This window comes from Pristis pectinata, chromosome 37 (genome assembly GCF_009764475.1).
Source record: "Pristis pectinata isolate sPriPec2 chromosome 37, sPriPec2.1.pri, whole genome shotgun sequence".
Lineage (NCBI taxonomy): Eukaryota > Metazoa > Chordata > Chondrichthyes > Rhinopristiformes > Pristidae > Pristis > Pristis pectinata.
Window position 1 is genome coordinate 548,703 of NC_067440.1, and position 72,089 is coordinate 620,791.

General features: G+C 42.9%; 1 long non-coding RNA gene across 1 annotated transcript; it reads right to left on the reverse strand.

The window, feature by feature from the left end:
- Positions 1-20,113: 20,113 nt before the first annotated feature.
- Positions 20,114-31,821, reverse strand: LOC127586567 (uncharacterized). The gene is made up of 3 exons (XR_007958708.1): positions 31,762-31,821; positions 27,599-27,809; positions 20,114-20,223 (listed from the first exon to the last, which is right to left on the reverse strand). It is a non-coding gene; the product is annotated as an uncharacterized LOC127586567 (long non-coding RNA).
- Between the last annotated feature and the right edge of the window lie 40,268 nt (positions 31,822-72,089).

Genomic DNA, 72,089 nt, shown 5'->3' on the forward strand with positions numbered 1-72,089 from the left:
ATATTAAATAACATCATGATGAGTCCAGCCGGTAAAGGGGGGAAGACATCAGATGTGTATGTATGTATAGGAGGTGTCAGTCCATGTTCAACAATTTATCAGCTTTAGGAAAAAAGCTGTGTTTCAGTCTTGTAGTGTGTGCATGTATTGTCCTGTATCGCCTATCAGAGGGGAGTAGTTTAAAAATGTAGTGAGCAGGGTGAGCTGGTTCTCGAATGATGTTTAAAGCCCTGCTCCGACATCAAGCCTGATAGATGTCCTCTATCGCTGGTAACTGAGTCCCAATGATGTTTTGGGCCGTCTTGATAACACTCTGCAAAGCCTTCTGCTCCTTCCTAGTGCAGCTGGCATACCAAGAAGTAATGCTGTATGTCAGGGTGCTCTCCACGGCACACCGGTAGAAGTTCACCAGAATGTTCTGAAACCGTCTGGCTCTCCTCAATTTCCTCAAAAAATGGAGGCGTAGCTGTGCCTTCCTAATAACAGCTGAAGTGTGTATTGCCCAGGAGAGTCCTCGGTGATGTATGCCCTCAGGAACTTGAAACTGGAGACTCTCTCTACAGCCTTGCCACCAATGAACATTGGAACAAGATCTATCTTCCTTGAATTCCTGAAATCCACCACAATCTCTTTTGGGGTTTTCTCTTTAAATAATTAAATTTCTTTTCAATTTTCCCCCCATCATGTGCACTTAGCAAGAGTGCGGCAAGGCTAGATTACATGTCTTACTCTCTTTGTATCACATGTAGAATTCGTCCTCATTTGAAACTCAATAAAAAGATTGAAAAAGAAAAGCAGCATTCACAAGGAAAACAAATTATATGTGATCTTCTACAATAAACTGCACAATTAGAACAAAAAACATTTCAGTTAAGTCAATTTTATTGCAAAGTGGTCAAAGTGGTAACAGTGTTGCTGTACTGAGATAGTAATTAGGGTTGTGCTGGTTGGTTCAGGAAACGAGTAGTTGCTAAGAAGTAGCTGTTCTTGAACCTGATGAGGTGGCACTTCAGGCTTCTGCACCTCTTGTCCAATGGTAGCTGAGAAAAGATGGCATGGCCCGGATGGTGGGAATATTTGGTGCCCGATGTTGCCTTGTTGCGGCATCGGCTCCTGTAGATACTACCAATGTTGGGGAGGCATGTGCCCGTGATGTATTGGGCTGAGTCCACGAATCTTTGCAGTTTTTCACATACCTGTGCATCTGAATTGCCGTTCAGATCATGATGAAAGCAGTTGTGATACTCTCACCAGTACATCTATGGAAGTTCGTTGGAGTGTTCGCTGACACGCCAAACTCCCTTTCTCTCCAAAGAAAGTAAAGACGTTGGTGTGCCTTTTTTGTGATTTCATCAACGTTCGGGGCCCAGGACAGGTCATATGATCTGTGAACACCCAGGATTTAAAGCTTCTGAATCTCTCAACCGCCAATCCACCAATGTCGGCTGGTGCATGTTCAACCTCCTTCCGCTTCTTGAAGGAAACAATCAGTTCTTTAGTTCTCCGGACGTTGAGTGAGAGGTTGTTGTTGTGGCTCCCATCTCGTTCCGGTAAACTGACTCATCACCATGTGATCCGTCCAAGAACAGTGGTGTTGTTGGCGAATTTTAAGACGTCATTGGAGTTGTGCTCAGCAACACAGTTATGCGTGTATGGACAATACAGCAGGGGGCGAAGCACGCACCCTTGAGGTGCACCTGTGTTGATGGTCAGCGAGAAGGAGATGTTGTTACCAATCCTCAATGATTCAGGTCTGGGTCACCACCAGATGTTTCCCTGTGTAAGGAGATGGTACCAAGGTTTATCCTCTGCTTCTCTGCATCAATGCAGCTCACGGAAAATAAAAAAAAAAGATGGGAACGCTTCGTGAATTTTAAAAATAGTTTTTGCATCCTGATTTTTTCACATCAGAATTCCTTGGACATTCATTTGTCGACCAACTTGATGACGTCGGAGCTTCTGGATGGTTGGGATCTGCTTGAACTGAGAGTCAAGAACATTGGAGCACCCTCCATCCAGATTGCTCGATCTTTCAGGACAGTTGATATTGGCATCCAATGTGAGGCTGACGCTTTGCCACAGAGTACTTCGGAGATTGGAGAATAACGAATGTGTGTCGGCCCATGAGGAAAATGTGGGAGGGATAAAAAGAAACAAAACGTGTTGATTCTTTCCTGGAATGTAGATTAGAATCCAACTGATGTGCCTTATCCACCATGAGAAGGAGAGTGAGAGTTGTACAGCAAGGAAATAGGCCATTCGGCCCAACTCGTCCACGCCGTTCAATTTGCCCAACCGAGCTCCTCCCATTTGCTGGGGATTGGCCCGAATCCCGCTCAACTTTCCCTGTCCATGTATCTTTCCGCATTTTTTAAGTGTCATAATTGTACCTGCCTCTTCTACTTCCTCTGGCAGATCGTTGCAGATCCACACCATCCACTGTGGTAAAGAAATTTCCCCTCAGGTAAATTTTCCCTTATCAATTTAAACATCTGTCTTCTGCTTTTGAACACCCCTACCCTGGTGAAAAGACTGCGGCTCTCAACTATGCCCCTCGTGATTTCTTAAACCTCTTTAAGGTCATCCCACAGCCTCCAACACTCCAGCGAAAAGGTCCGAGCCTATCCAGCGTCTCCTTATATCTCAAACCCTCCTGTCCCGGTAACATCCTCATAAATGTTTATTTGCACCCTTTCCAGTTAAATGACAACCTTACTATAGCAATGCCACCAGAACTGTACATTGTTCTCCAAATGCGGCTTTAACAGCGTCTTGTGCAGCTGTAACATGATGTCCCAACTCCTGTACTGAGTATCCTGAACGAAAACGCAAGTGTACCACTTTCTTCACCACCCTGTCTGCGTGTGTCTCCACTTAAGGAACTATGTATCTGCCCCCCTCGGTCTCTTCCACAGCGCTCTGCATGGCCCTACCATTTGCTGTCTAAGTCCTGGCCTGGTTTGTCTTACCAACAGCTTGTTATTTATATAAATAATGTATAACAAACAGACCCCTGCGGCAAATCACCAGATACCGGGCTCCATTCCAAGAAACAACGTTCAACCACCACCCTCTTCTACCTACCTCCGAGTCAATTTTGAATCCACCTGACTGGGTCTCCCTGGATTCTATGGGACATAATCTTCCAGACCAGCCTACTAAGCAGGACTGGTCCAAGGCCGCTGAAGTCCAAGTTGGCAACATCCACTGCCTCACCCTCGTCTCCCTTTTTGTTTGTGTATTCAAAGAAATCAAAAAGCTTCGTGAATCAAGACTTATCATGCACAAAGCCTTGCAGACTCCTCCTAATCAGACTCGGTCTGTCCAAATGATGGAAGATCCTGTCCTTCAGAATTCTCTCCAGTAACGTACCCACTACTGATGGCTGAACGGCCTGTAGTTCCCTTGCTCGTCCTTGCTAATCTTCATAAACAGATCATTAGCCATCTTCGAGTCTTCGGGAACTTCACAAGTAGCTAATGACGAAGTACATGTCTCCGCAATGGCTTCCATAATTTCTGATCCAGCCTCCCACAAATTCCGAGGAAGAACTCGGACAGGCCGTGGGGATTTACCCATCTTTATAGCCTGTACAGTTGCAAATATCTCCACCCTGGTAGTATGAATAATCTCCAAAACATATCTACTTGTTTCCATTATCCCTTCAGCAAACATTATTTTCTCCTCCGTAAACACTGAAAAATCCCAACGATCTCCTTTGGCTCAAGACATATTCTGCCCTGCTGATCTCAAGGTGACCTATTTCTCCCAAACCACCCTTTTATTCTTACTACCGGCATGGGATTTTCCTTAACCTTACCTGCCAGATCCATCTCATCCCCTCTTTTACTCTCATGATTTCTCTCTCAGGTGTACACTTAATCTTTTTAAAGTCATCAAGGGATTCATTCGTCCCCGACCTCCTAAACCCCATGTGTGCTTCTTTCTTTTTCTTGACCAAAGCCTTAATCTCCCTCGTCAGCCGAGGTTCCCGAGGCTGACCACATTCACCCTTCACCCTAACAGGAAGGTGCTGCTCTTGGTCTCCTCGTATCACACGCTTGAAAGCTTCCCAATTGCTATTCTTTCATTTCCCTTCAAACAGACTCACTTAATCGATCTCTGATGGATCCTGCCTTATTCTCCCAAAATTAGCCCTGCTGCATTTCAGTACCCTAACCTTTGGACCTGTCCTATCCTTTTCCATCACTGTATTAAAAGTAATAGAATTATGGTCACTGGAACCAAAGTACTCACTGACTATGTGTGGTATCACCCTGGGGTAACAGCTGGAAAACTGTGTGCAGATTCGGTCGCCTTACAGTAGAAACAATGTACCTGTCACAGACAGAGAGATGCCGCAAAGACTCGCAGAACTGGTTCCAGATTTTGGCCGTTTGCCATCTGACGGAAGATTCAACAGACTGTATTCTCCAAAGTTCGGAGTGAGGGGAGATCTCATTGAAATATACAAGCATCTTTTAGTGCTCCAAATCTGGAAGCATAAATGATGATCTCCCTTGATTTTGGAGCCTGAGACAAAGGGCACCAATAAAAAGAGTAATGGTAAACCATTAAGGGTAGCTGAGTAGAGAAATGCAGCGAATCTTTGGAATTATGTATATGGAAGGGCTCTGGAGGATCAGTCGCTGTGGTCATCCAAACTAGAGATCATGAGATTTCTGTAGTTTAAGAGAATGATGTCTTATGAGGGGTGAGCTGGAAAGTTGCGCTGTGATCAGTAATTATCTTGATAATTGATAAGTAAATATAATTACAAACAGCAAACCTACTCCTTTTGTTGGGTTGAAGCATTTAAAGGACAAAGCTGCTTCTGCGGGTGATGGGTTCCACCTTTTCTCCTGGCGATAAACTCACTGTTGTCCGTCTCTGTATTTCTTTTCAGAAACAGGCACATTATGAACCGTACTGCACTTGGGATTTCTAAAATTGCGACAAATGACTCGATTCCAATCCTTTCTTTATGTTGGTTTAACAAATCGAATCGTTGCTCAATCTCGGAAAAATGTTCGTAGAATAATCCTCAATGTCCCTTCTCTATCTCCAGTGAATTTAGTGGCGATTGTGATCCTCTCCTGGAAAAAGGGCGGCCTCTCCACTTGCACTACCCGCTACCTGGTGGCCATGGCAGCGGCGGATCTACTGCTTATCACCACGGAAGTAATTTTTCGTAAGATCAATGTCCATTATTTTCCAACATTTTTCCTGGACATCACTACTGTTTTCCGTGGCAACATTGCATTTACTTATGCAGCTGTAGACCGTTCTGTCTGGTTCACCGTCACTTTCACCTTTGATCGATTTGTCGCCATTTCTTGTCAGGAGCTGAAAACGAAATATTGTACCGGGGAAACTGCAGCTGCGGTTCTAGCAACAACTGACATTCTGCTGTGTCTGAAAAACGTTGCCTTTTACTTCTCCCGGGGACACAGAGAGGTCATCGGCAGGGTACGGTGGTTTTGTGTGACGAAAGCAAATTATTACACTGAACCCGGGTGGGTGGGATTTGACTGGCTCGATGTGGTTTTAAACCCGTTTCTTCTTATCGCACTGATTTTGCCGCTTCACGCCCTGACAGTCAAGTACATTTTAGTGGTCAGTCGGGGCCGTAAACGTTTGAGGGGTCAGAGCAAGGGAGATAACGGCAGTGACCCGGAAATGGAGAGCAGGAGGCGGTCTATCGTTCTACTTTTTATTCTTCCCGGAAGCTTCATAATCCTTTGGCTGACTTTGGTTCTGGAATTCTTCTATTATCAGATCACAGGAACTGGAGGAAAGTGGAAGAATTCTAAACTGATATTTCACGTAATCGGATTTATGCTAAGTAATATGTGCTGTTTCACGAACACATTTACTTACGCGCCGACTCAGTCCAATTTCAGGGAGCAGGTGAAGAGCGTGGTGAAATATCCTGTCATCTCAGTGCTTCAGATGACGAACAAAGCCGCCCCTTAAGTACTTTCGGGCCTCGTTATTGCACCTATCATCCCCGGGGATGTTCAACCTGCGTTCACAAACCCCGATCAAGCTGAAATTTATCAACAATGCCCGTGTTCTTGATACTGCAATGTGATACCCTCGAGCAATGAACGGTACCCCTAATGCCCAGCGACTTTAACCTAAAGTACCACAGCTCTGTCTTTATACTTCCAGTCGTCGATGTGATGACTTTGAACTCAAGATACCCGGGGTCATCGACAATCTACCGGCAATGTGTTAGGTTATTTATACTGTGCAAACAAAGCTTGGAGTCACTGATGGTATATCCGCAATGGTGGAAGTCGAAGACACTGAATCACCAATTTGAGGGGACATTGAAATTCTATCTAAAGTACCACAGGACAGTAATAATCCGCTCATGTCCCGATGCCACTGCCAAAGTCTGTGCCTAAAGTCGCAGTCAACTCAATGAGACTTCCCACTGATATGATGACTGGTGTAGCTTGGTTCATTAAACATGCATACAATGACAGGATCCGTTGTCTTACACGATTCACAGGTTCTCTGATATATTACTAAATATACAAGGGGTTCACTGATACCGTCTTCAAACTACGCACTCTTCTCTGTTTCTGGAAGCTCAGCTTGACAATACTTCTGGAATTTCTCCGCTCCTCCTGTTGAGCTCTGTTAATTTGCTCGAAACAACAAAAGAAAGCATCCTTATTTAGTTTGTTAATTAGCAAAGGCAGAATTAGGCCATTACGCTCTCGTCCACTCTGCTCTTATCCCGCTGGCCATTCCAGTCCCAAAACTTCCTTTAAATGGTTCATTTCATGCAAGTCGCGTCACTCGGCTTAACCCAATCTGCTCTTCGCCGAAGCTGAGCGCGTCTTTTCTCACAAGGTTTTCGTGCCGGTGCGTTTCCTCTTGCAATATTGAGAGCCCTTTTTCCCAGTCTTAGTTTTTACTCTTTCTATCTAATCACGTTGCTGTCGCTGCTTCACTCAACTGATGCTGTATTCCGGAAAGCACATTTGTATTCATTCACTTTAAAATCTAGTGTGATAAATGCACGCAATGAAAATGCAGTGGAATGTCCAACTCCAACAGCAGAAATTCCTCCTGGTTATTACTGGCACTGGCATTGGTGAGTTCCCTTTTATCAACATGGAGCAGATCACCATCCACCTGTCACCCAAGTGACATGGATCGCTCTCCTGGAAGAGCAGGTCGAACGTTCTGCATGCTGTAGCGAGAGCATCGCTAAATGAAATGTAATCTTTTGCATTAGTCAGGAGTGTAATCGGGTAACCTTCATTCTTCTGGATCCGCACAGCTTTAACCACAGTCGGAAAGTTCAATATCGTCCAGGACAAAGCAGTTACATTAGTTGCTATTGTGGCCACTCCCTGAAACATTCATTCCCTCCACAACTAAAGCACAGACAACGCAGCGTGTACACCGATAACATGTACGTCGTTTACTCGACCAGGTTAGTGCAATAACACCTCCAAAAGCAACTTCTAACAATCTGCTGGCTCTTGCAGGTGGTTTTGGCAGATGAATCCGTGGCTGCGGAGCTGGCAGGGGAGGGTTTAAAATCTGTTGATCATTGAGATCTCTTCTGAGGAAGGCACGACCCATACAAAAGGGATGGGTTTCAGCTGAACAGGAGGGGGACCAATATTCTTGAGGGGCAGGTTAGCTGGGGCTGTTGTGGTGGGTTCAACATTGTTTGGCAGGTGGGAGATGGGAACCGGAGTGACAGGTCAAAGGTCGGTGCATTTAGTGAAGAAGGATAGGCAGCAGAATAGTCAAGTTTGCAGTCAGTTGGATGGGCTGAAGTGTGTCTACTTTAATGTGAGAAGTATCAGGAACAAGGGCGTTGAACTTAGAGCGTGGGCAAGTACATGGAACTACGACGTGAGGGCCATTACAGAGACTTGGCTGTCGCAAGGGCAGAGGAATTTATGCTGGATATTCCGGGGTTTAGATGTTTCAAAAGTGACAGGGACGGAGGCAAAATAGGTGGGTAGTGTATTTGCTTATCAATGACAGTATCACGGCTGCAGAAGGGAGGATGTCCTGGAGGAATCGTCCACTGAGTCAGTGTGGGAGGAAGTCAGAAACAGGAAGGAATGATCACTCCATTGGGAGTATTCTACAGCAACCTCCCAATAGCAGCAGAGGAACTGAGGAGCAGAAAGGGAGGAGGATTTTGGAAATGTTCAAAAATAACAGTGTTGTTGTCATGTGTGATTTCAATTTCCTTCATATTGATTGGTACCTCCTTCGTGTAAAGTGGATAGATGAGGCAGAGGTTGTTGAATGTGTCAAGGAAGGATTACTGGCAAAGTATTTCAGCGGGCCGACGAGAGGAAAGGCCATAATTGACCTGGTACCAGGCAATGAACCTGATCAGGTTTCAAATTTCTCGGTGGAAGAGCATTTTGGAGACAGTGACCATAACTTCTTGACCTTTAGCAAAGCCTTGGAGAGGGATACGAGCAGACGATATGGGAAAGTATGGGGATAGGGTGAATGATGCTGCTTTCAGGCAGGAACTTGTGAGCGTAAATTGGGAACAGATGTTCTTGGGGAAGTGCAGAGCGGACATGTGAAGGTTGTTTAGGGAGTACTTGAATGGTGTTCTCGATAGGTTTGTCCCATTGAGGCAGGGTAAGTATAGCAGAGTGAATTAACCATGGTTGACAAGAGACGTAGAATATTTTGTCAAGGGGAATAAAGAAGCTTCCTTGTGATTTAGAAAGCAAGAATCACACAGGGCTCTGGATAGTTACAAGGTAGCCAGGAGGGAGTTTAAGAATAGCCTTTGGAGAGCAAGAATCGGGCATGAGAAGGCCTTGGCCAGTTGGATTAAGGAAACCCCACTGCGCTCAACACGTATGTGGAAAATCGCAGGATGACTGGAGTGAAAGGAGGACGGATCAGAGATAAAAGAGGAAACATGTGCCTGGAGCCAGAAGAGGTAGGGGAAGACCTCAATGAATACTTTACTTCAGTATTCACTAGTGAGAGAGACCTTGAGGTTTGTGAGGATAGCGTAGAACAGGCTGATACGCCAGGGCATGTCAACCTGGTTATGCTGAAAATATTGAAAAATGTTAGGATAGATAAGTCACAGGGGCTGGATGGGAGACCATTACGGGAAGGGAGGGAAGAGATTGCTGAAACTTTGGCGATGATGTTTGCATCCTCACTGGCCACAGGAATGGTACCAGATGATTGGAGGTTGCCAATTGTTGTTCCTTTGTTCAACAAGAGTGTGGGTATAACCCTGGGAAGAACAGGCCATAGACTCTTAACTCAGCGGTGAACACATTATTGGAGAAGGATCTTAAGGACAGGATTTTCGAGCATTTGTAGAACCATAGTCTGATTAGGGTGAGTATGGAGTTGTGAGGGGCAGGTCTGCCTCACGAGCCTGATTGAATTCTTTGAGGATGTGACAAAGCACACTGATGAAGGCAGAGCAGTGGATGTGGTGTACATTGATTTTAACAAGGTGTTTGATAAGGTGGTTTATTCAGAAAGTCAAGAGGCATGGGATCCAGGGAAACTTGGCTGTGTGGTTTCAGAATTGTCTCGCCCGTGGAAGACAGACTATGGTGGAAGATGGAGCGTACTTTTACTCGAGGTCGTTGACCAGTAATGTTCACCAGGGATATGTCCTGGGACCCCTGCTCTTTGTGAATTTTATAAATGACTTGGATGAGGATGTGAAAAGGAGAGCTAGTGAGTTTGCAGATGACAGGAAGGTTGGTAGTGCTGTGGATAGCGTAGAAAGTTGCTGTGAGTTACAACATGATGTTTATGGGACGCAGAGCAGGGATAAGGAGTTTCAGATGGAGCTCAAACCGGATAAATGTGCAGTGATACACATTGGAAGATCGAATATGAGGTTAGCATCCATGGTTAATAGCAGGACTCTTTGCAATGTGGAGGAACAGAGTGATCTTGGAGTCCACGTTCATAGATCGCTCAAGTTTGCCGCACAGGTTGATAGAGTTGTTAAGAATGTGTATGGTGTCTTGGCCTTCATTAGTCGGTGCATTGAGTTCAAGAGCCGCCAGGTAATTTTGCAGCTCTATCAAACTCTGTTGAGACGAAACCTGGTGTATTGTACTCACTTCTTATCGCCTCATTACAAGAAGTATGTGAAAGCTTTACAGAGGGTGCAGAGGAGATTTTTCAGGATGCTGCCTGCATTTGGAGGAGGTGTCATGAGGATAGGTTGAGCGAGTTGGGACTTTTCTCTTTGGAGAGAAGAAGGATGAGAAATGACTTCATGGACGTGTACAAGATGATAAGAGGTACAGATCAAGTGGACAGAGTATTTTCCCCAGGGCGAAAATGGCTGACTCGACGGGGCATGATGTTAAGGTGATTGGAGGAAGGCATAAGGGGGATGTCAAAGGCAAGATGTTTACACAGGGAGTGGTGGGTGCGTGGAACGCACGGCCGGCAGAATTGATACATTTGGGACATGGAGACTCGCAGATAGCCACGTGAATGATAGAAAAATGGAGGGTTATGTAGGAGGGAAGGGTTAGATAGATCTAAGAGCATAAAATGTCTTCGCAATATCGTGGGCCGAAGAGCCTGCACCGTACTGAAATGTCTTATGTTCCTCCTGTTTGCTGTTCTGGCTGCTGCAAATGGAAAAACAATATTCCCATCATTCTCTCTTTCTTCTTAACTGTAGAAGAAATAACATCCCCATGCTCCATCCGTGTTCCCTCTTCCATGACAACAGACTTTGCACCGAGTGATGTGTTACCCAGCCAATCTTAACATTTTAAAACTCGTACTAAAAATCGTCTTAAAACTTGAGCTGAAATTTACCCATCCAGTTTCCCCTTGAATTGCCCTTGAGAACGTGAGAAGATTAATCATTGCCATTTCCGTACACTTCATCCCGAGTCAAACTTCAGGTATTCGGATTCCCTGTAACATACAATAAATCTTATATAGAGTTTATGAGTCCATTGTGGATCAATAATCAGTTCCACTCCCCCACGTACTGCCACTGGAAGGAGCAAGCTCTCTTTCGGTTCATCTTAGGACAATTTCCACAAATGGGGGTTCAATTTCCTGTGATATGTTTCTCGCATCAGGACTTCAAATGGCACAGCTGAACTGTCTTGTTTCGCTGCTTTCTCCAGTCCTGAATCACTGTTGACCCCAACAGCTACTTCTCCTCCCGTCAGTTACCCAAAACGTTGCTTGAAATACATGGTGTCGGCGATTATATTTGTTGCCGAATTGCTTCAATTGGTTTGCGGGCATATTCTGTTTAAAGGTTTGTGCATTCATGTGCTTGCTTTGTTCATTATAACGTGGGGTCCTGAATACTTTAGCGAAGGACTGGCAAATAATGACCATTAATTGTCTTCCAATCTGGTATTCAAGGGGCTTCCTTTTGTCATCGAAATGAATATTGCTGCGTTACTTCCTAAGGCCCATTTTAAACGTTGCTGTAGTCTGTGCAGTTTGGCTATTGTACCAAGACTGTTGCCTGAGGGCCGTCATCTCAGGTTCTGAGTGGTCACGTCCTAAAAACGGTCCAACACCCCTCATCGGACACCCAATTATCAGGATATAAAGGAGAAAAATGTCTTGTTCGATACTACGTTGCCCGCTAAATTTAGGGAAAAAGGCGGAAAGTACATGATAGGTTGAATTCTTCTGTCGAGGAGTTTACCGATTCATGCCTTTAAAAGTCCTGTTCATCCATTCTGGCAAGCTGTGTGAAATTTCTAATTTATTTCCAATGCGTCTTTTAAACATTGTTTGATCTCAGCGGTAATGTGGTTGCTCTGGTTGGATATAGTTCCACATGGAAGTCCAGATCAATTAAATACTCGCGACACTCTTAATTCAGCCGTTGTGTGAAGACAAATTTAAACGCTATCCAGGAACACCCCGCATCTCTCAGAATCACCCAACCCACTCCAATCTTACAGCATTCGAACGTTCAGCAGTCATATCACTTCCAGCCAATCCTGACCTCGTCATCAAACCCACAGACAAAGTGATTACCGTGTAGTCTGACGCAATGACCACTACCTTGCAGAGGCAAGATGCCAGTTTCTGACACCGCCTATACCCTGGTATGGCCCATTGCCCCACAAACGAACACCAAACCATCATTGCAGATCTCATTACATGGGCAGATCTTCCCTGCACAACGTCCAGCCTAGTTTTGCCCCAAACGGACTTCCGTCTCTTACTTAAGATCTAGTAACAACGCTGCCCACGTAGACACATTGTCTTTTTGCTGTTATTTCCCCCACTGAATTCATTTCTTAGTATTTGGACTCCATCCGTTTCCCCTTGTTCAGTCCCTTCACATCGACGTCGGGGACATATCTGAAGCCCTTCGCCATTTCGATAATAATCAATTTATGTGTCTCCATCAACTCACCATTATCATGGACGTTCTGTCCCGCTGCTTCTCCATCTCCCATCAGTAAGATCTTATGGCCTTCTTTCTTCAACAGGGGCTCAACCAGTTCCAGTCCAGCAACACTCCCATCCGCTTGGATGAACTTGACCAGAATTCAACAACTTCTGTTTCAATTCCTCCCACTCTGCAGATCACCGGGATAACCATGGGCTATCGTATGAGTCCGAGCTGAAGCTGTTATTCTGTCGGCTTTAAGGAACCATCGTTCCAAGCCTATACTGGCATACTTCTCTCTCAGTTCTTTCTCTGTTACATCTATTCCCTTGAGCTATGTGAAATTTCTGATCTTTTTCCATTATATTGTATGACTTCGGTGGTAAAATGGCTGCTCCCCCTGACTCAACCCTGCATGAGAATCCCCACCTCTTAAATACCGGCTGCATAAATTTGTCGGAATTTATATCAGCAATTGTACTGAGACAACTGTTAAACATTATACCGCAACATCCCTCAACCATCAGCTTCCCATTTGCCGCTGGAACCTCAACAGCTTCGTATGTTCCGCACTGCGCTCATACCAATCAAGACCTCGTCATCAAAACCACACACAAGGGGTTTACAGTTGTCGCCTTGCGCGATAATACCCACCTTGCAAAAGTGTCATTTACACCACTTCGCACTGGAACAACAAACTGGGTCATATCTATTTCACGGAGAGGGAAAATACGAAACCGAATATCAAGATATCATATTAGACTTGGGTAGCTGGCAACCAACTAGTGTGAACGTGAGTTTTTTTTTAATTTCAGGTAATGCAAACCACTGGTGTTCTCCCACACAGACTCACCAGTGCGCCTTGCTTTTTTCTCCCTTTGTTCATCTTTTCCATCTTCTCTCCTCCTCCGCTCCTCCACTTCGTTTCGTTGGCCAAGCATCATCTCCACACCCCCTTCCCCCCACAATCAGTTTCATCCATCTCTCGCCGGCCTCTTGTCATCCTTATCTTGTTCTCCGAAATACTCGCCGTCTTTCCACTTCCAGCCCTGTCGTGATCCAGGGTCTTGGCCTGAAACGTCGATGTAGATATTTTGCCTTCTATGCTTTGGCGATTGAACTGCGGGTCCATATGTTTCTTAAACGTTGTGGGAGCCTCTAACTCCATCACCTGCTCAGAATGTGGGTTCCAGATTTAATCTCAATTTGTGTCAACGAAGAAGATATTTTCAGATTCTCCTCAGATTCCCTCTTACCTTTGACTCTCTCATCATAAGCTCATGCCGTCTGGTCTTAGACACCTCTTACTATCTGCTATTTTCCTTAAAATTCCCGAGCCCCTACCTGTCATAATGTATATACTCCCATTTATAGCCCGCCAAAACACACTTCCTCACTCTTACCATGATTAAATTCCATCTGCCATTGTAAACATATTTGAATTTTTTAAATGTTCTAGTCCCATGAACGGATATCGATTTGAGTTCTTAAATCCGTTTTCTTTCAGACAGATGCTGCCTTATGACAGAATATTCTCAGAATTTACTGTATTTTCTCCCGGAGGCGAGATAAAGGTGCAAACCGGGACGTTTGTTAGACAGTATGATTCTGAACTCGCAGTGGCACACAGTTGTTAGCGACATAATCCCACTTTAAAATGGGAGAGGCTGTCATTGAAACTATAAGCTTTTTTGCAAAGTTCCTGGGGAAATACATAACAAAACTATTTCCAACTTGGCAGAGAGACGCAGTAGACACAAAGCCACGCCACACTGGAAATATGCATAGTGTACACGGGAAAAGTGACTGCACATTTTACATTCAGATCAGGATACCCTGTCGGTACATATTTCTGTATCCGATTCCACTCTGGGCGTCATAATCTTGATCAGAACAAAGCTTTGATTTATGTGCGCATTTCATTCCAGGTTTTAAATAATGTTTTCTCTTCTTGATCCTTCACTGTGATTCGCATTTGGGGAATAGAAAATGCTGGTCAACCAGGTAGAAAGCGTCGTTCTTTATAATGGAATAGAGTCCCGTTGACATTGTGCATACTGGGACGTCATCAGGGTCATGGGACATACAACACTAATACAGATCTTTCGGCCAATAGTGTCCTCATCAGGCACTCATTTGTACTATCCCTTCAACAATCGGAGCAATGCAATTAACAGAGATGCTGCCCAACAACAGCAGTAAAATAGGTTAGATCCGGACACCTTTGTTTCTGTGTTCAATTCCAGTGGTGATTCAATTCCCACTTATATCCCAAAAGTGGGCCGGTGTGCAGGTTGACCGGGAGGGTATAAATTGATCCTGGAAGGCAAATGATTAGTAGAAACGGGTTGGAGTCAGCAACGAGGGGAGAATTAAATGGGACAGTGTAGGACTCGGTGCAGGATCTTTCTATTCTTCTTCGCATTGCTGCGCGTTCAACTCAGCGGCCAATCATACGGGACCAGGATTTAAAACACTAAGACTCGTATGTGGGCAAAGCTCAGTTGTTTTATTTATTAATTAATCGAATAAATGAGGTCAGCGGATATTTTGCTGCGTTAGTGAACTGCTCTCTGAACTTGGACTAAGTTACACCATAAACAAACGTGTTTGTGCAGCAACTTAAAGACCACAACTTTATCCAGACTGTGAAAAAATGAATTCGGCGTCGCTGTAAGTATTGGGATCCAGACAAGCAATTATGTAATAAAGGAAATCGACAACATACACTAACTACGGAAGAATGAAACTTCCGGATATGGTGAAGTGTAAGATCACGGACCTCTTCCTGCTCTGCATCTCCGGGTCATTGCTGTTCTACCCTTTGTTCTGACCCCTCAGCCACTTGCGGACGCGACTAGCCACCAAAACATGTCTGACTGTCAGTGTGTTGAGAGGGAGGATTAATAAAAACGGGAGCAATGGCTTTGGGACTGTATCCCGCCAATCAAACTCCACCCATCCGGGATCCGTAGTGTAGTTCAGCTTCTCAAAACAGTCCCAGGGTACATTGTTGTTTACCATCCCAGATTGATATAAAAAGCAGTAGGGGACATTTTCTAAAGATAATATAACGGCTGTTGGCAGAACCGCAGCCGCAGTTTTCCCGGTGCAATATTTTGTATTCATTTTCTGGCAACAAATGGCGATATATCGATCAAAAGTGAAAGCGACGGTGAACCGCACAGAATGGTCGGTAGCTGCAGATCCCATGCCCTTAATAACACTGCACACAGGGGTGATGTCCAGGAAGGTTCCAGGGACATAATAACAACTAACAAGCCACAGTATGACGTCAAAGACGATGGTCAGTAGATCCGCCTTCGCCATGGTCACCAGGTAGCGAGTGGTGCAGGTGGAGAGGCCGCTCTTTCCGCGGGGCAGCATTATAATCGCCACTAAATTCACTGGAAAAGCAAAGTAATGAAAGACTGACTGAAATTACTGGCTAAGCGCTCATTGGATCTTATCCAAGACAGTTGAGGCTGAATTTAACAACAATCAGACCCTGATTTAGAGTCATAGAGTCATACAACACGGAAACAGGCCATTTGGTCTTACTCGTCCATACCGAAAAGCATAGCCATCCTCACCATTCCTATTTGCCTGCGTTTCCTTTAACCATCCTTATTCATGTACCTGTACAACTGCCTTTTAACGTTGTTATTTTCCTGCCTCAACCACTTCCTCTGGAATGTCGTTCCATACCCGCTCTACCCTCTGCGTAAACGTTGCTCCTCAAGTTGCTCTCAAATATTCCCGCACTCACCTTCAACCTGTGCGCTCTGGTTCTTGATTCTCGAATCCTGGGGCAAAAAATGGATGAGTACATTCACCCTTTCTGTGCACCCTATTTATACACTCTGTCTCCAAGGCTGCAAGGAAAGCAGTCCTCGCCTCTCGAACCTCTCGGTACAACTTAGTCCCTGGATCCTGTCAACATCTTTGCAAATCTTTCCTTCATTCTTTTCAGTTCAATAACAACTTTCCCGTGGCAAGGCTGACTAAAACTTAACACAATATTCCCATGTGTGGGCTCACGAGAATTTCTTACGTGCAACATAACCTCCCAAGTTCTATACTCAATGCCCTGACTGTTGAATGCCAACTTGCCAACAACTATCTTCACCAACCTGTCTAACCGTTACTCCAACTTCAGGGAACCATGTACTTGAACTCCCTCTGTTCTAAAGAACCCCCAGAGCCATAGCGTTCACAACGAAAATCCTACTTTGATTTGACTTTCCAAAATGTAACACCTCCCACTTATTTGAATTAAAGAGTGTAAAGGAGATTTGCCAGGATACTGCCTGGTTCAGAGAGTATGCATTATGAGGACAGACTAAGGGGCTTTACTCTTTGGAGAGAAGGAGGATGAAAGGAGACATGATAAAGGTGTACAAAATATTGAGGAGTAGACAGAGTAGACAGCCTGCTTCTCTTTTCCAGGTCGACAATGCTCAATACAAGAGGGCATGGCTTTAAATTAATGGGTGCGCTTTTCAAGGGAGATATCAGAGGAAGCTTCGTTTTACCCAGAGAGTGGTTGGGGCGTGGAATGCACTGCCTTGGGTCGTGGTGGAGGCCGGTACATTGGTCAAATTCAAGAGATTGCTAGATAAGCATATGAAGGAATTTAAAATAGAGGGATAGGTGGTAGGAAGAGGTTAGATAGTCTTAGGCGAGGTTTAAAGGTCGGCACAACACTGTGGGCCGAAGGGTCTGTATTGTTCTGTACTGTTCTTTGATTCTATAATAAACTACATTTGCCACTCCTCGGGTCAGTTATGCAGCTGATAAAGATCCCCCGTAATTTTTATAGCCTTATTCACTGTCAGCGTTACCAACTGTTTTAGTTTCATTTGCAAAATTATAAACTACGCCTTGTACTAACGAGACTCAATCACTGATAAAGATGGGAATCAACAATGGGCTCAGCACCGATCCTTGAGGCACACCGCCATTCATTGGCTACCAGCCCGAGAAACAACCTTCCACCATCACCTTCTGCTTCCTACCATCAAGTCAATTATATGTCAATTTAGCCAATTTAGCTAATTAACACGAATTAGATCCTGCTCCAATGCGTATTTCCGGGCCTATTTGAAGTGATACCAGGAGTGGAGCAGTGCTGACAGCAGAGGGGCCTGGAGTGAAACCCCGATAAACCGCCATCAAAGTATCGGGAGAGCCATATGGTTCCGTATCTGGCTCGCTGTATGCAGATTACAAGAACCCTTCCACTTACGGGTCTTCCATTTCCGCTCTCCAGTATATCGCAATTTCGCTTCCCGTGCTCATTTGAAACTCGTCCGGATTTCTTTATCACATGCCCACATTCATTTCAAACGTTTCGTAACCTTTTGTTTCCTGATTATATTAAACGTGCCGAGCACACTGGAAAATATAGTGTCATCCTACAATATAACGCCATAAAAAGGGAATTAAAATTATGTTGGATTATGAATAGAAAAATATCGGATAGTGAACAAATTCTGTTCAATACTTCTAGAATGCCAGAATCACTTCATCTTATTGCAATATTGAGGCTGGCAACATCTGACGTCAAACAATTTATAAGATTCAGCTCGGCACATTGCTCAGGGCTGTGGCTGGGACACGAGGAAAGCATCAAACGGAATTCTGGGCTTTTCTGCACAGTAAATCTCCAATAATCTACAGCCTGATGATTTGGCGTCTGGGTCCCCGCTCCTGATTCCCACGTTCCCTTAAACTTCTGGCGGTCAAGGTTTCCCGCTCTCTCTCTCCACACACCGGGGCTCCGTTCTTGCACTTCACATAATTTCACGTTCCCAGGTTCTCCCTACATTCACCGCATCTCCCTTGTCTGTGCCTTCTTTCGACTGATCCAGTTCTCTTCACTACGCTTCCTCTAAACTTAGATGTCTCTGTAGCCAGCTCTCCCATTAAATATGCTGGGTTCACAAAAAAAAATAAAATGCATTTAAATGTGTAACCTCCTTCAAAAAAAGTAAATCGAAGGTGAATCAGAGTATTCATGGAATAATTTCTAAACTCCAGAAGAAGTATTTATTCGACACCACTAATGCCCGAAGAATGTTGGATTAAGTAAGATTTAATGTACATAAGGAATAGGAGCAAGAGGAGGCCATATGGACCATCGAGCCTGCTCCCCCATTCAATAAGATTCTGTCTGATCTGTCGATGGACTCAGCTCCACCTACCTGCCTTTTCCCCATAACTTTTAATTTCCCGGCTATGCAAACATCTATTTAATTGTGTCGTAAATATATTTAATGAGGTAGCTTCTATTGGTTCCCTGGGCAGAGAATTCAACAGATTCACGACTCTCTGTGAAAAGCGGTACTACGGATTTCCATCCTAAATCTACTCCCCCGTGGTTTGAGGCTATGCCCCCAAGTACAAGTCTCACTTACCAGTGGAAACAACTACCCTGTCTTTATCTTATCTATCCTGCCCATAATTTTATATCTTTGACACCCCCCATCTCTCCAAACAGCATCCACGACCAAAGAATCAGAACAAGACAAACCCTGTACCGTCATATGGCCAACACTGAATACTACGATGCACTGTTTCAGTGAGGAGTGGTTAAGTTCTGAGCCATTTTTACGGTTGTGTCTTCATTATCACGACACAGCATTTTTGTTCAGAAGCAGCAGGTTCTTCAATCCGGTTACAGGAGCTTACAATCCCACCGATGCAGATACTGCGAGTCGCACCTGGCTGAGGAGTGGTTAAAGGAACTGAAACGCAGTGTTACGTTGCCGGGTTACTGGCCTCAGTCATTGAAATTTGACACAGGATACCGCCGATGGCTCCTGACCTGCTGAGTTTTATATGGTATTTTCTGTTTTAATGGCATGCGACCAGATTTCGTACGAAACCTCGGGCATATACAGTACGTTTTTTTAAAACTGCTACTTTAAATGGAAAGTTAGAATCACTGTAACCGGGACATTGTGGTAAATTCTTGTTGCTCAAGAGCTGTCCTTTACCCAGCATGACCTCCAACAGACTCCAGAACCAGTGCCGATAACGACACTCCCTCTTCAGTTCACGGATATTTGGTTGTGGAGACAAACCCTGGTACACTAAAAGCTCGGATCATCCGTTATCAAGCCACCTGGAACTTCCGATTATTCGGTATCTGGCTCACAGTTTCTGTTTCCTGAACTTCCCTGAATCTCACCGCGGTCCCAGTTCGCACGTTCCCTTTAATTTTACTGGCATCATTGTAATGTTCCGTACAATACTGCGTCACATGTTTAAAATTGAATTTAAATAGTTCAGTGGAACTAAAAAAAGGAATAACATCCGCTAATATGGGAAACCACGGCAGTCGGCCACCAGCATGGTCTCGGACGTGCAGGATTATTGGCGTTTTAATTGACATCGGCATCGAAATGTTGAATCAATAATTGCGTTCCATGATTCTGCAATCCCTAGCCCTCTCCTTCGAATACATTGTTGCCTATTTTTGATCTGTTCATTACGTTTTGACTAATTCAACAGAATAAATCACAGCTGGGATTTCTGAATGAACACAGAACTTGCGACCAATGCCTATTGTTACGGACTCAGTGAAAGTCCCTTTAAGATAGAGAGTGTGTGTGTATGTGTGTGTGGGGCGTGCTTACGTCAATAGAAGATAAAGGACGTAATGACGTTGTTGAAGAAGTCAGAAGAAGAAGGAGAGTGAGAGAGAAGGGAGAGAGACACCAGCCTGCTTGTTTTCTCTATCGATGGATGAGAAACAATAACTGTGTTTGCCACTGAAATCCATGTATGGAAGTTGGAAGTAATCCGGTGGAGTTCACTTTGTTGCTGACCTGTAGAAGGAAATAGGTATTTATATGTGGACGACCACGGTTCGGATGCTTTTTGGGGTGAGGAAGTCACTACCGAGTAAACACTGGAGTGTCGTTTGGGTTCCATCGTGGAACATTTGGATTTCGTATTTACTCTCTCTATGTTTCAACATCTACTTCTTATCTTCAGACAACGGTGGTTGTTGAAGAAACCCTTGCTCATGTTTCACCTTATGGCTTGCGGAACTGAACTTTAAGAACCATTCCGGAACTGGGAGTTTTGGACTTTGTCACACACACACACGACGAGTTTGGTTTTGGGGTTAACGTTCAAGGTTTAACATTTTTTTGAATTCTAACATACTAACATTTTTACTTTTATTTTACGTATCATCATAAGTAGTAATTAATAAAATAGTTTTTAACACTGAATCATGCTCAGGGTGTTTCTTTTGTTGCTGGTTTGTGACAAAATTGGGGGCTCGTCCGGGATAGTTCCCAAGGTTAACGAGATTTGTTCGGGATCCAATCCGAAGGTTAACGAGTGTCGTCTGGGATCGTTCCCCAGATTGAAGAGATTTGTTCGGGATTCAATCCAAAGATTTTTGAGGGAGGTCTGATAAATTCTTTTTAATTGGCTTGTGTGTGTGGAAACCAGCAGCAATGGATATTAAGGCATTTTTGGAGTCACCAACCCAAAAGGGATTGGAGGTGGCGAAAAAACCCAAAAGATTGCTACAAGGTTAAACCTTACAGAAGTAAAGCAGTCTATGAGAAAGGCAGATCAGACTTATATGGAATTTGCCAATGGAAAGAGAATGTGTTTTGAACGATGGTGTCTGGCTAAAAATGTAGATGGGGATTTTGATAAATTGAAAGAATTGATGCCAGTGGAAGACTTTAAAAGATGTGTTCCAGCTGAATTAACAACATATTTAAATGAAAAGGCAGTGGAAACTTTACAAGAAACTGCTAGGTTGGCAGATGATTATGCTTTAACCCATAAATCCAAATGGGGACAACCTAAAACCTTTCAAAACAGTTACAAAGACAACCCAGGTAAACCGGAGATTAAATTGGGAGGTAATCAAAAAGGAAAGGATGAAAAGAAGCCAGGGCTGGAGAAACCTGTTAAGCGTACTTGTTATTACTGTAGGAAACCTGGCCACGTGATATCTAATTGTGCCCTTTTGAAGAAAAAGAAGGAAGCTGTGCCCAATGCTTGCTTTCAGGCAATTAAAAATCAAAACGGTTTAGGAGATGCTGTTAAATATCAGTCCTTGCAAGAGGGAAAAGCGGAAAAGTTGGAGGAGGTGAGAAAAGAATTCCGTTCGTATGTATCAGAGGGTTTTGTTTCACTGAATGATGAGTCACCCCAGGTGCCAGTGAAAATTCTTAGAGATACTGGGGCTTGCCAATCTCTCTTGCTGGACAGTGTTTTATATTTTGGTGAAGAAAGTGACACTGGTGAAGTAAATCTAGTACGATGCGTTACAGGTGACACCATGTCTGTCCCTTTTCACAGGGTGATTTTAAAGTGTTATGGACTCAGTGAAAGTCCCTTTTAGAGAGAGTGTGTGTATGTGTGTGTGGGGCGTGCTTACGTCAATAGAAGATAAAGGACGTAATGACGTTGTTGGAGAAGTTAGAAGAAGAAAGAGAGAGAGAGAAGGGAGTGAGACACCAGCCTGCTTGTTTTCTCTATCGATCGATGAGAAACAATAACTGTGTTTGCCACTGAAATCCATGTATGGAAGTTGGAAGTAATCCGGTGGAGTTCACTTTGTTGCTGACCTGTAGAAGGAAACAGGTATTTGTGTGTGGACGACCACGGTTCGGATGCTTTTCGGGGTGAGGAAGTCACTACCGAGTAAACACTGAAGTGTCGTTTGGGTTCCATCTTGGAACATTTGGATTTCGTATGTACTCTCTCTATGGTTATCTACATCTACATCTTATCTTCAGACAACGGTGGTTGTTGAAGAAGCCCTTGCTCATGTTTCACCTTATGGCTTGCGGAACTGAACTTTAACAACCATTCCGGAACTGGGAGTTTTGGACTTTGTCACACACACACACGAAGAGTTTAGTTTTGGGGTTAACGTTCGAGGTTTAACATTCTTGAATTCTAACATACTAACATTTTTTTTTACTTTTATTTTACGTATTATCATAAGTAGTGATTAATAAAATAGTTTTTAACACTGAATCATGCTCAGTGTGTTTCTTTTGTTGCTGGTTTGTGACAAAATTGGGGGCTCGTCCGGGATAGTTCCCAAGGTTAACGAGTGTCGTCTGGGATTGTACCCCAGATTGACGAGATATGTTCGGGATTCAATCCAAAGATTTTTGAGGGAGGTCTGATAAATTCTTTTTAATTGGCTTGTGTGTGTGGAAACCAGCAGCAATGGATATTAAGGCATTTTTGGAGTCACCAACCCAAAAAGGATTGGAGGTGGCGAAAAAGGATGATTTGATAAAGATTGCTACAAGGCTAAACCTTACAGAAGTAAAGCAGTCTATGAAAAAGGCAGATATTCAGAGACTGATAGTTGGCCATTATGTGGAACAGAAGGTGTTTGAGAAGGAAGTGTTAAAACAGTTTCCTGGCAGTGAAATAGCAATTTCTGAGGCACAGGTGCAGCTGGCAAAGATAGAAGCAGAACGAGAACAAACCCAGTTAAAGATAGAGGCTGAACGAGAGCAAAAGAGATTAGAGGCCGAACAAAAGATAACTCAGATGAAGATAGAGGCTGATCTAGCAATGAAGCAGATGGAGCTGGATAACGAGGAGAAAAAGAGGCAGCATGAGTTACAAATGAAGCGTAGGAGTTCGGAATCTGATTCTGATGATGGTTTTTCAGCCAGCAGGGAGGTTCGATTAGTCCCTCCGTTTGAAGAAGATCAGGTTGATCAGTATTTCCAACATTTTGAAAAGGTTGCTGTGAGTTCAAACTGGCCAAGGAAAGGATGGGCTCTTATGGTACAGAGTGTGATTAAAGGTAAAGCTCAAAAAGCTTATTCTGCTTTGTCTGTTGAGGATGCAGCTGATTATACCAAGGTAAAACAAGCTATTTTGAAGGCCTATGAATTGGTCCCTGAGGCTTATAGACAAAAATTCAGAGACTTGAGGAAATCTGCAGATCAGACTTATATGGAATTTGCCAATGGAAAGAGAATATGTTTTGAACGATGGTGCCTGGCTAAAAATGTAGATGGGGATTATGATAAATTGACAGAATTGATACTAGTGGAAGACTTTAAAAGATGTGTTCCAGCTGAATTAACAACATATTTAAATGAAAAGGCAGTGGAAACTTTACAAGAAACTGCTAGGTTGGCAGATGATTATGATTTAACCCATAAATCCAAATGGAGACAACCTAAAACCTTTCAAAAGAGTTACAAAGACAATCCAGGTAAACCAGAGATTAAATTAGGAGGTAATCAAAAAGGAAAAGATGAAAAGAAGCCAGGGCTGGAGAAACCTATTGAGCGTACTTGTTATTACTGTAGGAAACCTGGCCACGTGATATCTAATTGTGCCCTTTTGAAGAAAAAGAAGGAAGCTGGGCCCAATGCTTGCTTTCAGGCAATTAAAAATCAAAAAGGTTTAGGAGATGCTGTTAAAGATCAGTCCTTGCAAGAGGGAAAAGCGGAAAAGTTGGAGAAGGTGAGAAAAGAATTCCGTTCGTATGTATCAGAGGGTTTTGTTTCACTGAATGATGAGTCACCCCAGGTGCCAGTGAAAATTCTTAGAGATACTGGGGCTAGTCAATCTCTCTTGCTGGACAGTGTTTTAAATTTTGGTGAAGAAAGTGACACTGGTGAAGTAAATCTAGTACGAGGTGTTACAGGTGAGACCATGTCTGTCCCTTTACACAGGGTGATTTTAAAGTCAAAGTTCGTAGAAGGACCAGTCGAGATAGGGATAAGACCTAGTTTGCCAGTGGAAGGAGTTTCTTTGTTATTGGGAAATGACCTTGCAAATGGAGAAAGTGATCCTGTGGTACGGTTAACAACCAAACCAAGGATTGATGAGTCTGAGGATGATCCAGATGTTTACCCATCATGTGCAGTGACTCGAGCTAGAGCTAGAGAATTAGCCAAGACAGACAGTCCGGTGCAGTCTGATGTGGTTCCTTGTGACAGTCCTAAACAGGAAGAAAATTTTGATGCCTTATCTGAGACTTTTTTGTCTTCACTGGAGGATCAACATCCTTATAGTGAGCCTGAATGTAAAGATTTGTCTTTGTCAAGGAAGGATTTTATGGTGGAACAGACAAAGGACCCTGAATTGACAGAATTGAAAGAAAAAGCACTCTCATGTGAGGAGATTGAAAAGGTGCCAACTGGATACTATGTCCAAAAAGGAGTGTAAATGAGGAAATGGAGACCTCCTCATGTTCCTGTTACTGAGGAATGGGAAGTTATTCATCAGGTTGTTGTTCCAAAAGTTTATAGGGATGAGATTTTAAACCTGGCCCATAGTATGCCTTTGGGCGGTCATTGTGGTGTGAATAAAACTGTAGGGAAGATCTTGAAACAACTCTATTGGCCTGGTTTGAGAAAAGATGTGGTGATGTTTTGTCGAACCAGCCACACATGTCAGATGGTAGGTAAACCAAATCAAAAACCCCCTGTGGCTCCTTTGAAACCAATTCCTGCTTTTGGTGAACCCTTTTCGAAGGTGATTGTGGACTGTGTTGGTCCATTACCAAAGTCTAAGACTGGAAATCAGTATTTGTTAACCATCATGTGTGCCACTTCTAGATTTCCAGAGGCAATACCCCTTAGAAATATTAAGGCCAAGACGGTGTCAAAGGCTCTTGTAAAATGTTTTACCTTGTTTGGTTTGCCAAAAGAAATCCAATCTGATCAAGGTAGTAATTTTATGTCAAAAAGTTTTCAACAAATAGTCTATGAGCTGGGAGCAAAGCAGATTGTATCATCTGCATATCACCCAGAATCTCAAGGAGCTCTGGAGAGATTTCATTCTACTCTCAAAAATATGCTGAAGACTTATTGCTTTGAAAACACCAAGGATTGGGACGAAGGTATCCATTTACTTTTGTTTGCCGTTAGAGAATCGATCCAGGAGTCAATCGGATTTAGTCCGTTTGAGCTTGTGTTTGGACATAGGGTGAGAGGACCTTTGGAGTTGTTGAGAGAGCAATGGGTTAATGAGGAAGTTCACTTGAGTCTGTTGGACTATGTCCAAAAATTTAAAACTCGGTTGGAGAGAGTCTGCCAGCTAGCGAGAGAGAATCTGAAAACAAGCCAGATAAGAATGAAGACATATTTTGATAGACGTGCTCGGCCTAGGACATTCGCAGTGGGGCAAAAGGTGTTGGTATTTTTCCCTAGCCAAAATAATCCCTTGGAAGCTCGTTTTTCTGGACCCTATGTTATTGAATCTCGAGTGACTGATCTAACATATATAATCAAAACACCAGATAGACGCAAGAAAACACAACTCTGTCATGTAAACATGCTAAAACCTTATTATGAGAGGGATTCAGTTGTGGCCTTGGTGGATGGTGTAAAGGTTGTTTCTAGAAGGCCTGATGTTGATGTTGAGGAAGGCCAATTTAGACCAAATATTGTTCCATCGAAACTAAAAAACCAAAATATCCTGGAGAACCTTGAAACGAAGTTGGACCATTTACAAGTTTCACAAAAACAACAGATGAGAGAATTAATTTTAAAATTTAAAACTCTGTTCCCAGATGTTCCAAACAGAACATCGATAATTACCCATGATGTTGATGTTGGGGATGCAAAACCAATCAAACAACACCCATATCGAATGAATGTGGAAAAAAGTAAACTTGTTGATCAGGAAATAAAGTACATGTTGGAAAATGATATTATTAGACATTCTACTTCAAATTGGAGTTCGCCCTGTGTTATTGTACCTAAACCTGATGGAACTGTCAGATTTTGCACAGATTACAGGAAAGTGAATGCTGTAACAAAGCCAGATGCTTACCCTATTCCTAGGGTGGATGATTGCATAGACAGAGTGGGAAAGGCAAAATTTCTTACAAAGATTGACCTATTAAAAGGGTACAGGTGTGTTCCATTAACAGATAGAGGAAGGGAAATTTCAGCCTTTGTAACCCCTTCTGGATTGTATGAATACAATGTTTTGCCATTTGGAATGAAAAATGCTCCGGCAACATTTCAAAGAATGATTAATTCAGTGATTCATGGGTTAAAACATACAGATGCCTACATTGACGACTTAGTGACTGGGAATGATACATGGGAGGATCACATCTCTGCGTTAGAAAGGTTGTTTGAAAGACTTTCCAAGGCTAACCTTACAGTTAACTTGGCTAAAAGTGAATTTGGCCATGCCACTGTGACGTATCTTGGTTATGTTGTAGGTCAAGGCAAGCAAGCTCCTGTTCAGGCAAAAGTTCAAGCGATATCTGAGTTCCCTATTCCCACAGGTACGAGGACTGTTAGAAGATTTTTGGGAATGGTTGGATATTATCGAAAATTTTGTAAAAATTTTGCTGATATTGCTCTTCCCCTAACTAATCTTCTGAAGAAGGGAGTAAAGTTTGTTTGGACAGATTCTTGTCAAGAAGCATTTAAGAAGCTGAAAGCCATTTTATGCTACGATCCTGTGCTCAGAACACCTGACTTTGAAAAGCCATTTTCATTAGCAGTAGATGCCAGTGATGAAGCTGCAGGAGCTGTGTTGTTGCAGAAGGGTGACCTTGATGATATTGACCAACCTGTAGCTTACTTTTCAAAGAAATTTAATGAGCATCAAAAGAATTATTCCACCATAGAGAAAGAATTACTGTCGCTTGTTTTAGCCTTGCTACATTTCAGTGTATATGTTTGCACCGCTCAGAAAACATTGACTGTGTATACAGATCATAACCCATTGGTGTTTCTGAGCCGAGTCAAAAACAAGAACAGAAGGCTGTTAAACTGGAGTTTAATTTTGCAAGAGTTTGATCTCATGATAACTCACATTAAAGGCAAAGATAATGTGATTGCTGATTGTCTTTCCCGATGTTAAATGGGAAACATATATCTCTACTAATCTGATAGTCTGTAGTTGTGTAGCGTGATAATTATTAACATTACTAACTCTATGCACAGTTAAAATTTTCTTGGGAAAATTTTTTTTTAGGTGGGAGGTGTTATGGACTCAGTGAAAGTCCCTTTTAGAGAGTGTGTGTGTATGTGTGTGTGGGGCGTGCTTACGTCAATAGAAGATAAAGGACGTAATGACGTTGTTGGAGAAGTTAGAAGAAGAAAGAGAGAGAAAGAAGGGAGTGAGACACCAGCCTGCTTGTTTTCTCTATCGATGGATGAGAAACAATAACTGTGTTTGCCACTGAAATCCGGTGGAGTTCACTTTGTTGCTGACCTGTAGAAGGAAACAGGTATTTGTGTGTGGACGACCACGGTTCGGATGCTTTTCGGGGTGAGGAAGTCACTACCGAGTAAACACTGAAGTGTCGTTTGGGTTCCATCGTGGAACATTTGGATTTCGTATGTACTCTCTCTGTGTTTTTCTACATCTACATCTTATCTTCAGACAACGGTGGTTGTTGAAGAAGCCCTTGCTCATGTTTCACCTTATGGCTTGCGGAACTGAACTTTAAGAGCCATTCAGGAACTGGGAGTTTTGGACTTTGTCACACACACACACGAAGAGTTTAGTTTTGGGGTTAACGTTCGAGGTTTAACATTCTTGAATTCTAACATACTAACATTTTTTTAAACTTTTATTTTACGTATTATCATAAGTAGTGATTAATAAAATAGTTTTTAACACTGAATCATGCTCAGTGTGTTTCTTTTGTTGCTGGTTTGTGACAAAAGTCAAAGTTCGTAGAAGGACCAGTCGAGATAGGGATAAGACCTAGTTTGCCAGTGGAAGGAGTTTCTTTGTTATTGGGAAATGGCCTTGCAGATGGAGAAATTGTTCCTGTGGTACGGTTAACAACCAAACCAAAGATTGAGGAGTCTGAGAATGATCCAGATGTTTACCCATCATGTGCAGTGACTCGAGCTAGAGCTAAAGAATTAGCCAAGACGGACAGTCCGATGCAGTCTGATGTAGTTCCTTGTGACAGTCAGAAACAGGAAGAAAATTATGATGCCTTATCTGAGACTTTTCTGTCTTCATTGGAGGATCAACATCCTTATAGTGAGCCTGAATTTAAAGATTTGTCTTTGTCGAGGAAGGATTTTATGGTGGAACAGACAAAGGACCCTGAGTTGACAGAATTGAAAGAAAAGCACTCTCATGTGAGGAGATTGAAAAAGTGCCAACTGGATACTATGTCAAAAATGGAGTGTTATTGAGGAAATGGAGACCTCCTCATGTTCCTGTTACTGAGGAATGGGAAGTTATTCATCAGGTTGTTGTTCCAAAAGTTTATAGGGATGAAATTTTAAACCTGGCCCATAGTATGCCTTTGGGTGGTCATTTTGGTGTGAATAACACTGTAGGAAAGATCTTGAAACAATTCTATTGGCCTGGTTTGAGAGAAGATGTGGTGATGTTTTGTAGAACCTGCCACACATGTCAGATGGTAGGTAAACCAAATCAAAAACCCCCTGTGGCTCCTTTGAAGCCAATTCCTGCTTTTGGGGAGCCTTTTTCGAAGGTGATTGTGGACTGTGTTGGTCCATTACGAAAGTCTAAGACTGGAAATCAGTATTTGTTAACCATCATGTGTGCCACTTCTAGATTTACAGAGAAATATTAAGGCCAAGACGGTGTCAAAGGCTCTTGTAAAATTTTTTACCTTGTTTGGTTTGCCAAAAGAAATCCAATCTGATCAAGGTAGTAATTTTATGTCAAAAACTTTTCAACCAATAGACTATGAGCTGGGAGCAAAGCAGATTGTATCATCTGCATATCACCCAGAATCTCAAGGAACTCTGGAGAGATTTCATTCTACTCTCAAAAATATGCTGAAGACTTATTGCTTTGAAAACACCAAGGATTGGGACGAAGGTATCCATTTACTTTTGTTTGCCGTTAGAGAATCAATCCAGGAGTCAATAGGATTTAGTCCGTTTGAGCGTGTATTTGGACATAGGGTGAGAGGACCTTTGGAGTTGTTGAGAGAGCAATGGGTTAATGAGGAAGTGCACTTGAGTCTGTTGGACTATGTCCAAAAATTTAAAACTCGGTTGGAGAGAGTCTGCCAGCTAGCGAGAGAGAATTTGAAAACAAGCCAGATAGGAATGAAGACATATTTTGATAGACGTGCTCGGCCTAGGACATTCGCAGTGGGGCAAAAGGTGTTGGTATTTTTCCCTAGCCAAAATAATTCTTGCAATCTCGTTTTTCTGGACCATATGTTATTGAATCTCGAGTGACTGATTTAACATATATAATCAAAACACCAGATAGACGCAAGAAAACACAACTCTGTCATGTAAACATGCCAAAACCTTATTATGAAAGGGATTCAGTTGTGGCCTTGGTGGATGATGTAAAGTTTGTTTCTCGAATGCCTGATGTTGATGTTGAGGAAGGCCAATTTAGACCAAATATTGTTCCATCAAAACTAAAAAACCAAAATATCATGGAGAACCTTGAAACGAAGTTTCACAAAAACAACAGATGAGAGAATTAATTTTAAAATTTAAAAATCTGTTCCCAGATGTTCCAAACAGAACATCGATAATTACCCATGATGTTGATGTTGGGGATGCAAAACCAATCAAACAACACCCATATCGAATGAATGTGGAAAAAAGTAAACTTGTTGATCAGGAAATAAAGTACATGTTGGAAAATGATATTATTAGACATTCTACTTCAAATTGGAGTTCGCCCTGTGTTATTGTACCTAAACCTGATGGAACTGTCAGATTTTGCACAGATTACAGGAAAGTGAATGCTGTAACAAAGCCAGATGCTTACCCTATTCCTAGGGTGGATGATTGCATAGACAGAGTGGGAAAGGCAAAATTTCTTACAAAGATTGACCTATTAAAAGGGTACAGGTGTGTTCCATTAACAGATAGAGGAAGGGAAATTTCAGCCTTTGTAACGCCTTCTGGATTGTATGAATACAATGTTTTGCTATTTGGAATGAAACATGCTCCGGCAACATTTCAAAGAATGATTAATTCAGTGATTCATGGGTTAAAACATACAGATGCCTACATTGACGACTTAGTGACTGGGAATGATACATGGGAGGATCACATCTCTGCGTTAGAAAGGTTGTTTGAAAGACTTTCTGAGGCTAACCTTACAGTTAACTTGGCTAAAAGTGAATTTGGCCATGTCACTGTGACGTATCTTGGTTATGTTGTAGGTCAAGGCAAGCAAGCTCCTGTTCAGGCAAAAGTTCAAGCAATATCTGAGTTCCCTATTCCCACAGGTACGAGGACTGTTAGAAGATTTTTGGGAATGGTTGGATATTATCGAAAATTTTGTAAAAATTTTGCTGATATTCCTCTTCCCCTAACTAATCTTCTGAAGAAGGGAGTAAAGTTTGTTTGGACAGATTCTTGTCAAGAAGTATTTGAGAAGCTGAAAGCCATTTTATGCTATCATCCTGTGCTCAAAACACCTGACTTTGAAAAGCCATTTTCATTAGCAGTAGATGCCAGTGATGAAGCTGCAGGAGCTGTTTTGTTGCAGAAGGGTGACCTTGATGATGTTGACCATCCTGTAGCTTACTTTTCAAAGAAATTTAATGAGCATCAAAAGAATTTTTCCACCATAGAGAAAGAATTTCTGTCGCTTGTTTTAGCCTTGCTACATTTCAGTGTATATGTTTGCACCGCTCAGAAAACATTGACTGTGTATACAGATCATAACCCATTGGTGTTTCTGAGCCGAGTCAAAAACAAGAACAGAAGGCTGTTAAACGGGAGTTTAATTTTGCAAGAGTTTGATCTCATGATAACTCACATTAAAGGCAAAGATAATGTGATTGCAAATTGTCTTGCCCGATGTTAAATGGGAAACATGTATCTGTACTAAGCTGATAGTCTGTAGTTGTGTAGCATGATAATTATTAAAATTACTAACTGTATGCGCGGTTAAATTTTTCTTGGGAAAATTTCTTTTTAGGTGGGAGGTGTTACGGACTCAGTGAAAGTCCCTTTAAGATAGAGAGTGTGTGTGTATGTGTGTGTGGGGCGTGCTTACGTCAATAGAAGATAAAGGACGTAATGACGTTGTTGAAGAAGTCAGAAGAAGAAGGAGAGTGAGAGAGAAGGGAGAGAGACACCAGCCTGCTTGTTTTCTCTATCGATGGATGAGAAACAATAACTGTGTTTGCCACTGAAATCCATGTATGGAAGTTGGAAGTAATCCGGTGGAGTTCACTTTGTTGCTGACCTGTAGAAGGAAATAGGTATTTATATGTGGACGACCACGGTTCGGATGCTTTTTGGGGTGAGGAAGTCACTACCGAGTAAACACTGGAGTGTCGTTTGGGTTCCATCGTGGAACATTTGGATTTCGTATTTACTCTCTCTATGTTTCAACATCTACATCTTATCTTCAGACAACGGTGGTTGTTGAAGAAACCCTTGTTCATGTTTCACCTTATGGCTTGCGGAACTGAACTTTAAGAACCATTCCGGAACTGGGAGTTTTGGACTTTGTCACACACACACACGACGAGTTTAGTTTTGGGGTTAACGTTCAAGGTTTAACATTTTTTTGAATTCTAACATACTAACATTTTTACTTTTATTTTACGTATTATCATAAGTAGTAATTAATAAAATAGTTTTTAACACTGAATCATGCTCAGTGTGTTTCTGTTGTTGCTGGTTTGTGACAATATGGAGCGGCCACTGATTCATCTGTATTACAACACCATCAGAGACAGAAATAAACGAAAGACCTCACACACAAAACTGCAAAAATAAGTTCATTGATGACGTTAACTGTAACACCAATAACAGCGATAATCATATAATAGATTTTCCCGAAACTGTAGTATGTGCGGAGCATGTTGTGTCAGAATCAATCTGTCTTCGCTCTGCCAACGATATCTCCGAAGGTAAATCTGAGCCAATACATCTTGACGGCCATTAATTTATACCCTTTTGTTTTTTTTTTCCCGCTGCAACAATGAACATTCAATATCTTCCAAAACAGCTTCAAAAATTACGTCATTCCAGATAAATCCCAGTTGTAATAAGTTATCTTTTGTTCTGCACAGGAACTGCAAAATTTGAAAGTTGAAGTGATAATGATCCGAGAAGTCAGTGAAGATTGTTGTTTGAAACACTGTCAAACTCATCTCTCAAGTTCGCAATGGTTTCTTTTTGACGTCGTCCATCACTCTGCTCTATTGATCAAGTTAACAAATTGCCAAAGTTACACCTGACTCACAGGCTGCTCTGTTTCAGCAGGAGATCATTCATACAGAAAGAAAAAAAAAACACGTCTTTGTCTGTCCCTCTGTTTTCTATATCCAAATCGTGAAGCATCTCGAACGCGGATATCCCAATTAAATGCAATCCTGATATCGGTTGAGCGGCCCGTAATTCTCAATATTATGAAGCTGCTCAAATCAAAAGCCATTGCCCATCGAGAATAAATTAGTGCAACATTCATATTCCAGACCCTGGAATTGGTGTAGTTAGGTAAACTGATAGAGCATCCGAACTAATTTCAACTGCACACATAAATATATGTATATTGCCGTGGCTCAACATTGTAGATGTTGTTGATCATGAGGAGGATAGCCATCGGCGACAGGATGCTTTTGACCAGTTGGTAAGATGGGCAGAGCAGTGCCAAAGGAAATTATTACTGATAGGTGCGTGATAATTATCTTTGGGAGGAGTAGTTAGGGTAGTTCTTACACAATAGTAGGGGCCTCAGGAGTATTGAGGGGCAGTGGGACATTGGAGTAAAGAAACAAACATACCGGAAGCTGCCAACACAGGCAGAAACGTCGGTGAGCAAAACATATGGGATATTTGCCTTTACTGGTCAGAACATTGAATACAAATGCTGGAAATTTATGATGTAGCCATATTAAACATTGTTCAGATTAGGTTACCTCGTAAATTTCTGGACGACTTACGATCAGGAAGGCTCAATACACTGCAGTAGTCGCAGATGAGATCCACCACGATGTTACCTGCCATGGAGTATTTGAATTAACAGAGGAGAAGATTGTTTTCTTTTCCTTGAAGAGGAGGTGACTGATGGGACCGGATCGCTGGATACAAACCTGTGAGAGGCAGAGATGGGCAGACATATTTTAGTGCACATTTCGTAAACATTTAGTAACATTTGTAGGAAACGCTTTCTTTTTCGTACAAGTACATCAGAAACCAGAGAGCCTGGGTTCAATTTAAGGGGACAAGAGTTTACAATTGCCCTGGTGTTGGCGAGACCACTCCTGGACTATGGCGAACCATTTTGACATCCGTATTTTTTTTTTAAAAAATAAGATGGTATTGTATTGGTTTATTATTGTCACTTGTACCGAGATACACTGAAAAACTTGTCATGCATACCGATCGTTCAGGTCAATTCGTCACATAGTCCAGTTACATTGAGTTAGTGCAGAGTGCATTGAGGTAGTACAGATAAAGGCAGTAACAATGCAGAGTAATGTATCACCGCTACAGAGAAACTGACGAGAAATATGGTCCTAAGATCCTAAGGACAGAGTCCATCTCATCGTATCTCATTCAATAGACTGATATAAGCTGTCCATGAGCCTGGTGGTACGTGCCCTCAAGCTCCTGTATCTTCTGCCTGATGGAAAAGAACAGCAAAGGCAATGAACCGGGTTGGTGGAAACTTTGATTATGCTGGATACTTCACCAAGGTAGCGAGAAGTAAAACCAGAGTCCAAGGAAGGGAGCCTGGTTCCCGTGAGGCGCTGGACTGTCCAGAACTCTCTGCAGTTTCTAGCGATCGTGGGCAGAGCAGTTGCCATACCAAGCCGTGATGCACCCAGATAGGATGCTTTTTATGGTGCATCCATAAAAGTTCGTGAATGTGAAAGGGACATACTGAATTTCTTTAGCCTCCTGAGGACATAAAGGCACTGGTGAGCTTTGTTGGACGTGGCATCTACGTGATTTGACCAGGAGATGCTATGGGTGATGTTCACTCCCAGGAACCTGAATCTCTCAACCATCTTGACATCAGAACCATTGATGTACACCGCCCCCTTTCCTGAAGTCAATCTCCAGATCTTTTGTTTTGTTGACATTGAGGAAAAGGTTGTTGTCATGACACCATGCCACAAAGCTCTCTTTCTCCTTTCTGTACTCCGACTCATCGTTGTTTGAGATACGGCCTACAACGGGGGTATCATCTGCAAACTTATAGATGGAGTTAGAGCAGAACCTGGCCACACATTCATGAGTGTATAGGGAGTATAATATAAGGCTAAGGACGCAGCCTTGTGGGGAAACAGTGTTGAGAATAATCGTGCTGGATGTATTGCTGCACGTCCAAACTGATTGCGGTCTGTTGGACAGAAAGTCATTGATCCAGTTACAGAGGGAGATGTTGAGTCCTAGGTCGGCGTGGAATTGTAAGGAGTTCAAAATAAATCAATTGGACTTATTGCTGGGAAGAAAGATTTCTGCAGTCACCAGAAGCTCAATAAGTTGGATCTGCATTCGTTGCAGGAGAGGAGAATGGAAATGTTCGCATTGAAATGTGTGAGATAGTGAAGGACTTGACAAAATGGATGTTGGGAATTTCATGTCAGTGGCAAAGTGCCCAGACGGGGGCGGGGGTGGTGTGGGTCATAGTTCCAAAATAAGTAAACAGACACCTTAAATTGAGAGGCATATGAAATTCCCGTGGCAGAGTCATAGTTGCAGACGTCAGAGCCGTCTGCCTGAGAATGAACCCACGTCAAGCGACTGGCCCCGATGGTGTCCTCAGAACCTGCTGGGATAAGCTGGCGGAAGTACTTTCGGATGCCTTTATCCTCTCCCTTCTCAAATGAGAAGATTCAACCTGCTGTAAGACGACCACAATCGTCCCGGTGCCAAAGAAAAATAAAGTAATGTTCCTTAATGACTACTGCCCAGTAGCTCTGACATCCATCATCATGAAGTGCTTGAAGAGGCTGGTCATGGTACGCATCAACTCCAGCCTCCCAGACTATTTCGAATAATGCAAATCGCCTACGTCCGAAACTGGCCCACAGCCATCTCCCTGGCACTGCAGTCATCTCTGGAGTATCTGGATAACAAAGACACTAACTTCAGACTCCTAGTTGTTGACTATAGTTCCGCCTTTAATAGCATAATTCCAAACAAACTCATGTCTGAACGCCAAGTCCGAGGATTCAGCATTTCTCTCTGAAACTGGATCCTTGAATTCCTGACCAGAAGACGACAATCAGTCAGGACATGCAGCAAAACTTACTCCACGATTATCCTCAACACTGGTGCTGCGCGGTTGCGTCCTCAGCCCCTTATATTACTCCCAATAAACTCACAACCGTGTGGGTAGATTTTGCTCTAACTCCATTTACATGTTCACATATGACACCACTGTGGTATGCCGGATCTCAAACGAGACAGAGAACCTCGTGACATTGTGTCAAACAACAACCTCCCTTCGTGTCAGGAAAACAAAAGAGCCTGTCATTGGCTTCAGAAAGCAGGACGGTGTACGTAGTGCTCTTTACAATATTTTTATTAAATCCATGAAAAAATACAGAGTACGTGTATCAAGAGAGACAGTAAAATACTACTAAATACGTTGTGTTAAATCATTCTTAAGATCACAATACTCTACATTAATAATCACATGTAATAGTTAGTTAATAAAGGAAACAAAATTGAAATAATATATTATGAAAACGAATCGACTCGCGCTACCAAAAACCGAAGCTGTTTGATGGGAAAAAAAACAAGGAAATACCCTTAAAAACGCAACAATGCCACACAATATCTGCGTTTCAGTCACCAAATCAGAGATTTTGAAAATAATTCAAAAAATGTCCCCACAAGGTTTGAAAGTCTAAGTTAGATGCAAAAACTGAACAACGAATCTTCTCTGGATTCTGGTATGACGTAACATCTCTTAACCATTGAGCATGAGTAGGCAGAGTAACTTCCTTCCATTTAAGCAATACAGATCTCCTGGCCACAAAAGAAATAAATGCCAGAATGTGTAAATCAGAAATCTTCAAAGTTATATATGTTTCTCAACGATCCCAAATAATGCAGTCAAATGATTAAGTTTAAAATTTATTTTGAAAAGTACAGAAAAAGTATGAAAGACCTCTGTCCAATATTGCTAAAGACTCTGACACGTCCAGAACATGTGAATTAAAGAAGCCACTCTGTTATTATATATCGGTGATATATCGGAATAAAAACTAGATCATCTTTAGACAAATGAGCTCTATGGACCACTTTCAATTGAAGGAAAGAATGACAAGCACATAATGACCAAGTGTTAACCAATTTGAAAAATTCATTCCAAGTTTCCGCAGAAATTGATATCTGCGAATCTTGTTCCCAAGCGTTTTAAATTTTATCTAGTGGGCCTTGCTCATTCTCAGTGATCTGTCATAATTATTAGTTATTTACCCATCATGAAAGGCTTCCAAATTAAAAATTACATCGAATAAATTTTTAGCAGGACTCAAAGGAAAAGAATGTGATTGAGATCGAAGAAAACCTCTAATATGTAGATATCAGAAAAAATGAGTTTTGGTAAATTATACTTGGTAGACAATTGTTCAAACGAAGTAATGTTTCCTACAACAAACAGATCCAAGAAAATAAGTAATACCTAAATTGTCCCACTCTTTAAAATCTACATCAGTCATAGAAGGTTTAAAAATCATAGAGAAAATGGGACTAGACAAAGAAAAACTCAATAAACCAAAATATTTTCTAAATTGTAACCAAATCCTCAAAACATGTTTAACTACTAAATTATCTGTTAGTTTACTTAATGAGATTGGAAGTGAAGAACCAAACAGAGAAATAATAGACATTTTTTTAACAGTGTTAACTTCCGAAGAAACCCATACTGGACAAGCCTCTTGATTAATGTAATGTAACGAAAACGTAAGATTTCCTATATTGACTGCCCAGTAATGAAATCTAAAATTAGGTGAGGGTAGACCGCCATTCTTTTTAACCTTCTGAAGGTGAACTTCATTTTGTATAGGATGTTTATTATTCCATATGTCGGAAGATATAATTGACTCAAGAGATTCAAAGGAAGACTAAGGAATAAAATCAGGAAAAGCCTGAAAGAGATATATAAATTTAGGTAAAGTATTCATTTTAATAGCATTAATTCGCCCAATCGATGATATAGAAAGGGGAGACCAACTTGATAAAACCCAATTCACATCATTCAGTAAGGTGAATGAGTTTTCTTTCAATAAATGTTTATAATATTTAGTAATTGACACCCCCAGATAGGTAAAATGTTTTCTTACAATTTTAAAAGGAAGGCTAATATCAAATGCTACCAGGTTATTCAGAGGTAAAGTTCACTCTTGTGTAAGGACAATTTGTAGCCTGAAAAATGACTAAAGCAAGAAAGTAAAGAAAGCATAGCAGGTACGGAGGATTCAACATTATGTTTAGGAAAATTAGAACTGTAAAGTTTAGAATAGAATTCTCTCAAAGTATTATTTATTTCTAAAAGATCAGTTTTCCTCTCACCATTGGCTTTCCAAATTTCTTTAATTTGCCGTCTGGCTCTGGAGATTAACCAGTAATTTCTGTTTTATCTCCATGAATATAAAATTGACTTCTACTTTTTAAAAGTTGGCTTTCAATGGGTATGTTAAAAGAAGATCATATTTAGCTTTAATTTCAACTCGCCTTTTATATAAAGCCAGAACTCGATCCAAAACGTATTTTTTGTCTGGAACTACTAGATCGACTCTTTCTCTGTTAGCCTTTTTTTCCCTAATGCTTGCCGTAGAAGAAATATTTTGACCTCGAAAAGACTTTGCAAGTATCCCAAACGATAAGACTAGAAATCTCTTCCGATGAATTCTCTTTAAAAAAAAGAGTAATCAATAGGGTGATAACATACTAGGGTTAGTGCTTTAATAAGGAACTTTTCTTAAGGTTGTAAAAGTTTTAAGTGGTACCGTATGGGCAGGACTGCGCAGGTGCGGCGCAGGCAGTTTAAAAAGCCAACCGCCATATCCAACGGGTAACGTCGGAGCGGGCAGTGGGGTGAGTGGTGCAGAGTGTTCTGGGCTTTGGCTCAAGGGGCTTCGGCATAAAGGGGCGAGGAAAGATAGGGGACTTGAGTAAAGGAAGGAGTATGAGTGCAGTTTCCTGTACTCGGTGTAAGATGTGGGAGTGCCCGGAGTGTCTCTGCCACCGGGAGGGATACATATGCACCCGGTGTGTCGAGCTGCAGCTCCTGAGGGACCATATTAGGGAACTGGAGATGCAGATCGATGACCTTCGTCTGGTCAAGGAGAATGAGGATGTGATAGAGAGGAATTATAAGCAGGTGGTCACGCCGGGACCATCGGAATCAGGAAATTAGGTCATAGTCAGGAGGGGGAAGGGAAAGGGGAAGGGGAAGAGTCAGGTACTAATGACTACCCCTGTGGCTGTACCCCTTGACAATAAGTACTCCTGCTTGAGTACTGTTGGGGGAGACAGCCGACCTGGGGGAAGCAACAGTGGCTGTATCTCTGGCACAGAGCATGGACCTGTGGCTCAGATGGGTACGGAAGGAGTGAGGAGGGCATTAGTGATATGGGATTCCATAGTTAGGTGGGCAGATAAGCGATTCTGTGGACGAAGGAAGGAAACGCAGAAGGTAGTTTGCCACCGAGGTGCCAGGGTCCGGTATGTTTCAGATCGCGTCCAAGATATCCTGAAGGGGGAGGGAGAACAACCAGAGGTCGTGGTACATGTTGGTTCTGACGACCTAGGTAGGGAAAGGAATGAGGTCCTGAGAAGAGACTACAGAGAAGGAAGTTGAGAAACAGGACCTCAAAGGTAGTAATATCTGGATTACGGCCTGTGCTAAGCGACAGTGGGTATAGGAACAGAATGAGGAGGAAGTTAAATGGGTGGTTGAGGGATTGAAGTAAGGAGCAGGGATTCAGTTTTCTGGCTCATTGGGACTTCTCCTGGGGCAGGTGTGACCTGTTCAAAGAGGACGTGTTGCACTTGAATCCCAGGGGGACCAAAATACTGGCGGGGAGGTTTGCTCAGGCTACTGGGTGAGTACAAACCAGAACTGTTGGGGGCTGGGATCCGAACTGGAGAGACTGGGGAAGAGGTGTTTGGCTCTCAACTAGAGGAGGCTAGGAGAAAGTACCATAGGCAGGTGATGGAGAAGGGACGTGTTCAGACAGGCTTGAGATGTGTCTATTTTAATGCAAGGAGTGTTGTGAACAAGGTGGATGAACTTAGAGCTTGGATCGATACTTGGAGCTATGATGTGGTGGCAATTACGGAGACTTGGATGGCTCCGGAGCTGGAATGGTTGATTCAAGTGCCGGGTTTTAGAGGTGGGCGAGTGGCGCTGTTGATCAGAGATGGTGTCACGGCTGCGGAAAAGGTGGCCGTTGTGCAAGGATCGTATACGGAGTCTCTGTGGGTGGAGGTTAGGAACAGGAAGGGGTCGATAACTGTGCTGGGTGTTTTTTATAGGCCGCCCAATAGTAAAAGGGTTATTGAGGAGCAGATAGGGAAGCAGATCCTGGAAAGGTGTGAGAAGAACAGAGTTGTTGTGATGCGGGATTTTAATTTCCCAAACATCGACTGGCATCCATAGAACCATAGAACCATAGAAACATACAGCACAAAACAGGCCATTCGGCCCACCATGTTGTGCCTCCATCAAACCACCCTCACACTACCTAACCCCTTCCTCCCGCATATTCCCCCATCCCACACTCCTCCATATGCCCATCCAACAAGCTCTTGAACCTGTTCAATGTATCTACCTCCACCACCACCCCAGGCAGTGCATTCCATGCACCAACCACTCTCTGGGTGGAAAACCTCCCCCGACATCTCCCCTGAAGCTCCCACCCATAAACTTAAAGCCACACCCTCTCGTCTTGATCATTGGTGCTCTGGGAAGGAGGCGATGACTGTCAACTCTATCAATTCCTCTCAGTATTTTATATACCTCTATCATGTCTCCTCTCATCCTCCTCCTTTCCAGTGAATAAAGCCCTCGCACCTTAAGTCTCTCCTCATATTCAATACTCTCTAATCCAGGCAGTATCCTGATAAATCTCCTCTACACCCTCTCCAACTGCTCCACATCCTTCCTATAATGAGGCGACTAGAACTGAACACAGTACTCTAAGTGTGGCCGAACCAGAGTTTTGTAAAGCTGCATCATCACCTCGCGGCTCTTAAACTCAATCCCGCGACTTACGAAAGCCAACATCCCATTGGCCTTCTTAACTGCTCTTTCCACCTGTGAGGAAACTTTCAATGAACTATGAATATGAACCCCCAGATCCCTCTGCTCCTCCACACTGCCAAGTACCTCGCCATTCACCCAGTACTCTGCCCTGTAGTTTGTTCTTCCAAAGTGTACCACCTCACACTTCTCCGGATTGAACTCCATCTGCAACGTCTCAGCCCAGCTCTGCAACCTATCAATATCCCTCTGTAAGCTCCGAGAGCCCTCCACACTATCCACAACACAGCCGATCTTAGTGTCGTCCGCAAACCTACTAACCCAGCCCTCCACCCCCCCATCTAAGTCTTCTATAAATATCACAAAAGTAGAGGTCCCAGAACCGATCCCTGCGGGACACCAATAGTCATTGCCTTCCAATCCGAGGGCACTCCTTCCACCACAAACCTCTGCTTTCTACACGGAAGCCAATTCCTAATCCACACAGCCAAGGTTCTCTGGATCCCTTGGCCTCTGACCTTCTGAAGAAGCCTACCATGAGAAACCTTATCAAACGCCTTACTAAAATCCATGTAAACCACATCCACCGCACTGCCCTCATCAATCTTCCTAGTCACCTCCTCAAAGAACTCTATCAGGCTTGTGAGGCAAGATCTTCCCTTCACAAAGCCATGCTGGCTGTCCCTAATCAGACCATGATTCTCTAGGTGTTCATAAATCCTATCCTTAGAATCCTTTCTAACAGCTTACCCACCACAGACATGAGACTGACGGGTCTATAATATCCTGGCCTATCCTTATTACCTTTGGTGAACAATGGGACAACATTCGCAACCCTCCAATCCTCTGGCACCATCCCCGTGGACAACTAGGACTCAAAGATCCTTACCAGCGGTTCAGCAATCTCTTCCCTAGCCTCTCGAAGCAGCCTGGGGAAAATCCAGTCAGGCCGCGGAGATTTATCTGTCTTAATATTATTTAACAACTTCAACAGATCCTCTCCCTTGATATCTACAACCTCGAGAACATTACACCTACCAGCACTCCCTTCCGCGTCATCAAGACCCCTCTCCCTGGTGAATACCGAAGAGAAGTACTCACTGAGAACTTCTCCCACTTCGCCGCCTCCAGGCAAATTCTCCCACCTTTGTCCCTAATCGGACCTACCTTTACCCTAGCCATCCTCCTACCCTTCACGTACTTGAAAAAGGCCTTGGGATTTTCCTTAACCCTACTAGCCAACGCCTTTTCATGTCCCCTTCTAGCTCTCCTCAGCCCTTTCTTAAGTTCCTTCCTCGCTTCCCTATATTCCTCACGGGCCCTGTCTGAACCTTGCTGCTTATACCTCACGTATGCTACCTTCTTCTCCCTAACAAGTCGTTCCACCTCTCTCGTCACCCACGGTTCTTACACCCTGCCATTCCTTCTCTGCCTCACCGGGCATCCCTAACATTCTGCATAAGATCCTTGAACATTGACCACATCTCCATGGTACATTTTCCTTCAAAAAGGACAGCCCAATTTACACTCCCAAGTTCCCTTCTTATAGTCTGATAGTTCGCCCTACCCCAATTGAAAAACCTCTTGTCCTCTCTTCACCTGTCCCTGTCCATGACAATTTTAAAGGTTATGGAGCAATGGTCACTGTACGCCAAATGCTCACCCACCATTGATCCTTCACCTGTCCCGGTTCATTTCCTAAAATTAGATATAACAAGGCATCCCCTCTAGTCGGCCTGTCAACATACTGTGTCAGGAATCCCTCCTGGACACAATTAAGAAATTCCGTCCCATCTAAACCTTTGGATTTGAAACAGGTTCCAGTCTATATCTGGGAAGCTGAAGTCTCTCATTATAGCAACTCCGTTATTTTTTCTTCTCTCCAAACACTGCCTACCAAGCTGCTCCTCTATATCTCTACTGCTACGGGGGTGCCTATAGAATACTCCTAGTAGAGTAACTGCTCCTTTCTTGTTCCTTAATTCCACCCATAGAGACTCTACAGATGATCCTTCAACAACATCCATCTTTTGCACAGCCGTAATAGTGTCCCTGACCAGTATCGCCACCCCTCCCCCTCTTCTCCTCCTTCTCTATCCCTCTTAAAACACCGAAAACCAGGAATATTCAATATCCACTCCTCTCCTGACGTCAGACACGTCTCAGTAAAAGCAACGATATCATAGTCCCCCATACTTATCCAAGCCCTCAGTTCAGCCCTCTGATTCCTGACACTTCTTGCATTTAAGTGAACACACTTCAGTCCATCTACCTTACTACTTTTATAGCCTGTATTCTGCTTCTCCTTCCCCAAATCCTCTCTACCTGTTTGATCTAACTTTTCCCCATTCCCTTCTTCCTCTGACCTACTCCTCCGGTTCCCTTCCCCCTCACAAACTAGTTTAAACCCTCCCGAACTACCCTAGCAAATCTCGCCGCAAGGATATTGGCCCCCTTCTGGTTCGGGTGTAACTCGTCCTCTCTGTACAGGTCCCACCTTCCCGAGAAGACATCCCAATGATCCAGAAATCTAAAACCCTCCCTCCTGCACCAGCCTCTCAGCCACGCATTTATCTGCCACGTCCTCCTATTCCTGCCTTCGCTATCACGTGGTACTGGCAGCAATCTCGAGATTGTTACCCTTGAGGTCCTGTTCCTCAATTTTCTGTCTATCTCCCTGAACTCACTCTTCAGGACCTCATCCCCCTTCCTACCTCTGTCGTTGGTGCCAACATGGACCACAACTTCTGGCTGCTCTCCCTCACGCTCAAGAATCCTGTGGACCTGATCAGTGATATCCCGGACCCTGGCACTTGGGAGACAACATACCATCCGGGATTCATGCTCACTGCCACAGAACCTCCTATCTGTTTCCCTGACTATCGAGTCCCCTGTCACTACCGCATGACTCTTTCCCACCCTTCCCTTCTGAGCAGCAGTACCAGTCCCAGTGCCAGAGACCTGGTGACTGTAGCTAGCCCCTGCAGGTCTTCCCCCTCAACAGATTCCAAGGCAGAAAACTTGTTACTGAGGGGAACAGCCTCCGGGGTTCTCTGCTCTGTCTGCATGCGTGAGTTCTTCTTCCTCTTCCGTCCACTGACAGTCACCACTCTATCTGCCTCCTGAACCTCATAGGTACCTGCTGTAAGGGGGGTGACTGTCACCTGATGCACCGTGTCTATATAACTCTCTCCCTCCCTTATGCTGCGTAGTGTTTGTAGCTGCGAATCCAGCTCATCAACTCTGAGCCGAAGTTCGTCCAGCCTCAAGCGGTTACTGCAGATGTGGCCATCTTGGACCGCAGCAAGGTCCACGAGTTCCCACATCAAACAGCTGCAGCACACCACCCTGTCCTCCATCTGACTACCTTTCTTTTTTCCCCAGTTAGTCCCACCTACAAATCTATAATGAACAACAGGTAAACCTTGCCTTTACCTACTTACCAGCTGCTTACCCTCCTTGCACCTGAAGGCCGAAGCCCCTTGAGCCAAAGACCAGAACACTCTGCTGCCACTCACTCAGCTGCCCTCTCCAACGCTGACCGCTCTACAGGCTGTTTGCTTTTTAAGCTGACCGCGCCGTGCCTGCGCAGTCCAGCTCCCACTCGACTCCTTAGAAAAAAGTAATAAAAATCTAACCCTTGCACTAAAAACCCTAACAAAAACTAACCCTTACACCTAAAAACCCTAATAAAAGTGATGAACAGAGAAAACATTTAGCTGCTCCGAAGTCCCCCGCCCCGAAGCCCGAGGACTCCGAAGGTTTATTTCTCTCATTTTTAAGCTGCCCGCGCCGTGCCTGCGCAGTCCAGCTCCCACTCGACTACTTAGAAAAAAGTTATAAAAATCTAACCCTTACACTAAAAACCCTAACAAAAACTAACCCTTAACCCTAAAAACCATATTACAAGTGATAAACAGAGAAAACATTTAGCTGCTCCGAAGTCCTCCGAACCAAATACCGAGACCTCCGAAGTTTTTTCCTCTCCTTTTTAAGCTGCCCGCGCCGCTCCTGCGCAGTCCAGACCCCACTCGGCTAGTTAGCAAAAACTTATAACAATCCAACCCTTACACTAAAAACCCGAACGAAAAACTAACCCTTACACCTAAAAACCCTAATAAAAGTGATAAACAGAAAATACTTAGCTGCTCGGAAGTCCTCCGAACCGAAGCCCGAGTCCTCCGAAGGGTTTTTTCTCTCCTTTTTAAGCTGCCCGCGCCGCGCCTGCGCAGTCCAGCCTCTACTCGACTACTTAGAAAAAAATTTAAAAATCTAACCCTTACACTAAAAACCCTGCTCAGTCCGGCCCCCACTCGACTACTTAGAAAAAACTTATAAAAATCTAACCCTTACACTAAAAGCCCTAACAAAAACTAACCCTCACACCTAATAACCCTAATAAAAGTGATAAACAGTGAAAACACTTCGCTGCTCCGAAGTCCTCCGAACCGAAGCCCGAGTCCTCCGTTGTTTTTCTCTCCTTTTTAAACTGCCAGCGCCGCGCCTGCGCAGTCCACCCCCCACTCGACTACTTAGAAAAAACTTATAAATATCTAACCCTTACACTAAAAACCCTAACAAAAACTAACCCTTACACCTAGAAACCCTAATAAAAGTGATAAACAGAGAAAACATTTAGCTGCTCCGAAGTCCTCCGAACCAAATACCGAGACCTCCGAAGTTTTTTCCTCTCCTTTTTAAGCTGCCCGCGCCGCTCCTGCGCAGTCCAGACCCCACTCGGCTAGTTAGCAAAAACTTATAACAATCCAACCCTTACACTAAAAACCCGAACGAAAAACTAACCCTTACACCTAAAAACCCTAATAAAAGTGATAAACAGAAAATACTTAGCTGCTCGGAAGTCCTCCGAACCGAAGCCCGAGTCCTCCGAAGGGTTTTTTCTCTCCTTTTTAAGCTGCCCGCGCCGCGCCTGCGCAGTCCAGCCTCTACTCGACTACTTAGAAAAAAATTTAAAAATCTAACCCTTACACTAAAAACCCTGCTCAGTCCGGCCCCCACTCGACTACTTAGTTAAAACTTATAAAAATCTAACCCTTACACTAAAAGCCCTAACAAAAACTAACCCTCACACCTAATAACCCTAATAAAAGTGATAAACAGTGAAAACACTTCGCTGCTCCGAAGTCCTCCGAACCGAAGCCCGAGTCCTCCGTTGTTTTTCTCTCCTTTTTAAACTGCCAGCGCCGCGCCTGCGCAGTCCACCCCCCACTCGACTACTTAGAAAAAACTTATAAATATCTAACCCTTACACTAAAAACCCTAACAAAAACTAACCCTTACACCTAGAAACCCTAATAAAAGTGATAAACAGAGAAAACATTTAGCTGCTCCGAAGTCCTCCGTACCAAAGCCCGAGTCCTCCGAAGTTCTTTTTTCTCTCCTTTTTAAGCTGCCCGCGCCACGCCTGCGCAGTCCAGCCGCAGTCTGCTTCTGGCCTGCGCAGTCTCCGCATCTCCAGACAGTGGGGGGTTTAGATGGGGTGGAATTTGTTAGCTGTGTTCAGGAGGAGTTCTTGACGCAGTGTGTAGCTAGACCTACAATATGAGAGGCTGTGCTTGATTTGATATTGGGTAATGAACCTGGTCAGGTGTCAGATCTTTCAGTGGGTGAACATTTTGGTGTTAGTGATCATATTTCTATCTCCTTTACGTTAGCACTGGAGAGAGAGAAGAACATGCAGTCTAGAAAGGTGTACTTGGAGGAAAGGGTATTATGAAGTCTCAGGGAGGAAATTGGGAGATTAAATTGGGAATAGATGTTCTCTGGGAAAAGTACGGAAGATATGTCGTAAATATTTAGGGGGTATTTGTGTGAAGCTCTGCATAGACATGTTACGATGAGACGGGGGGGTGTCATGATAGGACACAGGAACACTAGTGTACGAAGTCTGTTATAAGCCTTGGCAAAAGGATAAGGAAAACATAGAAAAGGTACAAAGAGCTAGGTTATTTTAGAGATCTGGAGGAGTACAAGGCGAAAAGGAAAGAACTTAAGAAAAAGATTAGGAGAGCCAGAAGGGGACATGATAAGGTCTTGGCGGGCAGGATCAACGAAAACCCCAAGGCGTTCCACAAGTATGTGAAGAGTAAGAGGATGAGATGCGATAGGATTGGGCCTGCAAGTGCAGCAGTGGGAAGGTGTGTATGGATTCGGAAGAAATAGCGGATGTAAGTAATGAATACTGGGGGATTGCAGTGGGGACTGAAGAGCTTGAGCATGTAAATATTAGGGAACAGGTGGTGCTGAAACTTTTGGAAAGCATCGTTAGATAATTCGCAGGGACCAGATGAGATGTGCCCCTCGCCAAGTTGCTGTGGGAGGCGAGGGAGGAGATTGCGGAGCCTCTGACGATGATGTTTGCGTCGTCGATGGAGACGGGAGAGGTTCCGGAAGATTGGCATGTTGCGCATGTTGTTCCCTTATTCAAAAAGGGGAGTAGGGATAGCCCAGGGAATTACCTCAGTGGTTGGTAAGCTGATGAAGAAGATCCTGAGAGGCAGGATTTATGAACATTTGGAGAGGTATAACATGATTAGGAATAGTCAACATGGCTTTGTCAAGGGCAGGGCCTGTCCTACGACCATGATTGAATTTTTTGAGGATGTGACTAAGCACATCGATGAAGGGAGAGCAGTAGATGTCCTGTATATGGATTTCAGCAAGGCGTTTGATAACGTACCCCATGCGAGGCTAATGGAGAATTTCGGAGACATGGGATCCAAGGGGACATTGCAGTGTGGATCCAGAACTGGCTGACCCACAGAAGGCAAAGAGTGGTTGTTGAACTGTTGTATTCTGAGTGGTGGTCGGTGACCAGTGGTGTACCTTCGGGATTTGTACTGGGACCCTTATTCTTTTTGATTTTTATAAACTACCTGGATGAGGAAGTGGCGGGGTGTGTTAGGAAGGTTGCGGATGACGCGAATGTTGGGAGTGTTGTGGATAGTTTGGAGGGCTGTCAGAGGTTACAGAGGGATATAGATAGGATGCAGAGTTGGGCTGAGAAGTGGTAGATGCAATTCAACCCAGATAATTGTGAAGTGGTTCAATTTGGTAGTCAAATATGTTGGCGGAATATTAGTATTAATGGTAGGACTCTTGGCAGTGTGGAAGATCAGAGGGATCTTGGGGTCCGTGTCCATCTGACGCTCAAAGCGGCTGCGTAGGTTAAATCTGTGGTTAAGAAGGCATATGCTGTATTGTTCTTCATCAATCGAAGAATTGAGTTTAGGAGCCGTGAGGTATTGTTGCAGCTATATAGGTACCTGGTCAGACCCCACTTGGAGTATTGACCTCAGTTCTGGTCGCCTCACTACGGGAAAGATGTGGAAGCCATAGAGAGGGTGCAGATGAGATTTACAAGGATGCTGCCTGGGATGCGGAGCATACCTTCTGAAAACAGGTTTTGGGAACTCTGCCTTTTCTCGTGGAGTGACGGAGGATGAGGGCGGACCTGATAGAGGTGTATAAGGTGATGAGAGGTATTGATAGGGTAGACAGTGAGAGGCTTATCCCCAGGGCTGAATTAGTTGCCACAAGAGGACGTAGGTTTAAGGTGCTGGGATGCAGATATGGAGGAGACGTCAGGGGTAAGTTTTTTACTCAGAGAGTGGTGAGTGCGTGGAATGGGCTGCCGGAAACGGTGGTGGAGGCGGATACGATAGGATCTTTCAAGAGAATGTTAGATAGGTACATGGAGCTGAGTAAAATAGAGGACTATTGGTGAGCCTAGTAATTTCTAGGGTAGGGACATATTCGGCACAGATTTGTGGGCATAAGGGCCTTAATTGTGCTGTAGTTTTTCTATGTTCTATGTTTCTACATAAATTTACAAAAAATCAGTTAACAAGGTTAGGTTAAAACGCCAAAATTTGTTTGTCTGAGGAAGCCCAGGGAGATTTAAAGGTTGAAGCGCAGTTGCATGATATGAAAGAGCAATCTCTTTATCGTCACAGGATCGAAATGATGAAATCATTTGATTATCAATAAAAATAGTAGTAAATCCTGGAATATGAATGGCGAACATGAGAGAAAGAGGAATATTCCTTATCTTCGGGGTGCAAGAAACGCCAGTCGTCAATGACACCAGTTTTCATTAAAAGCGATTGAAGAAATAAAGCTGATTTGTTAGGAGCAGCTAATGTAGAGGATGACCTCTCTAATTTGGGATCTAAACAGCAATTAAAATCTCCTCCTAACACCAAAGTGTAGAAATTCAAATCTGGTAGGAGTGACAAAAGTCGTTCAAAAAAGCCAGGGTCATCTGTATTTGAAGCATAAATATTAACCAATATCATTGGTCTATTATATATTATCCCTCATATTATAACGAAACGACCATTAGTATCAGTTATTACCTTATGTTGATCAAATGAAACTGTCATATTTATAAGAATTGAAACCCCTCTAGATTTAGCTTGAAAAGAAGAATGAAATTTGGAGCCCATTCCATCCATTAAAAAACGTGAAATGTAACAGTTTCGAATGCGAGTTTCTTGTAAAAAGATAATAGAGACTCTGAGTTTTTTAATATAGGCAAAAATCTTATTTCGCTTCAAATGATGTTTTAAGCCTTTCACTTTGAGACTAAGTAAATTAATAACTCGATCCATCATAATTTTATTGAAATGTAGGTTAAAAAAAACAATAACGAGCAAACCATTGGAATGTACTAGCAAAAAATACTACAGTAGAGTTATAGATAAGGTAACTGAGCAGCAGATTTGGCTGACAGCCAGAACAGTTTCAGGGCCCCCCCACCCCCTTCGAAACACCCAAAGAAAACAAGCCAGCTAAGAAGCAGCTGGCGCCTAGATAAAGACAGTATAACCCCAATTATCTCTGCTCAGTAACTTCAACTTTAGTAAATTTCCAATCCAGACATAACAATAAGATAAACGAATAAACCACAGTTGGAAATGTAAAAGAAAAACAAGTTTTATGAGTTCAACACAGCTTTTACATGTTGCTTTTTTCTTACTTCAAACTGTATTGAGAAAAACGATACAAAGGAAATATAAAACAAAAACAATAAAAAAACATAATCATCCCAAGTATTAGCAAGTGATTGCTAGAAAAAAAACTGAAAGAAAAAAATAGAAAACAGAAACTGTTCATGACGAGGAATATAAAATCGTTCAGTGGGAGTTTCCTGAAAAATATGGGCTTCTTCGGACGATCGAAACCATTTTAGCGAGCCGTTTTTCAGTACGATCCTGAGTCGTGCAGGGAAGCGAAGTGACGGCTTATACCCTTTCTGATACAGATTCGACTAAACCTTTTTAAATGTAACCCGTTCCTTCATAACCTCTGGTGAGCAATCTTCAACGATTCTAATCTGACGCTCTTAATAATTAATCATTCCTCTACGACGTACTTCCTGAATTAGAAGCTCTTTAGTTTGAAAGTCATGGATAGAAATGATAATTGATCTAGGTTTGACTTGCTTAGGAGCTTTAAATTAAGGCGTTCTGTGCGCTCTCTGGAGACCAGTTATATTTGATTAGATTCCCCTCTTTATATTTTTTGTTCATCAGACAATGTATTTTTAAAAGATGCAGCATGATGCCCAGAAGTTAGATTTACTGCTTTAACTTTGAGAAATATTTCTACAAATACATTTAAAACGTTTTCTGACTTGTTTTGCTATTTAATTACATTTTGTAAAATCTCAGAATGCATGAAATGCAGCAGACAGTGAGAGGATGAACAAAAAATCTGTCAGCGAAAGGGAACTACAGTTGGACAATGAATGAGAGAAGTCTTCGCTTCTGGGCATTCACCATGGCTTGCCTCATATGACGTTTGATAACCAATTACCTTGGAGACCGAACCCACAGAGTGCATGAAATTGGGAAAGGAAGGAAGGCAGCATGAAGCATGATGGGCAGCTGGGGCTAGTTGGAATGGTTTTAGAATTGTATGTGATGTGGGCGAAGAACACTTTGCACGCCAGATCTCACACTTAGAGAGAAGCAATCTACTTATTTCACAGTTAGTTTCAACCTGAGAGTGGTTGCATAGTTTCTCCTTCTGTTCTGAAACAGAATATTAAAAAAAGTCATCACATTTACTGCCACTTCCCACCCTGGTCTGTCGTGCACACGGCGCAGGTTGGGCTCTCCCTGCACTTCCTTGAATTTTCCATCTCTCGTTGAGGAGGTGTTAGGTACAAATATCGAATAAATTCCACGGACTCCTTGAACACAGCTCCACTCATACTGGTACATCTAAGATCTTCCTGTTATTCCAGTTTTTTCCAGCTCTGTTGTATTTGGTCCGAGGTACCTTCCTGTTCATTTTAACCATGCGTGGTCGCAAAGTTGTTGACTGGTCTCTCAGCAGCGCCTTTATAATTTCCCATACTCCTGCTCTTGCACACTCTCCTCTGACCCAGCGCAGGGACAGCTTTCCCATTATCCTCACTTTCTACCCACAAGCCTCCATACTCAACATCAGATATTCCATAATTCAACCAGTTGAAACTCGATGTTACCACCGGATACACCCCCGAATCTCTTCTGAGCTTTCTGCAGAGATCGTTTTCACTTCGATCCATTGGTAAAGCTCAAGCATCGCCCAATCCCTTCTCAGTGAGACGAACTCTTTCTCATTGTTTTATAAAGCTGTACTGAATTATTCCTGCTCTTATCTTCTCCATCTCGGGGAATACCGACAAACAATCCATGTCCCTTCAAATGTCAAGGTGCTAGGATGAGACAGTGTAGGCTCTTTTCCGTTGAGCGGCGGACACAGAGGAATATAAGGAGATATCATTAGGTAGGGCAGTTCATTTATGTCATATTAGACACCAAAAAATATATCACCTCACTCTTACCGGCATGACGTTCCATCTGCCATTGTACCATCAAACGTATTCCTTCCCCAGTTCCTTGGATCATAAGTTTCCAGTCTGACTCGTTAACGCCATTTCAACCTCAACAGACAATGCATGACTACAGAGTTTCTCCAGCATTTCCTTTTTTTTATTCAGAGATACACAGATAAATGCAGGAAGAGATACATTGTACATTGGGACATTTGTTAAATACCGTGATTCAACAATCCCAGTGGCACACCGATATTTGGGAAACTGTCCCACTTTAGAATGGGAGAAATCGTCACGTTTTCAGCAGATTTTCACAGAGGATTGGGGAGATAGTTCCTGCAAGGGTGAACAAACGACAAAGCTGACTCCAGCCTGGCACTGAGACTCAATGGACAATAGTCACTCCACAGGAAAGGTAACATTTACTGCACACGGATGCTCACTGCACGTTTATTTTACACCAAGATACACTGTCGGCAGACAGCTTAGAATCCGATTCCACTCTGTGCGAAATACTCCGGTCTAATGAATACTTAGATATGCCGTTCAGCTTCTTACGTTGGTCTTCCACAGCATGTTTTAAATATTTCTTTTATCAATTCTTTACAGAAATTCGCGTGGCAAAAATAGTGCTGTTGATTGGGAAAGAAAATCTGGTTCTCAGTTGGAATCGTGCCGTGTGTAACAAATATTTGTTACGTCATATTCATGGAGTCATTCAAGACGCAAACGGATTATTTGACCAACTGAGTCCCCACTAACCATCCAGCACAAATCTGCACCAATCCTACCCTGATGTCAGCGGAGCAATAGGTAAAGCTGCTGTCACAGATACCAATAAACCGGGTTCGATTCTGAATGTGGTCCCCTCTGCATGGAGTTTGCACATTCTTCCTTTGACCAAGTTTATTTCCTCTGGGTAAGTTGGTTTCTTTCCCCATCCTAAAAATATGTCAGTAAGCAGAGTAATTCGTCACTGTAATATGCACCTATCATTCAGCTGTTTGGAACGGATCCATGAGGAATGGGGCGTCAATGATAAAGTGAGATGAATAAAACACGTTGTGTTACGTTTAATGTAAAATAAATGATTGGCTGTCGGCGTGTCCTCGCCGAGTCGAATGGCCTTCTCCATTTCTTCTGCCTGTTGCTTCGTTTTCCCATAACGAGCCAAACCTGGTGAATTTGGATTGGAAACAACGTGACACGTTTGGCGCGGGCCGCGTTCAGTTGTTTTGTTTATTAATTCATTGAATAGTTGAGGTGAGCGGGTATTTCGCTGCGTTAACGAACTCCTTTCTGAACTTGGACTGTGTCGCCCCATAAATAAGTGTGCTTGTGCAGCAACTTAACGCCAGCAACACCTCAGGGATGAGAAAATACAGTATGTATTCGGTATCATAATTACTGGGATTCGGTCCGGGAATTTTGTAATAAAGGAAATCGATAACATACACTGAGCACAGTTGATGAAGCTGTCGTATATGGTGAAGAGAAGAATCGCATACCTCCTCCTGCTCTCCAACTCCAGGTACTGCTGTTCTCCCCTTTGCTCTTGTACCTCAAATGCTTACGGACACAACTGGCCACGAAAATGTGTCTGACTATCAGAGTGCTGAGAAACAGAATTAACATGAACGGGAGTAATGACGTGAGAACAGTATCCAGGTAATCAAATGCCGGTCACCCTAGATCGGTAAAATCGTTCGGCTTCTCAATGCAGTTCCACGGTAGCTTGGTTTCTCAATGCAGTCACCCTTACCGGGTTCATGTATGAAGTCGAAGGGGACGTTTTTCAAACATACCAGAACGCCTGTTGTTGATAGGACAGCCGCCGCAGTTTGCCGGTGCAATTTTTCTTTTCAGCTTCTGGCAACAAATGGCAATAAACCGATCAAAGGCGAAAGTGAAGATGAATAAAACAGAACAGTCGATTGATGCAGATCCCAGGACCACGATAACACTGAACACATGGGTGATATCCAGGAAAGTCCCATGGGAAAGTAATAACTGACCCTCCACAGTATGAGGTCAGTATTTATGGCCAGGAGATCCGCCGTTGCCATGGTAACCATGTAGCGAGTGGTGGAATGTTGAGGCTGCACTTTCCTTGCAATAGGATCACAATCGCCACAAAGTTCACCAGAAAAGCAGAATACAAACGCCTGACACAACTGACCAATCAGTCCGTGGCTCTCAGTCTCGACACCTGAAGCTGACTCTGACAACAATCAAACTTCGAGTTGGGGTCAGTTTCGTGTTAGCGATTTAGAAGCTCTCAAGCCTGAGTCTCACTTGCCTCCGTGACGTGTTTCCGAGTTTGAAGGGAGCGCGACCAAAGAGGTAGTATTGACTGACAGCATAGGGGTCTTGAGCGGTATCAACGTAAACTACCATTACGGCTATCGAACAACTTGCAAATACGACTGTAAGACATCTGACTTGCCGGGTACTGCTTCATATGCTCCCTTACAAGGACGGGGATTTGGTTCTGGCGTTTCCTTCCGCTCACCAGTCCCCTGTTACCTTACTCCACAGAAACTCACCCAGTTCCGTTTCCCTCGCTCCCTTGGAACTCATCTGGTTCTGTTCTCCGTGCTTCTTTTAAATATACCGGAATATTGTTTTCTTCGCCCATATCAAACTTGCAGGGTTCACTGTGTTACACCATCAAAAGTGAATGAAAATATGCTGAAATTAAGAGCATGCAATCTGCTTTTCCGTCACCACTAACGCCCCGGTCTCTGGGGGATATTCTATTAACGCTGGTAACCTTTGATATCACAGAATTTATAATTTCAGCTGAGGAAATCTGGGGAGTTGGTAGGAAAGAATTCGTCAGAAGGAATTCTTGGTTGTGTTGTCCAGTAGAGCTTCGATAATCGGCTATCTGACCGTTCGGAAGCACCGGTATTTCTTCACCTGGCTCTCCTGATACTGATTCTTCTGCTAACTTTCACTGAGCGTGGATCTGTCCCAGAGTCATGGTCACGGAAACGTGCCCCGCGGCCCAACCCGTTCATGCCGACCAAATTGCCAATCTAAACTAATCCCAATTACTTGCATTTTTGAGCTATATCCCTCCAAACCTTTCCTATCCATGCAAGTGCGCAAATGCAGAATACTCGACTCAGGTCTCCAATCCAAATAAAAACTTTGCCGCACGACCATGACTTATCCAGCAAGCTATTTTTGCATCTAATTGGCTATCTCACCTTGAATCTTATGTGATTTAACCTTCCAGACGAGCCTACCATGCGACACCTTGCCAACGGACTCGCTAAAGTCCACGTAGATAGCATCTAACGCCCAGCGCTCGGATATTTTCTTCGTTACCTTTAGAAAACCCTAATAAAATTTGTGAGGCACGATTTCTCTGGTTTCTTTTCTCTTTCCACTTACTTGTGGTTTCTTTCATGTGTTTTCCGTCTACTCGTCAGGGCCCCGATTGGATAACTTAAACACAGCAAAAAATGTGCTGGAGGAAATCAGCGGGTAGAGCGGCATCTGTGGAGGTGAAATGAATTGTCGATGTTTCGATCCTGTATCATGTCTACTGCGAAGCGAGATGTCCCGATGAAGGGTCTTGATCCGAAATATAGACAATTCCTTTCACTTCCACAGATGCCGCTGGGCCCGCGGATTTCCTCCAGCAGCTTGTTTCTTTTTCTCCAGATTCCAGCATCTGCAGCCTCTCAGGGTTTCCTTTAAACGCACTCAGTTCTTTTGGCTGTGCTTCCTTGAGTCATATCTGGTTCTATTTTTCGCTCTGCCTTTAAAGTTAAGCAGAGGAAGGCTTGATTCCACTGTGCAGCACCGTTCAAAATAAAGCAATTCAGAGTGTGTAGGAGTTGGAAGGGAATAAACCCCCGATACTCCAGAAAATCATGAAGTTTGACGCAACCAATGTCCCGAGCAGGCTGCTTTGACTGTGTTTTACTATAAACTGCCCATTGAATGCACCACACCAAGATCCAGAAATCAAAGCAAGAAACCATGCATAGCTGTATGAACAGCACTGAAATGACAATATACACTGTTTCCTTCTGACTTGGTTTTGAGTTCTGTGTGAGCTCTGTCTTTACAAACATGATCGAGCAGTTTCAGTCAATAGCAGCAGTGTTTTGAATCCGGTTAGCGACTCACATCCAGCACCATCCGTACGTGTCAGATTTTGAGAATCACAACTGAATAACGAATGGGTGATGCAACCGGAATGCAGTGGTTACAATACAGGGTTAGGGGCCCCTTTCGATGAACTTCTATGCAGGAAAAGGATTTCAACTCTCACGAAGGGTCCAGGATCAGAAAACTTCCCACTTTCCATTCCACAGACGCAGCCTGACTTGCTGAATATACCCGATTTTTTTTATTACATGCGTTCAACTTCCAGTCGAAAAGAAATTGGAGAATAGAACAGTACAACACAGGAACCGGCCCTTCGGCCCACGATGTTGTGCTAAAGTGGCACTTAAATGCCTATACTAACTATTCATGTCTGCATACACAATGTCCAGATACCACTCACTCTCTGCATATTCATGCACCTATACAAGATCCAATATCCTCATCGTATATGCCTCCACTACCACCTCTGGGTGTATATTCCAAGCACCGACCAGGCTATGCATATAAAATATGCACCGCACATCTCCGCTTAACACCCCCCCCCCCCCCCCCCCCCCACACACACCTTAAATGCGTGCCCTCTGGTATATGATATTTCGATCCTGGGAAAAGGATGCCGTCTGTATCTATATCTCTTATAATGTTGTGAACTTCGATCGGACATCCCTCACCCTCCACCGCTCCAATGAAAACATTCCAAGTTTGTTCAGCCTCTCCTTATAACACATGCTGTCTAATCCTGCAACAGCCTGGTAAACCTCTTCTGTACCTTTTTCCAGAAACTCACATCCTTCCTCTGTTGGAATCAGGAGTGCATTAGTACAGAGAACCAAACACATCCGTAGATTAATGAGATATTACAAATACCTGTAACCGCTGCATTGCTCTACGTGGTCTGTTGCTTGTTTCCTGACCCATAACACACTCCGGAGCCAACAACGTTGACTCTGAATTTCCTTCACCTCTTACGGCAATTGGGCGTGCAAAGAATTCCTGGTAATTTAAAACTCCATCAATCCGCTATCTGTTCCTTAATAAAAGCCGATAGTTCGGCATCTGGTACATAGGGGAGGACTTGCCAAACTCCCTGGAATCTCACGGCGACTTTGGTTCCCGCTTTCCCTGTAAATTTACGTGACTTTTTCCAGAACATTCTGCAACATCTTTAAGAATTAATGTAAACGTGTTGTGATTTAAATAAATACCTTTTAATTGGCTGAAAACCCGCCAGTTCGGTATCACGTCCCGAACTTATCAAAGTTTTTTATTGACACACCATCAAATTGACAAATCAACAATGAATCTGCAATATTAAGTTAGAGTTGGAAATAGAAAAAAACGTGTTAGAGAGACAAGGTCAAGACAATTATGGGGGATTTTTACATGAAGGTGGATTGGGAAAGCTAGGAAGGTAGTGGATTTCAAGAGAGAGAGTTTGTGGAATGTCTACGGGATGGCCTTGTGGAACAACTTGTTGGTGAGCCCACCAGGGGATCCGCTGCTTTGGAGTGGGTTCTGTGTAACGAACCTGAAGAGATTAGGGAACTAAAGATAAAGGAACCACTAGGAAGTAGTGATCACATTAGACTGAGTTCAGTTTCAAATTTGGAAAGGTGAATCTGATATAAAGTGTATCACTATTTCAATGGATCAAAGGAAATTACAGTGGCATGAGAGAAGAACTGGCCCAAATTGATTGGAAATGTAAGGTAGTTGGAAAGACAGCAGCGCAGAAATGGATGAAATTTCTACAAGAAATAAGGAAAGTGCAGGGTAGATATATTGCAAGAAAAAAGAAGGCTATGAATGGAAAAATGGCACAAATGTGGACAACGAGAGGTTAAGGCTGAAATGAAAGCAAAAGGGAGGGCATACAAGGAAGAAAAAATTAGTGGGAAACCAGAAGACTGGGAAGCTTTTAAAAACCTGCAGAGAGAAACTAAGAAGGTCATTAGAAAAGAAAAAAATGATGAATTATTAAAGGAAGTTGGCAGATAATATATTAAAGGATACCAAGAGTTTTTTTTAATATACGAAGAGTAAAAGAGAGACGGGTAGAAAAAGGACCAATTGAAAACGGTGCGGGAGGGATTATAATGGATAACAGAGAGATGGCACAGGAACGAAATGAGTATTTTGCATCGGTCTTCACTGTGGGGGACATCAACAATATACCTGATAGTCAGGGGTTTCAGGGGATAGAACTGAGTTCAGTCAAGATTACTATAGAGAATGTGCTCGGGAAGCTCAATGAACTAAGGACAAATACGTCTCCCGGACCAGATGAAGAGCACCTTCTGTTTCTGAAGGAGGGTGCTTTAGAGATTGTGGAGGCATTGGTGATTATTTTTCCAGGTATCAATAGACTCTGGCATGGTTCCGGACGACTGGAAAGTCGCAAATGTAGTTCTGCTGTACAAGAAAGGTGGGAGGCAACATAAAAGAAATTACAGACCTATTAGTATGACATCGGTGGTTGGAAAGTTATTGGAATTGATCCTCAAGGACGAGGTTATGGAATACCTCTAGGGCAAGATTAGATAGGTCCAAGCCGGCATGGTTACATGAAGATCCTGCCTTACGAACCTATTGGAGTTTTTTGAGGCAATCTCAGGTAGGGTGGGTAAGGGAGAGGCTGTGGATGCAGTGTATTTAGATTTTCAAAAGGCCTTCGACAAGGTGCCGCACAAGAGGCTGATTGATCAGATGATAGTTCGTGGAATTACAGGAAGAATATTAGAATAGGTGGACCATTGAATGACAGGCAGAAAACAAAAGGTGTGAATAAAGGGATCCTGTTCTGGTTGGCTGCCGGTTACCAGTGGTGTTCCGCGAGGGTCAGTGTTCAGGCTGCTTCTTTTTACATTGTACATCGATGATATAGATTATGGAGTAAATGGTTTCGTGGCTAGGTTTGCAGACTACACCAAGATAGGTGGAGGAGTAGGGAGATTCGAAGAAACAGGAAGGTTGCAGAGGGGCATACTGTTTAGAAGTATGGCCAAAGAAATGGCAGATGAGATTTAATGTTGAGAAATGTGTCGTTGTACACGTTGGTAGAAGAAATAAACGGACATATTATTATCTAGATGGAAAGGAAATTCAAAGTAAAGAAATGCAAAAGTGACTTGGGGGTCCTCCTACAGGATACCCAGAAGGTTGACCACTAGGTCGGATCGGCGGTAAAAAAAAAGCGAATGCTGTGTTGGCATTCATTTCGAGAGGTATAACATATAAAAGTAAGGAAGTGTTGATGAGGCTCTATGGGACACTCTTGAGACCTCATTTGGAATACTGTGTGAAGTTTTGTGCCCTTTATCTGAGGAAGTATGTGCTGATGTTGGAGAGGGTTCTCCTTTAAATTTGATCTTCCAAAGTGCAACACGTCACACTAAGGCCGGATTAAGTTCCACCTACTATTCCTCCGCCCAGATCTGCAACTGATCTGTAACCTGCCATATCCTTTGTCAATGTTTCTCCACAACGCCACCAATCGCTGGTCATCTGCAAATATTGGAACACAACAGTCCATGCATTGTTTCTGTATCACAAACAATAGAGCTCGCAGTACGGATCCCTACGGAACACTAGCAGTCACGAACCTCCAGTCAGATTAAGACCCATCGACCACTACCCTCTGTATTCTATGGGCAAGTCACGTTTTAAAACAAATGGCCAAGTCACCGTTGATCCCATACATCTTCATCATCTGCATGTGCCTAACCGGTCGAATGCCTCACTAAAATCCATGTAGGCAACATCCAGAGGTCTACCTTCATCGCTCACCTTCGTCATCTCCTTGAAAAATTCAGTCGTTGGTAAGATATTATCTGCTACGCAAATTATCATGCTGATTGTTCCAAATTACAGCATGCTTTTCCAAATCCTCAAAAATCCTATCCCTGAAAAGCCAGTCGAGAAGCTTCCCTACAACTGAAATGGGTCTCATCAGTTCATAATATCCAGAATTATCCCTATTTCCCTTCTTGAATAACGGAACAATCTTCGCTACTTGCTAGTTCTCCGGAAACTTGCATGTGGCTGGTGAGGACACTAAGATCTTAGTCAAGGTCCCAGCCATCTCATGTACTAACTCTCTCTATAACTTGGCGTATATCCACCTTAACGTTCTTCAAAAGACCAAACAGTGTCTCTTAAAAAAATGGCATATTAAGATGCCGTACACTGTTCTCACTATCCTCCATGTCCTCTGCCTTTTTGAATACCGACGCAAAGTATTCATTTAGGACCTCGCCCACATCCTCGACCTCCCTCATTTAGTATATGTTCCCTCGTTTACACTTGAGTGGCCCTACTCTCTCCCTGTTTATTCTCTTGCTCGATGTGTGTATACACTGCCTCAGGATTCTCTTTCATCCTACTCGACAAGGACGTTTCATAGCCCCTCCTTTCTCTGCTAAATCCTTTATTGAGTACTTTTCTTGCTACGTTATAATTCTCAAGAGTTCAGTTTAATTTCAGCTTCCTGAACCCTAAATAAGCATTATTTTTATACCTGACTAAATTCACAACCTCTCTCGGCATTCAAGGTTATCCTACCTCGTCATCCTTGTCTTTCCTTCTTACTGGAGCAGACTGGTCTAATACTCTGTGCATTTGGTATTCAAACAGCTCCACATTTCAGATGTTCAAACACCGCTTTTCCCAATGAACTCTGCCGAGCTCCTGCCCAATATTCTTGTAATTTTCCCTTCCTCAATCTAATACTTGATAGAATGTCGTTGAAGAAGAATTTGAAGTGTGCATAAGGGATTCCTTCTCTGAGCACTAAGTTACGGAACCTACCGAGAACATGCGATTTGACCACACGTAATTCGGAAGGATTATCGTAACAGAATCGTAGAGTTATACAGTACTGAAACGTGCACTTCCGCCCAACTGGTCCAGTCCAATTTGCCTTGTTTGGACCCATATAAACGTTATAAACCGTTATAATCCATGCACCTTTCCAACTGACTATTGAAGGTTGTCATTTTCCCTGTCTCAACCACTTCCTCCGATAGCTCATTAAACAAAGATAAGACCTTTCGTCTAAAACAAAGTTTCTCCTAAAGTTCGTGTTAAATCTTTCCTCTCTCAACTTAAACCCATGACCTATAGTTCTTGATAACCAATCTCTGGGAAATTACTGCGTTCATTAACCGAACCTAAGCCCCTCATGATTCTTGATTCCCAAAAAAACATTGACTACAATGTGATAGAATTACTGAAGCTCTTTCAAGGTGAATATCACCATATACATCTTAAATGTGAATTTGTCCATGGCAGGACTGCGAAAATAATCTAAGTGACTGGTCAGTGGATGAACAGTGGCAGGTTAGCAAACAGCTGGTCCATAACTCTCTGACGATAGTTACCTCAATATTTAGAAAAAGTTATTCCATGGAAACGAGGCAGAATTGAAGGAAGAATACACAAAGAAAATAAATGATGAATATAATGCTGAAGAAACAAAGAAGTAAGGACTCGTGGTAGGGCAGAACTTTGAGAACATGTTTTGTTTGGATCCAGAATCAAAATGCTCATAGAGGAAAATGTAGGTTTCGGCGAAAACTGGCCTTTAACTTCAAAACAAACAGTACATATTTTGAATGGGAAAAGGCAGCGATGTTCAGTGTGGGACAATTGGAGAACGAGGCTGGAGTATTAATAATTGGAAATACAGATAAGATAGATATGTTAAATCACTTTGCATCACTCTTCACCATAGCGTACGCTGCAAGTAGCTCTAAGATAACAGATGGACTAACTTCAAATAACAAGAACAAAATTTCAAAAATACCGATCACAAGGGATAGACTACAAGAAAACCGCACGGGGCTGAGGGCGACGAATTCGCGGTTACCAGATGACATGAATCCGGGGTTGTAATGAGGTAGCTGCAGAGATAGTAAATCGATGGGATGAAATAGTTTAAACTCGCTAAAACCCGGAAGGTACCAAACGATTGTTAATCAGCCAATGTGTCTCCCTTGTGGAGAACTATAGGCCATTTAATTTAACATCTATCGTCGATAAAATGTTGGATTCAATGCTGATAGAGGAAGTAACTGATCATTGAGGAAAACTGAACATAATCAAAGCTAGCCAATTTGATTTTATGAGAAGAGTATCACGTTTGACATATTTCCTCGAATTATTTGAGGATGTGACAGGGAGAGTTAATACAGGGGGACCTGATGATGTTTGCATTTAGATTTCGAAAAGGCATTTGACATAGTGCCACAAGAGTTTCGTTCATAAATTAAGAGCTCCAGGAATTGGAGGAATTGCAGGAGAATGCATTGAAAAACGGCTGTCACACAGTTGGATAAACGAGTCTCTTCATGCGAAAATATTGTAACTAGTGTAGAACCCCTGGGATGAGATCTTGGCCCTCATTTGTTCACTATGTATGTCAACGAACCAGAGGAGAGGACAACATGCAAAGTGTCCTCATTTGCTGTTGATGCGACAATGGGTGGAAAGGAGGATATGATGAGGATATACTGATCCTGAATGGAGTGAAGACAGATTGAATATCTGTGCGAAAAGCTGGAAAATGGTGTCTGATGTAGGTAAGTGTGAAGTCACGCAATTCGGAAAGAGAATCAACAGGCAAATTATTGACTAAATGGGGAGATGGTTCAAATGAGTGAAATTCAGAGGAATCTCATTGTTCTGGTCAATGAATTGCCATAAAGGCAGTGGATATGTTCAATGTATAGTGAAGACGGCAAACTGCATTTAGGCCTTTATTGCGAAGGTAGTGGACTTTAACAATATAATAATTATCACAGTTGCACCGGGAATTGGTGAGGCCACACTTAAAATGCTGATCACAGTTCTTTCCCTCTTACTCGAAAAGCATAAAATGATTGAAGGCAAGAGTTTCTAGAGTTTGTGTCTGTATTATTTAGAGATTAAAGTAAAAGTGTGTGACCTTGTTCAAACACATACGATTTTGAGGGTTTTGAAAGAGTAGAGGTTGAGATGTTTTCATTTATCAGAATACAACGAACCGCCGGACGTACACAATTAGGGGCCGACCAGCTAAAACAGTAAGGGCTTTGACAAGGGCGCGCCTCGCAGCTGATCAGGACATTGGAGGACGTGGGATCCAATGCAGCCTTTCAAATTAGATCCAACGTTGTCTTGATGATAGCAGGCAGAGCGTAGGGGGATGATTCTCTGACTGAAAGGTTTTGACGAATGATTTACCACAAGGAACTGTGCCAGAATCTGTGACGTTCGTGACATATATTGACCTTATGGGTGTACTGTGGGTGGTGTGATTAGTAAGTTTCCGGATGACACGAAAATTAATTGCGCGAGACATAGCAAAAAAAAGGTGTCCTTGGCGACCACAGGATTTAGAGAACAGGACATCTGGTCAGCTGGAACCGCGGATGGGTTTTATTCCAGGCATATGACGGTGATGCAATTTGGGATGTCAAATAAGGTTAGAACATCGATGATAATTGGTCGGGTATAAAGGAATATTGTTGAACTAAGTGACCTCGGGGTATAAGTCCCTCGTTTCTTGAAAATTTCGACACAGGTGAATCGAGTGGCGAAGACTCCAAACACCACGCTTGTCTTCATGGAACGGAGCACAACATTTGTCGTTGGGACCCCGTGTTACAACTTTGAGACTGGTTGTTATCCGGAACGTGCTGCCGGATGAAGTGGCCGCGGAAGATAAATTCACAACAGTTAAGAGTCATCTAAATGTGGAAGTGAATGGACGAGATACAGAAAGATGACGATTAATGCAGGTAAATGGGATTGGTATACAGAGGTGTAACGGTCACCACGGACTTGGTGGGTTGGACGGTTCGATTCTGTCGTGACCAATTCTATGACTATGACTCAATGGACGATATAGTGCAGTGATAACAAAGAGATTCCCGTATATGCAGGTATTATTTTACTAGGAAATATTAATCAGGTTCTGTCTGTTCCTTCAAGTTAAGCATATATCAGTGATCTCATTAAAATATCCAACTTACAAGGGGAGATTGACAGTGTAAATACTAGGCTGGCATTTTTCATCTTGGGAGAGCCATGGTACAGATGATACAGTCTCAGAGTATGGGGGCATGAAGACGGATGTGAGGTCAGTTCCAACTCTTGTTGATCCCATATTGAGGTTTTCCAAGTACTGCACGACAAGTCCTTCACAGACCAGCCCAGGACAGGTTAACCATGAAGTGAAGCTTCGCCTGGAAAGTAGCAAAACACACCTCGAGGATAGGTGCAATACCTTTTGCTCAGAGACTAAAGTCTTCCATGCACTTTGCCATCGGAGGATTCCGGACGAGGTCCAAAACATATTAACCAACGAGTGAAGGATCCATCTTGAATTATGTCTTCAGAAGCTTGTTTTTCCACTGCTTAAATATCACCCCTCCTGTTTCCAGGAGAGTCGGAACTGCCTAAACAGATGTGCCGATTCCCTCTATCCAAGTTCTGCGCGTAAATCAGTTTATGGTGCTCAACCTGGATAGAGTGACTTTAAAAACTGCCATTTAAAGCGCTGTGATTTTAAAATACCGGAATGCGTCAGAGATGTGCTACGCTATTATCGGTCGCAACACTCCCACAATGCTACCTTGTCTTTAGTAAATTTATCAGTTTAATTTGGGACGTTGAGTTGAAGAGATCTATCAAATTAATTATTTAATCCATAGGCACAGAAACGTGATATTCACTGGCAGGAAGGGCATTCATGTGTCCTGAAAAGGTTCGTGGCATTTGGAAATGCATTGTTGAAGCTGATTGCAGGCATCTTCCATGCAGTGTAAGCTGGAGAGATGGGTCTGATGGTTTTTGAAACAATATCCCCATTGTTGGAAGTATTCTGCTCCCAATTTTCACCCAGGCGTGACAGAACTTCTTCCAGACATTGGACTTCCGTAATTAAAGCTATCGGTTAAACGCAACTTATCACAGCCGGAATTTAATCGGCCCCGTCGTCATCTATTCCTTCATATTTACGAAACTGATACTTTTAACTGCTTTTAAATCTCAATGTCCCTGTGGAGATTCTAAAGACTATAAAAGCACTAGGAGAGTATAGCCTCAAACTAGCATTTGGAGAGATTGACTGCAACATAAAGGGACAAACGATTCATATGGAAAATATCGCAAATAAACAAGAATGTCGGAAAATACTGTACATTATCGTTGTTGTTATTGGAATTCCTTTAAAGGCAATGTAGCATTACATGGTGTATATAACGGTGAATGACTTTCAAATAGAGAACAAAGACATGGCAAAGTAATTTAGCACAACTTTTGGTTCCGGGTTAATGGAGAGTACAGAAACTACTTCCTAAATAAACTGGAGAACTAAGAGTTAAAAAAAACCCAGAAATTTGAAGGAAACATGTCCTTGAAAAATCAATTAAACTGAAATCGTGGAAATCGGAGTCATAGAATATTCCAGGGGGGCAACTATTGAAATAGCGGATACAATGATTTTGATATTCTTTGTACTACAATATGGATTCAATAACTCATGTAGTAGGCGGAGTAGGAAGTTATTGCAGGTTTTCCCTGTGGCCATATCTCTCACTAAAAGTTATACCGATTCGCATACTGTTGAGCGGGATATTCTTTCAGCGACTAGCAGCAGTATTCAGGTATGTGGCACTGTGATCATTTCTGATGCTCGGAGGGAAAGAGTGCTAACAGACAGGGCGATAGTGACAGGGAACTCGATAATGAGGAGAACAGGCTTCCGATGACATAAAACAACCCTGTACTATATGCAGTAGGATATTAGGAAGTATGCGTAGGAGATGTTTGATGACATAAACATATAAGTTGGATTTCCCTCATAACGAAGGAGGCTTAGGCGCGATATGATAGTGTTTTCGAAATTATGAAGGAAATAATGTTCACATTTGTAAAATATTTCCCATTGCTGAGGTTCCAAAATGTGAGGGCGAAGAATAAAATAGAATTGGTGTCAGAGTGTTTCAAGGAGGAACATCCTCACTCGGAGGATGTTTGGAATCTGTAACTGGTGCCTGAGGTGATGGTAAAGCACATATGTTCGCAACAGTTAAGATGCATTCAGTTGAATCACCAAAGCACAGAATGTTGCAAAAAAGTGCTGGTAAGTGTGATCAATGTAGAGAGGGTGGGCCTAAAGTCCCATGAATGTGTAATTTATGGCAATATGAGGTGTTGATTCAGAGAGGAGAATAGTCGAACACTACAGGAGGATGTTGATCTGTTATTAAGATGGGCAGGGCTATGGCTGATGGGACTTAATCCTGGTAAGAGAGAGGTTTTACATTTTGCGTGTCTGATAACGCAGGGGAATTGTGATTGGAATCCGGTGAACAGTGATGTGCGGCAAGTTTCGGTGCTTAACACCTTCATCTTTTTACTTTGTTGACCGGCACAGTTAACAGCCAGCACGTTCTCTGCAGTGTTAACATCCCAAAATGCGCAGGTTTATTATTATAACAGTTTCTCTCCACTAACTAATTCAAGGTGGCAATAAAAAAAAGCCTTTCACGGCACATGAACAATGACTAGAGTGACCGCCATTTTCCACAAATCTGGCCTGGTCCAGTCGCTACTTGGAGCACCACATCATCTCCCGCAACACCCCCACCATAACTAAACACATCCCGACAACACACGACACCAACTGATCCAGTATAATTACAGCAACAAATCCGACCAGATTCCCAATGTGCTTTTCCGGCTCTCCTATCCTGACCACGGAACACTGAAGAAGATGGTGAAGACGCTTCTATTCGTTTTTGGAACGTTGCTGCTGACTCAACCGTTTGTTTTCGGAAATTTAACACTTCTCAGTGAAGTTCATTGGCAGAGTCGTTGAGGTGCACAGCACAGAAACAGCCCACCATGTCCATCCCGACCTTTGTACTTCCCCATCCGAGTCGCATTTACCCATATTTGGTCCATATCTTTCTGTGCCTTGGTGATCCACGGGCTGGTTGGTCTGGATACTTACGAACTGTTGCGAGGGAACCTGTCTCCACCTCCATGGGCAGCGTATTCCTCATTCTAACCACAGTCTCTGTGAAGAAATTCCCCCGCAGATCCCCTTTGAACATTCACCCTCTCAAACTTTACCTCTGCCCTCTTGGCTTAGACACCCCACCAAGGGCAAAAGATTTTTCCTAGTTACTTGATAAATCCCCTTCATAATTTTGGTATTGGTATTGATATTCGTTTATTATTGTCACTTGTACCGAGGTACAGTGAAACACTTGTCTTGCAAACCGACCGTACCGGTAAATTCATTACACGGTGCAGTTACATTGAGCTGGTACAGAGTGCATTGATGTAGTAAAGGTAAAAAAAAAACAATAACAGTACAGAGTAAAGTGTCACAGCTACAGGGAAAGTGCAGTGCAATAAGGTGCAAGGTCACACAAGGTAGATCGTGAGGTCATAGTCCATCGCATTGTGTCAAGTAACCATTAAATAGTCTTATCACAGTAGGGTAAAAGCCTCCTTAAGTCTGGTGGTACGTGCGCTAAGGATCCCGTATCTTCTACCCGATGGAAAAGGAGAGAAGAGAGGATGTCCCGGGTGAGTGGGGTTTTTGACTTTGCTGGCTACTTCACCAAGACAACGAGATTGTACTTCTCTGTCAGAATTGCCCTCAGCCTGCTCCACTGTAGGGAAAACAAACCCATCCATGTAATCTCTCCATCCAACAGTGTGAGGACACTGCACACAATAATTCAGCTGTCGGGTTCCGAATATTTTATAAAGTTTTAACATAACGTCCCTGCCCTTTTAGACCACGCATCACGTCATGAAGCAAGTATTCCATAGACTTCCTTCACCATCCTATCCACTTCTACTATTACTTTCAGGGATATATCGACTGCAGCCCAACGTCCCTCTGCTCATCGACAGTTCTTAGGGCCCTACCATTTACTTGGCATGTCCCAGCCTATTGCATTTTGCACACTTCACACTTGTTAGGATTAACTTCAATCTGCCATTGCCCTGCCTGATGTTCCAGTTTATGAGTTTCATTTTGTGGCCTAAGACAATCATCCTCACTATTTTCATCACCACAACTCTTCGTGTTATCTGGAAACATACCGATTATATCTCCAACATTCACATCCGTAATTCATATATATCATGAATCTCAAGGGTCCCAGCAACAAACCTTGTGATACACCATTGGTCGCAGACTTCCAGTCAGAAAAGTAACTCTCTAGCACCACCCTCTGCCTCCTATCACCGAGCTAATTTGGATCCAATTTGCTAACTTGCCTTGCATCCCATGGGCTCTAACCTTTTTAACTTGCCTTCCATGGTTGAACTGTCACGGTCCTGGATTTATACAGCATGGAAAGTGATACTTCGGCCCAACTGGTCCATGTCGAGGGCGGTGCGAAAACACTTGCAAATCCCTAATCAGCGCAGCGTCAGAAGGGGTTTGATTTAAAACTGCTATCTCCCCCGCTCGACCGTTTTAATTTGTGTTTTGTGGATAAATTTGTACTGAAGTTTGTGGACTTTGAAAGAAAAGGGAAATATACGAAATTTAAAGCTGACTTCCCACAAGTACTAGCAATGGTGAGGGACCAGGGATGAGAGCACACATTAAAAACGTCCGCCGAATTGACCGGCTCGGAGGTTCAGTAATGACATTCAGTGCAGAGGATCAACAGGGAGAAACCGTTGAGGTCTTGTTTCCAATCAACGCTGCCTCCCCGCAGAGTAGTGTTGTGTTGTGTATTGGGTCCTCCCAGGGAACCTTTTATCGACAGTTACTGTCCATAGTCGCAGATGATCAATATAAATTTGAAACAGGATTGGTGGTGGGAACTTGTTTATTCCTATGGATGCAAATGGATTCAGGATGCAATGTTACCAAATTTGCTGAATTCAGATCACTCGATATCAATGAGAGGGATGAGGATGAAAAAAATGAACACGGAGTAAAGACCTGGAGAAAAGTTGCTGTTCTGAAATCATGTTTTATTTTTATTAAAATGCTTCTACATGCTATTCAAGTATATTTTCCCTTTGCTTTTTTCAAGGGAGCACTTGTGTATAAATACGTGACTTCGCTGGCACTTTGAATCAACCCAATCGGCATTATAGGATCTGCCACAACATTTGTTATTGTTCACTGGATCTATCAAGAATTTATCCAGATGTGGCTCCAGCAGCTCCCTGTAGAATGGAACAATATTTCTAATCGGTCCTACACTCTCTCCTCTAAAATAAAGGTCAATATTTATTTGAATTCTTATTATCTCAATTGCCTATGTGGTAACTCCCCATGTGTCACGCAACACGTTCATTAACAATATTGCATGGAAAATAATAGACTTTCAATACACTCATCACCTACCCGCGAATGTTTCAGTTATATAAAATGAACGTCCTCGTGCACAAACGCTTATCCAATTCATTATTGTTTGCACAACTTCTCGTTTAATGTAAATATATATTTCACCGCATTTGTCAGTTCCTTTCCGAATTTCCTCTGTGTCAATCCATAGATACAAGTGTTTGTGCAGGAACTCAGAAACAGCAACATAAACCCAATCTCCTGGTAGATATACACCGGTTTACTGATGTATTTGTGCATGTAATAAAAGTTTCTCACCGGCCAATTCAACGAATGCGCGACAAAGCTCATGCACAACAACATGAAATTAGCAGAAATGGTGAAAAGTAAAATCATGGACTTTTACCGATTTGTCACCTCAGCATCATTTGGATTCTCAGTATTGCTCCGGAGTTGCTTGCGGACTCTGTTTACAGCGAGGATATGCCTGACGGTCAGAGCATTGAACTAGAAAATTAAAAGGATTAGTGATAAGGGTGTGGTGATGCTGCCAATCCACTCATAAGCTTTCCACAACGGAGAGGTGAAATAATGTCTCGTTGCAACACAACCCCCCCCAACATTGTTAATTACAACGAAAGGTTCATGCAAAAAATTGAAAGGAATCGTCCTCATGCAGCTTACTATAACCACGGCGGCGATAACCACCGAAGCTGTTTCCTCGGTGCAATATTTTGCTTGAAGCTTCAGACAGCAAATTGCGACAAAACGATCGAATGTGAAAGCGACAGTAAAGCAAACAGAACAGTCCACAGTTATAATATATTCGACAAAATTGATGCTGTACACCGGAGTCAAAAAGAGGAAGTCCAAGTACAAATACATGCCACTGATCCGACGCAGTATCGCTTTGATTATAATAACAAGGAGGGCCGCCGCTGCCATCGCCACCAGGTAAAGAGTAATGCATCTGGACAAACCACACCTACCTCTGGAGAGGATCACGATGGCCACCAAGTTCACTGTAAGAAATAGGAAACCTTTCCTTTATATTTGAAGGTATACCACAATGTTTTCTAATGAGAATATAAAGTCAATGAAAACAGTATCGAAATGCAAGATTTCTAGCTCCAAATTAAATGCATTTCTTGGTTAACACGTTAGCTCTTGATGTGAAAAAAACAAATCATAAGCAAATCTAATCACTGAAGTTAGAGCTGTTCTGGAAATCAGAACTTGAATTAAAAAAAACAGAAGATGAATAACAGTCACAACTCCATGATGACAGATTATCGATATGAAAAGTCAGGCCTGTTTCTTTGTCCACATCCGCTTCCTGCCATGCTGAGTACATACAGTATCTGCTGTTTATTTGTTTGTTTTATGAACTCTGCGTATTTCTGAAAAAAATCTGTTTTCTGAAAATAAAAAGTTGCGAATGAAGTTGACAACAGACCTCCCTGAAGCTATTGGTTGTAAAATGACTGTTCACCGTCCCAAAATAATTATGGAATCGTTGACTCATGATCCGTACAAAATGGTAGACGTTTCTCATTGTTTTGGGGGTAACTGTACAGTCATGATGTGGGATAAAAATAAGGAAAATACCCTCACTCGAAGATCGCGGTTCTCTGGTAATCTATGCCAAGAAGGTTCAAACACTGATTTAATACAAAACAGAGATCAATAGATTTTTGTATAGATGGAAGTATTGAAAAAGACATGGAGCGGGAAATAGTGTTCAGTTAGATAATCCACAATGAGAATCTCGAGTTGGCAAGCAGGTTCGAGGGACCGATTGGTGTTACCCTACCCCTAATTCTTATGTTCTTATGTTTTTGTCGTTCGCAAGGCAGAAGTTTTACTGCAGGAGGAACCCTCTCTCCCTGTTTAGTTTTATGGTCTCCGGAACACGCTGAACGCTTTCTTTTCCTATTGAGTTATACTATTCACACTGAGAATTCACGTCCCAATTTTCATTCGTTAGGTTAATTTGTTAAAATCTGAGGAAACATTGTATTTTTTCCCTTTAACATGCGACACGGACAATATACATCATCAATTTACACGCAATGGACAACAATGCACAGGGAAGGTAAATAAACAGTCGAGCATGAACATTTAACTTCTGTGTCTCACCGGGAACACCGACAGCTGCAAGAAACGGGGAGTAAATCAGATCTATCTAAAGAAGTACTGGATATCCCATTACTTCTGCGAAGCGAGACCAGGCCCTGTCAATGATTAGAAATGCTGGAAGAAGCCTAACTTGAGTTCAGATAATGGTCCATGGGGAGAGTCACAGAAGGAGCAATGCTTTTAGTTTCATTCTCGCGAACAACTGATTTAATTATTTTTCTATGGATTTGATATTCCGCGGTTTAGAATACATCCAAAAACACAAAAGAATTGTAGTTTTTACTTAATTTCCTTAAGAAGTCAACTGTAAATTTCTTTGCAGCACGTGTTCACCTCGTTCGAACAAACAGTAAGGGAGCAATTTTAATATTTGTAAACGCCACAGAATCGATATGACTGAACTGTCACATGAACCACTTTCACGTGTTGAACTGAGTAAACGGACTTATAAATATTAACGATCCAGTACTTTTTAACTGCCTAGTTTAATTTGAGTGTCCGAGTACTAACAAGGTCGACCGTCCAACTGATATTAGCCGCAATGTTAATCAGGTATGTGTCCATTCGCTGCACAATTTGACATGTCTCAACATTTGGAAGAATTAAAGGATGAGACGCATCAATAGAGGCCGTCATCCTGAGCTTGAGAATGTTTCCCGCCGTGCTGTTGTCAACGTGAATCGACGATGGCAATCTCCAAAATCACTACTCTGGATGTGAGGATCGCTGGCAGGGTAACTTTTATTGTCTATCCCGAATTCACCTTGAGGGTGGTGTCTGAAGACAACTTCTAGGACGACCACCGTCCTCATTGGGAAGTTGTTTCTACGGCTTTTCTGGGGAGTGATTTCCAGAAAATAGAGCCGTCGACAATAAAGTGGTGACATTTTGTTTGCAAGTCCGCGTGAAGTGCAACTTGGAGGGGAAGTTGCAGGTGGCGTTTATTCCGTGCATTTCAAGCCATTGACCTTTCTTGTGGCGGAGGTCGTCGGTCTGGGAATTGCTAAATGCTGGGAGATGTGGGCTGTTCACGGTGAACCAGCGTTTAATTGCGTAACCCTGATTGCCCTTGAAAGATGGCGGTAAATTGGCTTCTTGAACCACAGCAGTCC